The sequence below is a fragment of the Malus domestica genome, chromosome 02 (genome assembly GCF_042453785.1).
Source record: "Malus domestica chromosome 02, GDT2T_hap1".
Classification (NCBI taxonomy): domain Eukaryota; kingdom Viridiplantae; phylum Streptophyta; class Magnoliopsida; order Rosales; family Rosaceae; genus Malus; species Malus domestica.
The window spans coordinates 18373227-18442957 of record NC_091662.1 but is presented as its reverse complement, the minus strand read 5'-3'; the positions used below and the strand labels follow the sequence as shown (position 1 = coordinate 18442957).

The following is a 69731-nucleotide window of genomic DNA, read 5'->3' as shown; positions in this document are numbered from 1 at the left end:
TCTGATCGTGGATTGGATTTGTTAAGCATTCAGCTAAACTTTTCAACTATATCGCATTTGTAGGCAGGGTTTTCTTTTGGATTAGTGTGTTTTATCGTTTTCTCAGTGTGATTTCGTTCTTGGTTTAATGTTTTATGTTTTTCCCAGTCAATGCTTAAAGAGCATCTCTGATCCAAGGGTCAAGAATCAAGATGCATGCCATTGTTTGACTATCTTAGAAACTTTGATAGACTTGCTGTAGGACCTGGAGTTCCAAACCAATAGGACCTTAACACGAATCCGGATCCTTTCCGGATCCTCTGTGATAGACTTGCTTCTCCCTCACTACCGCCCCCTTCCTGTCTTCCAAAGGCCACATGCCCACCATTATCTTCCTAGACAACAACGACAACCAGAAAACAAGATCAAGCGAAAGCTAAAGAAGAACCTATTTTAGTTATTTCTTTTTAACACAATGCTAAAAACCAAACTCCTCACATTCAAATCAACATGAAATACCCAGTAAACTAAACTTCAAAGAAATTACATCACCACAACCAGCACTTCCCATAGGCCTCAAACCCTCTGTGAATTTCAATTTGTTGAAAGATGATTGAGGTAGAGATAGAGAGAACGGTTGGGTTGGGGTTTGGTTGGTTAGTTTTTTTTTTCTTTTTTTTTTTTAATTTTATATCAATTGACTTGATTTCCTATAAGTTCTTATAAAATATTTATTTATAATAAAGGCATTCTAGTAATCATACAAATTTTCATTCCGTTTCAAATGAATTAGTAAACAACTTATATTCAAACAAGACCATTTATATTCCGATTCCAGAAAACTAGTAAACAGTTTTAATGGAAATCTAGATTTCATTTCTTCTTAATTCAATTCCTCCTCAATTCAATTCCCTCTCAATCCAATTTCATCTATTTTGATTACAGATTAGTAAATGGGCCCTTAGATAGTATAATTTATGATCGCACGATGTACAATGAACGGACACGATACACGAATTTTTGAGATTCTCACAAAGAGGATCCGGAAATGATCCTTATTCCCTTAATAGCCCATTTCACTTTAAAAATTAAAAAATGTTAGATTTTGTACAATAAGCATGATTTTTTTGTCAACTGAATTCCAAATTTATCCCCACTATAATGTTCACCCCTACCCTTCCACACCAAGCACCCAGCACACCATCAAACACCCACCTCAATTGCCGCCATGCGACCCCGCCGGCGAACCCCAATCTCTTCTCTCCCTCTTTTCTTTCTTTGCTTCCCTGTCTTGCTCGCTCTTATTTCAACATGGAACCCGAAGAATGGTCAACGTCACTTCAAATCTGTTGTTGCCGACCTCTTGTTTAAGAGGTTGTGAGGTCGCCGGATTCCCCTTGTGTCCTCCGGTGTAAGAGAGGAGCAAGAAAAAGAGGAAAAACAATGAGAGCGAAAGAGAGAGGCGAGGGAGACTTGAGGGGAAAATTTCCTACCCACAAGCTGGCTTATAGTGTTTGGGTTGTAATCGATGGAGCAAGTAATCGACGGCATTTGAAGGCACACAAGTGTAACTGTACAGAATATTGAGCATCACTTTGTTTTCTTTAGAGGGGTTGTGATGCGAACAAGGCTAGATGCACAAAGCAATGAACCATGCGTTGAAAATACAGAGGCTAGCTACCAAGGATAAGAGCAGTGAAAGTCTACATGTTTGAGACGCCAAGGTAAAAACGACGAGCAATCTCTGAGAAAACTCTCAATCGAGCCATATTACATGCGTACATCTTGATTTGAGACCTCTTAACTCAGGTATATTGTACATATATGTGTTCCTTTTGTAAGTTTCATCAACAGGTTTCCACAAATTCTATAAAAAATTTGAGTTGCTAAAAACAACCATGAACCTTTCCTAACAAACTCGATACAGCCACAGGACACAATCGTAGGTATTTGAGAAACACGTCAAAATACATCTTTGCCTGCAAGAGATGCCAAACTCTAAAAAGCATAACTCACTGTGGTTTCCATCTTATGATCCCGACATGTAAGTATACCTTGTCTGAGCTCCTATTAGAAGCTCAACAAGTTTGCCTGCACAAACCAAAGATTTTGTTGTTCAAAGATTCGGTCATGAATAAATCAAAAACTCAGCTTGTAAAAGTAGCGGGACAACATAAAATGTGAGGAAAAACACAAGGGAAGGGAATGTAAACCAACCTGTAAGAAACCCAACAATAGGTACTGGTTCCAAAACTTTCTCGGTGCTTTCGAGTTTTTGCCTGAAATATATGACAACCAAAATAACAGAAGACATTAGTTATTCTTTCCTTAGAAAGCCTGCAAACTATCATTAAATTTAACTCAGAGTAGTAGCATAGCATTGCAACCCCGTCAAAACTCTTCATGGACACTGCAATCTCTCACGAACAAAAGTATAAGAAATTAGGGATATTGCTACTTTGGTAATGTTAGTAGGCAGGCTGTATCAAGTGTTTTTTCCTGGAAAAAAATATTGAGAGGGTGAAAAACCAGGTGGTGGGGTTCGTAGTTGAAGGGTGGCAACAGCGTCAGTCGAAACTTAGAACTACATTCTGAAATTCGGCATTACCTGGTATACTTGCTAAAAAATGGATCTCTCATAAGGTAAAGTGCCCACAACAACTTTCGTCTTTTAAGCTGAATCCATGCCATAAAATAAAGAGTCATTCAGCACCAAATTTCAAAAATAAAAAAGCTAGATACGACAGGTTATCAGAATAGAGAAGGTAAGAATTTTGGAAACACTAACCTCATTCTTTTCAGAGACAGAAAGATGAAACTGCCGCTCTTTTGTACCACCCCTGGATGATGTAATTCGTGAAAGAATGCCCATCCCAGTAACGTCAACAGCCAGAGAAAGGAACCAAGGAATCCATGAGCGAATTCCATACTTTCGAATAAATAAAACGTAGATGAGTGGTCTAGTTATAAACAGAGCCTCCCCAAAGATATAAAACGCCCCTTGAAGACCTTTTTCGGACAATAAGGTGGACAGGGTCAACTTCTCAACCACTGGAGCTGTAAGAAACAACATATATATATAAATAAAAACTCATATAACTTATGCTTACATACCCTAACCGATAAATAAATTTTATTTGAATAGTTACTTGGAGGCTCCATAATTGCTTGCTGGTGTTGAACCCTGCGTAACCACACTGGTTCTGAAACCATCCTAGCATTTTCTCCAAACCTAGTCAATGCAGATAGTGCTCTTCCTTCTAAATTCCACGGGTCCTGTCCATGATTATTTCTTAAGTAACCAGGCCCAAGCTGCCCTCCAGGCTTCATAAAACTACCCATGTTACGTTGAGGAGTTGAACCTTCAACATGCATTTCATCATTTGGTGTCTCTCCTCCATGCAGAAGCATCTTATATCCATTGTTCTGGAACAAAGCTAACCTAACTAGCACCCTGATGAATAATGAAATCCACAATGAGGCAATAAGGCAATAAATAGAATCCGACATATAATAAATTCTTGAAAAACGACTGACTTATGAATATAATAAATAGTCCTTACTTTGTAGCTTCCATAATAGCAATGAAATTCCATTTTTTCTCATCACCGAAATACTGTTGAGCCACGACTTCAACCAACGTTTCCAAATCCTTTAGTGCAGATATACACAATGCATATGGGAAAGAATAACCCTCAGTAGAGCCAACATGCATTGAAGTAGGAGATGTGTTGATTATATGTTCATTGATAGCACTTATTATTCCCAACAGAGTAGTTACTGCAGAAAACATATTAAGAAAAGATTACCAATTCCTGCATTGCATGATATGTATATTCACAGAAATATGCAGCGGGAAAGAGACTTACAAATCGGTTTAAGATATAAGGTTATTCAATTGAAAATTGGACAAATTGTACATGCTATTCCAATTTTAAGGTATGAAACCTTTTAAATGTACATTTCGAATCTTTTGTTTTAATTTTTGATAACTTTCGTTTTTTTCTTATCGACCAAAATTACTTTTCTAAAGTGTAGGATTACTCCAGAGAGAACCACATAATCACTAACAGAAGCAAAAGGATTCCTGCCAACTTCTAAGCTATAACAAGAAGTAGCCAAATGTTACCAAAATTTCAAAAAACCTGCTTCTGGTCCTATCTCTGATTCAGAAAACCGTTCAGGTACAAGCCACGTGAATCCCTGTACAAAGTTTTCACCATCCAGTTAAGATAACAAAAATAGACGATAAAACACAATTGAAGGCCAATCATTCCATGCATTTTCGCCAATTATGAGTTACGATTGCTAATAAAGAAGAAGAAAACCAAAAAGGGACTGACAGAAAATTAGCCAAACAACATAAATGCAACTTTGAGAGTATTTCTTAATCCGAAATCCGAAAAGTACAACCATAAGTACTGTTTCCAAAGTATATATGTCAATTGCATCAGCAAAACATATATACACACACAGTGCATATATATATATATATATATATATATAATAGAGTAATAGAGGGCAATTGTTAACAGCCATATGTCTTTATCAAAAGGGAAGAAATAAACTTTCAACAGCTATATCAGCTAACACTAGCACTAATTCAAAGTTAAGGCTATCAGCTAACACTAGCACTAATTCAAAGTTAAGGCACTAAAATTGCCATTTTTTTTATCAGAAGTCACAATTTCTAAGTTCATGGGAAACCCATTTACCCAAATAGCATAAAAAAATCGAGTAAACCTAAAAAAACCACAAAATATCAGATAAATTGATAATCATCAACAAATGAAGTAACAAAATTTAGAGAAATTGAGAGAGCTCACATTTGCCAGAGACTCCAAGGAGTGCACGTAGTCCTTGTTCTCCCTAACCCATTTCTTATAAGCCTCCATAGATTCAAAGACTCTGCCTTTTCCCAGCAACACCCCGAAACTTCCCTCAGAAAACCCTCCTATCAGTTTCTGCGCAATTTGAGAAGACCCAGAATTCCAGAGAGGCAAAGAGAGAGGCAAAGAGAGAGGCCCTTTAGGGTAATTTGGCTATGGACTTCCTCTGGTGCTGAATGGCTGATGGTGCGGAAGGGCGAGTGTGACGGTTCGGTGAGGGGTGTCTCTACGATTCTATACTGGAAAATGGTATTTAACGCGGACCGTTGATTTGGTCAGATTTGTGATGCTGATGGGGTTCAAAGTAGTGGATAGTAGAGATCTGGTGTCTTTTGCCGCTTCAATGGATCAGATGTTGAGATTTTAGGGAGTGAGAGAGATTTTATAAGGTGGCATAGCAGATGATCAAAGAAATTGGATATGGGTTTTGCTCATCCCAAAGTGTTTTTGTGAGGGATAGGACCATAGGATCTAGGCAATCAGACGGAAACAAAAAAGCGGACCGGATCCCTTCCTGATCATAGGGACTAGAGCCTGCTGAGCAACTCATCCGGACCTTTGAAATTTGATCCAATGGTTGTAATTATTATAACTTTTCGAGGGGCTCCCTATTTGTAGCCGTTGGATCAAATTTCAAGGGCACGGATTGATTGCTCAGCAAACTCCAATCCCCATGCTTAGGAGGGGATTCGGTTCCACAAAAAATGGCAGTGATGCCTTTTTGGGTAAATTACATAAAACTACCTCAATTATTAGATCAGTCACAGTTACATATCACATCTTTTAATTTCAATGTCATACATTCCGTCAGTTTGTCTGTCAATTTTTTCATTAAATAGTGACATGGCTTGAGACGGGGCCTACTTTATTAAAATATTAAAAAATTAATTAAATATTAAAAACTAAATAAAAATTTTTGCATAGGGGACCCACCCCTTATCCCCCTCACCCTTTTTCCCTGCTCCCGTCTTCCCCCAACCCAAAACAAAACCACCCAAACCTAGATCCCACCCGCGCCAACATCTCCCCCTACCCTTCCCGACCACCCATCAATGGCGGAGCCGCTTCTCGTTTTCATCATCCTCATCTTAATCCTCTCTTTCTCATATGTCCTCGCCAACCCAAAATTCGACTCGATTGTTTTTAAAATTTCAAAATTGTTTTCCGATTATTCGTTAAACTTAAACATGGTGGAGAGTTGGCTAGGGCGAGGACGGAAATTGGCTCTTCGCCTCTAGCTGTGGGATGAGGGGTGGATCAGAGCGGACAAGGCGCGCCTTACCAGATCGCCTTCAACGCCGCCAATTCTCAGGAGCGAGTTTGTCATCACGGATCTGCACTGTATGGTGGTGATGGTGGCCACCGATGCTGCTCAGCGAGACGGAGATGGATCGATTGGGGGAGGTGGAGTGATCGAAGGAAAATCGTACGAAATGGAAAGAAAGGGTCGCGGTCATGACGTTGAGGCCGGGGGGGGGGTGTTAGAAGTATGCCCACAAAGCCACTCATTTGATGTAATAGCTTTTGGAATACTTAATGCGTTAAACTATTATATGTTTAATGAAGGGCACATCTTATTGTTAATCACTATTTAATGTATTATGCGTTTTGTTTGTACCATACTTGACCAATCTTGAAACTACTAAGCACCGGTCAACGTTATACCGTCAAGGACCCAAAAGAGTTTCCCTCCAACCAAGAGGCCAATCACAGCGCGACACGTGTCGACATCAGAAGCCCATCATAGCGCGACACGTGTCAACATCAGAAATCAATCACAACACGACACGTGTCAATGTCAGAATGAAATTAGAAACTCTCTTCTATAAATAGAGATCATTCTCTCACAATATTTCCTAATGTCATTTGTATTAAATCATTCACTAGTACTCACAAAATGAGAGCTTGAACCTATGTACTTGTGTAAACCCTTCACAATTAATGAGAACTCCTCTACTCCATGGACGTAGCCAATCTGGGTGAACCACGTACATCTTGTGTTTGTTTCCTTGTCTCTATCCATTTACATACTTATCCACACTAGTGACCGGAGCAATCTAGCGAAGGTCACAAACTTGACACTTTATGTTGTACCAAAGTCCTCACTGATTTTGTGCATCAACACGTTTAAGCAATAAGGGAATCTAAGGAATGTATTTAATCTAAGAAAGAAGTGATCTAAGAAAGTTAGATTAACGAGACCTTTCTCTTATGTTCATTCCTAAAACGTTCCTAGCCATAGGATTGCCAATTGGGCATTGACAATCCATTAAGGTTAGTATGTGTTATGTTAACTCAAGCGTAAGTATGATTAGTCTCAAGTCATTCAGTGTTGGATACTAGGACAAACACATAGGTGTTCAAAATGTAATTAAGTATACTAAACAACGAACAAAAGGGAGTTTGAACATACATGTCATGTAAGAACTCTTAAGTTGCAATATGCAAAGTAGTCCTTTGACCTGAGGCATCATAAATGTCTAATGGTTAGATCATTGATCTTTGATCATGTTAAAGGCATTCCAATGAGAGTGTCCACGACATTGTTGGGGTCAAGCTATCTAATCATGTAGGCATATGAATGCACAACAAGGGATCTCTAACCTTCCATGGTGCAGGGAGAATACTTTGAGATATGATTCGGGAGTCTTTGGCCAAAGCATACGAATATGACTTAGGAAGTTTGTTCCAAATCATATTCAATTGAATCATGTAGAGAAGTATCACATTGGATAGTAGACATGAAACAAACTATCACTCAAACAATGTGATTAAGAGTATTGTATTAGAGAATGACCGTATTGCATTGTAATTGTAACTGGATAGGTTCTCCAACCACTTCTACTTAGCTTGGGTAGCCATGACATATTGCTAGGTATCACTCATGGTTTGTGGAAGCCCTGAGGATTAGCAAACACTAATCTTCATCAAATGGAGAATTGAAATGTAGTTTCAATTCACAATCGATCGTTAAAAGTAACAATCGCCCACTGCCTCGCTAATTGGAACCTAATGGATCGTACACCGAGTAAGGATGAAAGTGAAGAAATATATATGAGATGGATAAGCAATTAAATAGTTTAATTGAGAATGGTCAAGATTAATTAATTAGTTAATTAATATTATGAAAGGTTCGTATTGGGCTTTTAAGTTAGTTTTGGGTTTCGAGGCCCAAAAGGGATTTGGTCCATAAGGTCCATTGAGTTTAGGTTGTGTGACAACTAAAACTAAATGGAAATTGACCCAAAAACAAAGTCAAAACTGGCCTAGGGTAAGTGGATGCAAACTTGGCTTAATTGTAAGTTTGCCACTCACATATGAGGTGGTATAAAGGCAACTTTTTAGCCATTATCTCACTAAGGGTTTTCTTGAGGAAAAGAAGAGAAACTTTTTCTCTCTTTTTCTCCATAGAGACTGGCCACTTAGGGGAGGGATAGCTAGCAATCTTTCTTCCTCTAAGTCATCCATTTCATCATCACATTTCATTCTTGGTGTGGAGACTTAAAGACACCAAACCTTTGGTGTTCTTGGAGATCCTTCCCTCACATCCTCAAGGAGCAAAGGAGTATCAAAAGGAAGAAAATCACAAGGAAGATCTAAGGAGCTAGGAGGTGACTTGAAGGCCTTGTGTAAACAAGGATGAGCTTCAAGGGTAATGAATCTCAAAATCCTTTCTTCTCTTTAATGTTGTTAAAGAGTCTTGTGGTTCACCATTCACTAGGTTTTGAAAGTCATGGGTTTTAGAATTGTTTTTTAATGCATGCCTACTTTAAAGTGTTATTAGTTTGCATATGTGTTCAAATGTTCTCACATGTTCTTAGCTAGGACAAAATTTTTCCTTCAAGTGGTATCAGAGCCTAGGTCTAGTGTATAGTGAATCCTTTTGGGTTTTGTGTTTTTCATGGTTTGTGATTTAAATGTTGTAAATGTTACAAGCTTTGTTCTTGCTTTTTGAATATAAATTTTGCTTGAAAATTTAGCATCTCAAATGTTGTAGATGTAGTTCATTTAAGCATGAATATTAGAACTAAAATTTGGTGCCATGTGTGTGGGGAAATTCGGCCAAATCCAAATGGTGGATTTTTTGGGTTCATGTTTGTCTTGTTAAAAGAGTTTTAAAGTGACTTTTGGAACCCCCTAAGTACCCAAGGATGTTAACCCTCTTTTGTGTAGTGTATTTTTTAGTTTTATTGAGTGAAAACATTCATGGAGCTCTTATGAGTTTTCATGTGTGTTCTTCAATATTCTTGATGTTCTTACCAGGAACAAAAATGTTTGGTGTTTTGATTCAATTTGTGTGTTGTTTTTCATAAAGTTTTGGTTTGTTATTGGTTGGTGATGGATGATTTATGTCTTTATTGTTTGACTAACATTTTCTTTCAACCCATACCAATCAAACTTTTCAACCATACCAATCAACTTTTCAACCCATACCCTTCACTTTTTCAACACACTTTAAAATTTTGAATTTTCACCAAAACCAACCCCCCTTTTTACACTACCAAAACCGGCCACCCCTTAGTGAGGGTACTTTTGGGGCCTTTTATGCAATAACATAAAGTTTTGATATTTTGGTGTATTTTCACTTTGACTCAAAAGTTTACGTTTTTACTCCTTTAATGACAAATTGTTTTGCTCCTTTAATGAAGTTTTTGTTATTGTTGAAATTTTTGAATTCTAGTTGTAATTATATGAAGTTGTTGACTCTTGTGTTTTTACAAAGTGACCCCAAAAGTTTGTGTTTTAGCATTATGGCGCAATAGTTGTGGTCATTGTTTTTCGGCCCAAATTATGATGAGAACAAAATGGTTTTGTCTATTTAATGAGAATTGGATTTTCATTTTATTTAGTTCCATTTAAATCAATTATATGAATCCGAAAACCAATTGTTTAAGTTGCTTTCTTAGTTAATGTGATTGATTAAGAAAATGGTGATTATGAACCAAAGGCCTCGATAATTGAGTTATGTGATTGGCCACTTTACACTATGAATGTTTGGGTTAAGTGATTTAGATTTGAATGTAATTTGATTAGTTCAAATGTGTTGTAAAAGGGGCATAAGCCCTCCTCTTTATTTCATGTATTCCTTTTTGTTTATTTGTATGCAAATTGGAATAGTTTGGTCCAACGCCCAACAGTAAATAACGGTTTAATTAGATTAAACGCGTAACTAAAATCAACAACTACCTACCTTAGACCCAAGGTCCAACACAAGCCTTGTGTTGGATCAAATCAAACAGTTCATAATCATCCTAATACCTAAAATGACTATATAGTCCATATGAGGATGCTATGCATTCATTAGTAGTTCCATATAGTCTCGCTTGTTTCATCGAAATAGTGGGAGTATTATATACTACTAATTCATATAAACTTGGACCAATGGTTGTGATAGGCCCAAGTTCTTTTAATAAGATTAAAATGAAATTGATGTTGCCCAACACTACTCCCTCAACAAAACAAATATTAAGTTGATAAGCGAGAGATGCTTTGAATATCTCTTCGTAGGCCTTCCACTGTGGTGGGCTCCAATCGTTTGTGACTCGTACACCGGCTTCACCCTTTCATGGGGAAGTTCAAAGTATGTGCTTGTATTCAGGAGGAATCCATATGTACATACATGATGTGGTGAGGTAGGCAACAAGGATGGCCGACATCATATCATTGTGAGGTTATTCTTGAACCCCTACACGAACTAGCATGGTGGGAATAACTTAACTAAGTGCAATGGTGCCGACATCATATCATTGTGAGGCATCATTCTCTAGAGGACAAACAAGATGGGTAATTACAAGAGTTGTAAATGACTAAAGCGTTATTCTCTCATCATTATTTTTGCTAACCGACATCGTATCATCGTGAGGTGGGCTTGGTAATGGTGAGCCTCCCATACCCCGCTAAGAGTTCATCATAACTCTTGAATTCCATTGAGGGATGTGGAATTTGCCAAAAATAGTGGGTGGTACTATTTGATTTAAGACCCAATTAAGTAGTTTTAAAATCAACAGTCTAATACGATTTCTGTTATGTTATGTAGTTAACAACGTGCCTAAAATTACTCATACCATTATACTTGACAAAAAGGGCCTTAAGGGCCAACGTTTCCTCACTTGGTACCATCACATTGAGAATGTCTCAAAGGTGAATAACATATCGTATGTGCTCAAGCAATCCCCTCCTTATGTACCTCCTATGAAACTAGCTTCAAATGAGGGGTGTCAAAATTATGCTAGACACTTTGAGGATGACTTACAAACCAAATGCTAAATCCTCATTTCACTTAGCAAGGAGCTTAAGAAGTTACATAAGCACATGGACACTTCATGTGCCATGGTTGATAGTTTGCATAGGATGCAAGACATTGAGACAAGTAACGTACAATTCTCAAATGTTTATAGTCTATTGAATGCCAAAATGGCAAAGGGGGCATCAGTCCAGAAACATGGACAAAAGATGGAAATGATCTTCAAGATCTTGAGAGTTTAAAAACTTCCATCGATGCGAAAATGGCCCAAGACTTTTTCTTTGTATCTCTCTCGGATGATTTCAGTAAGTTTATAGTAAACTATAAAGTGAATAGATTCGATCATACTCTTTCTGAGATGATTGACATGTGCTGTAAGTTTGAACAAGGTTTCAAAAGGGGCTATGGGGGTGAGAATGCAATCACAAGGAAAAGGTTGCATAATAAGACGACAATAAAATCCAGAGGAACATGCTTTCATTGTGTAAATGATGAACATTGGAAGAGGATATACAAGGTGCGCATTGCGAGCCTTATGACACGAACTTTTGAAGGGACTATTTCTGTCATAGAGATTGCTTTTACAGTAAACTCCAATTCCTAGATATTTGATTCAGGCGCTAGTCAACATATCTGCAATTCATTGCAAGGACTAACAGGAAGCAGGACAGTACGCAATGAGGAGATGATTGTGGGACTTGAGAATGACACTAAGATCTCTGCAAAAGCAGTAGGCACCTACATGCTTAAACTACCCTTTGGGAAGTCTTGGAACTTAAAATTTTTTCCTTCATGTATAAAGAATTTGATTTCCATCTCTATGCTTTTACGAGATGGGCACTCGGTATTGTTTGACAAAATAAGTTGCACTTTATACTTGAATGGTCGTATTATCTCTCATGGTAATATGATAGAGGGACATTTTCACCTAGAGACAAGTAATGGGATGCACTGTATTGAAAGCGGAAATACCTCAAAACCCAAAAGGGCTAGAGAAGAAGTTAACTAAGAAAAGATGTGGCATCTTAAACTTGGACATGTGAACCTTGATAAGATTCGCAAAGATGTCGAAAGATGGATATTTCCACCCATTAGGTAATGACCAAATGGGTACTTGTGAATGTTGCTTGAAAGGGAAGATGACAAAATCTCCTTTCACTGGGAAAGGAGAGCGTTCAACTAAAATTCTAGGGTTAATCCACACTAACGTATGTGGACCAATGTCTATTACGTCGAGATGAGGCTTCTCCTACTATATCACATTCATCGACGATCATTCTTGATTTGGCTATGTGTATCTTATGAAGTACAAGTCAGAATCCTTTGAAAAGTTCAAAGAATTCAAGAATGAAGTTGAGAAGCAAACTGGGAAACAGATAAAGATCCTAAGATCAGATCGAGAGGGAGAGTATCTAAGTAACCAGTTCTTAGATTATCTCAAAGAGTGTGGAATAATATCACAATGGACTCCACCGGGAACTCCACAACTTAATGGAGTTTCTTAAAGGAGAAATCAAACCTTGATGAACATGGTTCGTTCTATGATGAGTTTCGTTGATCTACCAGTAACATTTTGAGATATGCTCTATATACAACAGCTTACTTGCTTGATAGAGTACCTTCCAAGTCAGTTACACAGACGCCCTATAAGATATGGCATGGCAGAAAGCCAAGTCTTAATCATATTAAGATTTGGGGTTGTGAAGCATATGTCAAGAAGCTTGAAGTTACTAAGCTTGAAGCAAGATCAGTTAGGTGTTATTTTGTGGGATATCCTGGAGAAACTATAGGATATGAGTTCTACCATCCTGACGACCAGAAAGTATTTGTCACCAGAACTGCTAAGTTTCTAAAGGATGAATTTGTTCTCAAATGAACTACAAGTAAAACGATGGAAATTAATGAAATGATGAACCACAAACAAGCACTCGACAAGTTGACAACCCTGTTCCTGAACCCCTAACTCCACGTAGATCTGAACGGGTTAGTAACCTACCTAAGAGGTATGGCTTGGATAATGACTTTGGGGAATTACACTTTCTTGGTGACAATGACACAAAGGAAGACCCTAGAGATTACATTGAAGCAATGTCCGACATTGATTCAAAGAGATGGCAAGAGGGCATGAAATCTGAGATGGATTCCATGTATCAAAATCAGGTCTGGACTCTTATAGACCCTTCAGAAGGTATTGTATATGTTGGAAACAAATAGGTCTTCAAGAGGAAGATAGGCGCTGATGGGAACGTGGAGACTTATAAGGACTAGTAGCCAGGGCCATCTCTGAGATTTCAGAGGCCCTGTGCGAAATTCATAAAAGGGGCCTCTTATAAGACATCTTAAAAAAATTAAACAATGTCTTGATGCTAAAAAGCAATATGGCAATAAACAAAACTTTAAAAAGTCTAGAACTGAAGCTTCACTTAAAGATGGCTCTTCGTGCATTCTTTGCTGCAAAATCATCAATTAAATCTTCATAATCAATTTTGTCTAAAAAAGCACTTTCAATCGATATTAAAGCAAGTCCATTTAACCTTTCCTGCAACATGGTTGACCGCAAGTATGATTTTAATAACTTTAACTTCGAGAAACTCCTTTCTGCAGATGCAATAGAAACAGGTACAATCAACAAAATTCTATACACAATGCTTGCAGTCGGGAAACAATGCATCATTTTCAAGTAGTTCAATATGTCAATGGATGTCTTTATTTCTTTTGGCAAACGCTCTCGTAAAAGCTTCAACTCTACTAATAATACATCCCCATCAACATCAAAAAGCTCATCTTTCTTGAGAAAGTTTTGAAGCCGATCACAACAATCTTTCAATTTATCATTGTCTATCGAATTCAACCGTTCTGAAGTGAACAAAAACCTAAATATATCATCATACGCTTAATATTCTTCAAACCTTATCTTCAGTGAACCAATAGCTTGATCTATTATATACAAGAAGTAATGAACCCTAAAAGATTCCTCTGCTGATTATTCAGTTGGTTGGGATGATTCACCTTCATTCTCATCAAAATGTCTTTTTCTACCAACTTGACGCTTTTCTAGAAACATGAGATCAATTTCCATTTCAAGAGCAAGTTTTTTAGCATTTGTCATAGCCTTCGCAAACTCAGTTTCTCTGTACTTTTCAAAATAAACGATCAATCTTTGTACTTGTTCTATAGCAACATCAATAAGCATGTCTTTAGATTGCAAATCTTTACTAACCTCATTAACAACAACCAATATTTCATACCAAATAGTCATGCCCAATAAAAACTCAAAATTCCCAATGTCGTATGTTGCCAAAGATTTAGCTGCACTTCTTGTTACTAAGTCCTTATCACTTTCTGCTAATTGGAGTAAAGCTTTTTTTATTTGTAGAGGTTGGGATTGAATTGCTTTAACACTCGTGGCTTTCCCATCGTGTGGCCGACAATGATTTGAGAGTTAATGCTTATATATTTTCTTTCAACATCAGCCATCGTTTTGTAGAATTTGCAAACAAGTTGTAAATACGTTGTACTGTTCCAAAGAAGTCTTTCGCTTTACCACAAGAGTTTGCCATATAACAAAGCGTTAAGTTAAGACTATGATAACCACACGGAATGTACATTGCCCTAGGATTTATATCCAAAAGCCTCTTTTGTACACCTTGGTGTCTCCCTATTACATCATCAATATCAAGATCAAGAACTTTTAATACATTATGCAATTCTTCAAACAGTCTTTCTCTTGATGTGTTATTCATAATCAGATATTGCAAAAAATATTCTTCTACTTTTACTGGAGTATTATTCATATCCACACATCTTATGATCAAGGTCATCTGTTCTTGGTGGCTAAAATTAGGAGTACAATTAAGTATAACAGTAAAATATTTAGCTTCTTTGACTTTTTGAATGATTGCAGCTTTGATTTCACAAGATATCAACAATATCAACTCATTTTGGATGGTATGACTAAGATAATGATAATGAATCTCATTATTTTGGAAGCGTTGAAGATGATTTTTTTATCAATGGATCAGATTCAGCCATCATTTGAACTAGGCCCATAAAATTTCCATTACTTCCTTGATAAAGAGTATCATTATTTCCACGAAAAGCCAGTGTATATTTAGCTCAATGTTTCACAATGGAAATCAACCTTCGTAGTAACTCCCTCCAATGCTCTTTTTCTTTCTTGATTTGGTCTTGCACAACTTTGTCAATTGTTTCGTTTTTCTGCAATCTAAGATGCAAATCAATTCAAGTGGCCATGTTCGAAATGTGATCAAAATTGTTTTCATGCTCCTTAAGCCTCACATTGAGAAGTGTCCAATCTTTGTAGCCCTCATTTGCTAATTGACCTTTGAGAGACCCTTTCTTGAACAATTTACAACAAAAGCAGAACACTTTATCAACATCCCTTGAATAGACTATCCAATCTCTATCATGTTTCTCTCCATTGGATAAGTATCGAGTGTAAAAGGCTGCATTAAAACGCCTATTAAACTAATCTTTAGGACCTTTCTCAATTGATAGATCTCTTGCAGAACTTTTTTCTGCCAACAAATCAATCTATTTAGGATCAAGACTATCCCAAATTTAAGAATCATAAATGTTTGAGGGAATGGACTCACTCAGTTGATCAGTGACAATAGGAGCATCCTCATGATTATCATTCTCATCAAGGTCATCATCAATTTCATCATTGCCTAAATCATCAACTAATTTGTCATTGTCATCCTGTTCCGTAATTAAATCATCCATTGAACTTTGTGGTTCTTTTTCTTTCAAAAAGAACCTATCAATAACTCATTTTTGAGACTAAATCAATTGTTCAACTTTTCTTTTTCTTTGACGTTTCAAGTAGCCAGATGGATATTTTCTAGTAGGTGCCATCATTTATATCTCAAACAAGATCACAAAAAAATTATAATAAGTATGAACAATGAAACCTGATAATCCGTAATACGTGTACATCTAATGATTTTTTATGACTGCTCTTCTCTTGATTTTACCCTAAAAAGTACAAAAATAAAAATAAAAATCATTATAGATGTGAAATACCCAAATCTTCAATTTTCGAGTCAATATACTTAAATTAGTAAATATCTTACTTTGATCGAAGTCTACATCACTCTGATAATTTGAAAGTTTCTTTTTAATTTCATAAATTTATAAATTAGGGTTTAATAATTTGTGGGAAATATAACAGTGGAACAAAGAGAGAAGGGAATTACGCTGGAAGTCCGGGACACTGGCAGGCACATCGTCTAAGATTTTGACTTCGGTGCTCTGGTACTCTGGTGTGAAAAGAAGAAACAGTTACCCAGCGTTGGGATTTTGGCATGAGATAGTGTATCTGAATTTTGCCTCGGTCAATGGGTTTTCCACTTTAATTGATTAACTTTGCCGGTTTGCCTTTTATTAATTATTATTTTATATATTTTTGTATAGGTTGTCGCCGTACGTAGTAGTCTATATCTGATGGGTGATGGCTTTTAGCTTTAGGTAATAGTCTGACATGGCTTTTAGGTAGTAGTCTTGGCCCATTGGATTTTTATATGTATATATTTTTATTTGATTAGTATTTATATATATTATTATATTCAATAAAAAATATTTTTGGGGGCCCCCAAAATTTTGGGGCCTTATGCCATAGAATCGGTCGCACTCCCCCAAAGCTGGCTCTGCTAGTAGCCAAGGGTTATAGGCAACGAGAAGGGATTGACTATGAAGAAACCTTATCTCTTGTAGCCATGATTAAGTCCATTTCGATTTTGCTTGCTATAGCTGCATACCATGATTATGAGATATGGCAAATGGACGTGAAGACGGCCTTTCTGAACAGCTACCTAGAGGAAGAGATCTATATGACTCAACCCAAAGGTTTCATGTCCGAGTCTGAACAGACTAAGGTATGCAAGCTTCAGAGGTCCATTTATGGACTTAAGCAAGCCTCTAGGAACTGGAACATTCAATTTGACACTGAAATCAAATCGTTTAGTTTCACTCAAAACGAAGACGACAATTGTGTTTATCAAAAGGTCGTAGGGGCTGCAGTTGTATTCCCAGTGTTATATGCAGATGACATATTACTATTCGGGAAAGACACTACAGTACTTTCTTTTGTAAAAGTGTGGTTATCCAAAACCTTCCACATGAAAGATTTGGGAGATGCATCTTATGTACTTGGGATAAAGCTCTATCGTGATAGATCTAGAAAATTAATTGGATTATCTCAATCTATGTACATAGATAAGGTGTTGAGTAGGTTCCAGATGGAACAGTCTAAGAAAGGTTTTCTTCCTGTGAGACATGGAATTCACCTTTCTAAATCCATGAGACCTAAGACTCCTGAAGAAATACGACAAATGAGTGTTATTCCTTATGCTTCTGCCATAGGAAGTCTCATGTATGTCATAATATGCACAAGGCCTGATATGGCATATGTTGTGAGCATTACTAGTCGATATCAATCTAACCCAGGATCAGAACACTGGGTAGCTGTCAAGACGGTCCTTAAGTACTTAAGAAGAACTAAGGACATGTTCCTCGCTTATGGAGGAGCAACGGAGTTGCGAGTGAAAGCCTATATAGACACAGATTTCCAATTTGACGTCGATGATAGAAGTTCCAACCCCGGATATGTGTTCATTCTGAATGGTGGGGCTGTCAGCTGGAAAAGCAAGAAACAAGATGTAATTGCAGATTCCACTACGGAGGTAGAATATGTCGCTGCAACTGAAGCCGACAAAGAAGTTCATTACTGAACTTGGAGTGGTTCCAACCATTACATCACCAGTAACTTTGTACTATGATAACAGTGGGGCGATAGTGATGCGAAAATTATCTTAACACACAAATTTAACCCTCTTTTGACAATTGTAGTACAAGTATAAGTAGGGATCATTCTGGACCGGAGATTAGGAGGGCTTGCTAATAACCTCTAAACTGACTCAAAAACATAAAACTAAACGTAAAAACACTTAATAAGACTCACAAAACTCAAAGCAAACTTAAAATACTCAAAACAGCTTAAAACAACCAAATAAACTTAAACTAGACACTAGGAATGACTTTGGACGAAAATTGGCTTTTACTTGACTCAAAACATTTAGAAACACAAATTAAAATAGATTCTAACTAATTAGACACACTAAAGTAAAGGGGGATTGAGTTTTGGACAAAGTTGAAACAAACAAACAAGTATGAAAAACTAGACAGATTGTAAAACAAATTTGAGAAATAAGATGATGGATGGGATAGCTAGAGGCTTTTTCTCCACACATGACATGTATGCAAATAACTTGATTTCCAGTTACTACTTCATTAAATTATGAACGACAATGCTCCAAATTAACCGTGACATCATTAGTTAACTCTCAGATTTTCCTTGTTTTATTGGATTGGATGACATCATTCTACAACCCAAAACGTTCTTCAAAAGTTCCCTACATGACATCATAATAGAGATACAATCAAAGATCATTACGTTTAATGAAAATCATAAGCATTGACAAAGTACTTGCAACTATGACATCATGTCGCTTATGCTAGGAATTGAACTTAACGCGATTGTTTATAAGCAACCTTCACTACATGTGAATATAACTTTGTAACGATTATGTGAAACTTCCTTATATTCTAGCAACGGATTTGTGCATGCCAATTAAGTGTCGACCCTTAATTAACAAATACAAATAAGTTATCAATCAAATAGTTAAGCCAATTGCATTCACGATTCAAGAGTTCATAACTGGAATTTATCAAATTATATTGCACACATAATCATGGCTTTGAAATCACCCCTAGCCAAGAGGGGTTTAGCCACTCATATTTACAACAAAACGAAAGGAAATGAATTTAAACATTAGAAAGAAAAGAAAGAAAACACCTAAACGCTCCAACGATCCAAGTTGGACAGCAAGCACGTCCAAACACTTTCCTTCCCTTCCTTTGCTACGGCACAAGGTGTTGGTGAGTGTTTGAAGGTTTGTTTGTATGGAGGAATGGATGTGAAGAAGAATGGATGTGTTTGGATGAAGGTTGTGTTGAAATGGGAGTGAATGATCTAACAAAGTATGAACTCAATTTATGTTACACACATTTCCTTTTATAGAGGAAATGCATGGCAATGGAGGCGAACATGGAGTGGTGTAGCAATTGAGTGCAATGATGCATGAAATCTTAAATGATGGAGGGAACAAGGAATGGTGTAGCAATTGAGTGCAATGATTCAATGTAATGATGCATGAAATCTGAAATGATGGAGGGAACAAAGAATGGTGTAGCAATTGAGTGCAATGAGTGGTGTTTGAAATGATTCAAAGGTGAAAGTGAAGTGATGATGCAAAGCATAGGGGTAAAATGGAGTGGTGTTGCAGCTAGGGAACATGAATGATTGTGCACATGGTAGAGAAATGAAAGAAAGGTGGAATGATGCAACAAATGAGTAAATGGAGGGAACATGGATGATGATGCACGGCATAGGAATCCAAAGGGAGTGCAATGGTGGTGCACGGCAATGATGGAAAGGTGAATGGTGGAGTGACACCCCTTTGTGGTTGAGCTCTTTGTCCTTTTTACATTAATTCTTCTTTCTCTTTAACACATTCCTATCCTCTTTAGTCTTCAATTTTGTCCATCCACCTTGCTCCATGCATGTGCTATTCATTCCAAGCCCAAAATTGCTCCAAAATGCACCAAATTGCATCTTATTGCTTCATAAGGCCTATGAACCTACAAACACACGAAAATAGCTTAAAATACATAATTAACTAAGAAATAACAACATAAATGCATGAGAACAAGCTAACTCAGTCGCATAAATATGCTTCTATCAAATTCCCCCACACTTAGCTTTTGCTAGTCCTCGAGCAAAACAAAACGAACGAAACAAACAAAACACAACCTAGACCTTCCAACATTTGCCTCAGGAATTTTTAATGAAACATGACATGTTAAAAATCATCATTCCCACAGATTTTGGTTATCTTTACACTTGAACACATACTTAATCACAGTCACCACTTACTAGTTCACAATTAACCAATTAAAACGATGTTTTGAATGTAGTAACATGCCTTAGAGAATTTGCTCAATTTCTTACAAGATGCTCTCTATTTTCACACACATTTTCTTACTACACACCCTACACTAGTATATGTGAGAAGATTAATGTAAACATGAAAGACTAGGACTCACATATGTTATAACAAAGAAAGCAATTTTCTGGAGTTATTAAGCATGTTTAGATAAGATCTCATGAATGGAATGCTACTACTTAGATGCGAGAACCAGTGACACCATATGCTCATACCAATATCGAACTCCACAAATTGAAACACACAACACTCAAGATTGAAGTCAAGGGTTGTAACAGGGCTTGGGGGTAATAGCTAATAAAGAAATGATAGGAATAACAAACGTTCTTAAAGCGATAGCAAGCAAAGCAATGAAATAGACATTTGGAATTCACTTTAGAATGCATAATCAACTTTTAAATACAAAGGGAAGATTCATGCAACACTTAGGGCCAAATTCAATGTTTTGGACCCTTTTTTAACAAACTTTTTTCTTTTCACTTTTTTATTTTTCTTTTCCACCCGTGCCTTATTAAAGACTTTGGCACAAACACACACACAAGAATCACTTCCCCCACACTTGCTTTCTGCAATACATTGATCAAAAAGTAGTTCATTTTAAGTCATGCTTTACTATGCTTCAAGAACAAGGGTATGGATGGTCCTAAAACTAGGCTAGGTAAGGATAATATGGATTAACAAAGAACATAGGCTTAACAAGGCTCAACGGGGTTAAACTTAAACACATAATGAAATAGGGGGAAGGCAATTTGGCTTTGGTGGTCACTACACAACTTCATCTTGAATATGTGTTATGCAAATCAATAGCATGCTTTGAATGAAATAGGCATGAGTTCTAGCATTTGGAACTAAATGATGAAACGCCTTCTAAGTAGCAACCAAGCAAAGAATAATGAGATCATGCAACGAATTTAGAAAACAATGATGCACAGATTATTAACTCTCCAAATAAACGTTTAGGCTCAAGTCTCACAAGGTTGTAGCGTTCATTTGAGTTCCTTCCTTCAAGCATGTTACAAAAACTGATTTTTCCTTTATGATTGCATGTGAATTCATAAATTATAACCACAACCAAGCATACACCAAAGAGTAAATCAAATTTTCATCCATGTTTATAACTCTCTTTAACAGTCATGGAATTAAAAACCAAATCCTCATCATTGTGTTGAAAGATACCCTAAGACACAAATAAACACACAAAAACAACTCTTTTTGGGTTTTTCAAAACAATTTTTCAAATTTTTATGAGATTTTCGGATTTTTATGTCAAAACACACTAAAACACTCCAAAACAGCTTAAAAATACTTACAAACAGCAAGGAACAACACTAGAAGTAATGGGTGATAAACTCCTACGAATTTTATGCAAAACAACTTGGTTACCTCCCCCCCAAACTTAAATCAAACATTGTCCTCAATGTTTCAAGCATAAACTCACACACAAAAAAGCAAACAAACAAACAACGAATAAACATGACAAATATAGCAAAGTAAAAACCAGACAAAGTAGAGTTTAAGAACGCAAATATGGTTTTGGAGATAGATGATCTTGTTGACTTTCCACAGCTTTGATCTCGAACTGGTTTGGAATTCTGAGTGAGGAATATTAGAGTTCCTTGGTTGTGCAGTTTGCATTCTTCTCTGCTTGTTTCTTCTGCACGGCCGACCATTTGCTTTCTTTCTCCTTGTCCCTAGCTGAGGATGAATTAGCACATTGTCTCCACATGCTTCGAGGTATCATTTTCACTTCCCTTATCTGTTCCCCAGGCAGATGTGGTAGCTTAAGGAAGCATAAGATGTTGAAAATGAGTACTCGAGAGCAAGGCTAGGTAAACAATCAGGAAGGGGTTCCAGGCAGTCGGTTCTAGATCAGAAGATTGATACCAAGTGCTGGCTGATTGCTCTCTTTCTCCTTGTCCCGCAGGTGAAAAACAACGACAAGGAGAAGGACAGGGAGAAAGCATGATATGAGATACTCTTGCTTTCAACCTTCATGATATGAAATACTTTTTCTTTTGATGGGTTGTTTGTAGAGGTATCCCAGGGAATAAGGAACACTGAGTGACTCGAGAGGCTTTGTTGGGAAGGCATTCTCGGAGATGAAGAAGGGTTATGTATGTCTGCCTTGCAATGGAAAATGAAGGTCGACATTTATATGAATTAATAACCGGTACTATTTTTTCACTCTTATCGGCAACCGTTGGATGGTTGAATAATAATCTTCACGCGCTTTCTACGTCACCAGAAATCTTCGACAGATTGCCCGTAATTTCCGCAAGGCTGAGTGTTCATGTGAAAGATGATGACACGTCTGGAAAAGAAAATGCCTCTTCGATATCTGAAATCGAAGCTTCGACAAATTGCTTGTGATTTTCGCAAGTTGAGTCTGCGTGTGACAGATGCTGACACGTCTAGAAAAGAAAATGCCTCTCTGATTTCTGAGCTTGCCTCTTCAATTTTTGAATTGGCCTCTTTGATTTCTGAGCTCGCCTCTTCAATCTCTAAAATCTCGTCGAGTGCTGATTTTTATAGAGGATAAGCAGTTCATTTCTAAGCACACTTGAATTTCTGCCCATAGAAACTCCCTTCATTGCACTTCTAAGATCTCGATTTGTCCGACCTCTTCTTTCTTCAACACCTTTGAAAATGTCTGGCCCCTCCGACCGTCGTTTTGACTTGAACCTTGGTGAAGAGGCATCCATGCCTTTTCCAGACAACATCTGGCGCCCATCTTTCATATCCCCTACTGGTCCTCTTACCGTTAGGGATTCGGTGATGAAGAATGATATGACCGCTGCGGTGGTGGCCTGAAACCTTGTCACTCCCAAAGATAACAAACTACTTTCCAAACGGTCTGATGAGTTGGCTGTTAAGGATTCTCTGGCTCTCAGTGTGCAGTGTGTCGGTTCTGTGTCTAATATGGCCCAACGTCTATTTGCTCGAACCCATCAAGTTGAATCATTGGCTGCTGAAGTGATGAGTCTCAAACAGGAGATTAGATGGCTCAAGCATGAGAATAAACAGTTGCACAAGCTTGCACATAACTATGCTACAAACATGAAGAGGAAGATTGACCAGATGTAGGAATCTGATGGTTAGATTTTACTTGATCATCAGAGATTTGTGGGTTTGTTCCAACAGCATTTGTCTTCGTCTTCTGGGGTTGTACCGCGTAATGAAGCTCCAAATAATGAACCTATGATACCTCATCCTTCTGTGGCTCTGCCGACTACTGAGACTTCTCCTAAGCAGCCTTTGTGAAGGCTCCCTCTTGTATTTTTCTGCCTCATGTTCATTTTCAATGAATTTTAATGTAAAATACCTTGCATATTTGTCAATGTTTCAAAAATAAACCCACACCAAAAACAATTAAACAAGCAACAAATAAAAATGACAATCATGGCAAAATAAAATTGCAGAAAATGGAAGGTTTTTAGGAACGCAAAACATGGGTTGCCTCCTAAGAAGCGTTTGCTTTAACATCTTGCAGCCGGATGAAACTTCCTTCTAAGCTTGGATAGGGCCCACAGCACTGAGTGGGATTTCTTCCACAATCTACCCCACATCACTCTCATAGTATAGCTTCAGGCGATGCTCGTTCACTTTGAATTCGTCGTCGTTCCTTAAGCTTTTAACTTGGACTACACCATGGGGAAAAACATTAGTGACAACAAATGGCCCAATCCACTTAGACCGTAACTTACCAGGGAACAATCGTAGACGGGAATTGAATAGTAGCACTTTCTGTCCAATTGAGAATGTTTTTCCCCGAATCATTTTGTCATGAAACGCCTTTGTTTTCTCCTTGTAAATTCATGCATTCTCATAGGCTTCATTCCATATCTCCTCAAGTTCATTCAGTTGGAGCTTCCTATTCATTCCAGCAGCATTAAGTCCAAATTGAATGTTTTCACAGCCCAGTGCACTTTGTGCTCCAATTCCACAGGTAGGTGACACGGCTTGCCGTAAATTAGTCGAAATGGAGACATCCCTAGAGGTGTTTTGTAGGCAGTGTGATATGTCCACAGTGCATCATCTAAACGTAAGCTCCAATCCTTCCAGTTTGGCCCAACAGTCTTCTCTAAGATTTGCTTGATTTCTTTATTCGAGACTTCAGCTTGGCCACTTGTTTGAGGGTGGTATGGCGTGGAAACCCAATGTTTCACATTGTACAGCACCTCAATGGTGCGATTGCAAAAGTAGGAGCCTCCATCGCTTATGAACACCTTCGGCATGCCCAATTTGGAAAAGATGTTAGCCTTGATAAAATCTGCCACCACTCTAGAATCGTTAGTATGGGTGGCTTTGGCTTCCACCCATTTCGACACATAATCAACGGCTAGCTAAATATAAGTAAAACCATATGATGGCGGAAAGGGTCCCATGAAATCCATACCCCATACATCAAAGATCTCCACATTAAAGATGGGGGTTTGCGGCATTTGGTCTTTGGCACCGATTGTACCTGTTCTTTGGCATCTATCACAAGTTATACAAAATGTTCTAGCATCCTTAAACAATGTAGGCCAATAGAAACCACTTTCTAAAACCTTAAGGGATGTCCTTTGGGTGCCAAAATGACCCCCACATGCATAACTATGGCAAAATGCAAGAATTGAATTAAACTCGGAATTGTGCCCACATTTACGAATAATCTGGTCAGGACAATACTTCCACAAATATGGATCATCCCACACATAAAATCGTGCATCATTTCTGAGTTTATGACGCTTGTATTTATCTAGAGTGCTAAGAACTTGTTTTGTGACCAAATAATTGACCAAATCAGCATACCAGGGCTCACTTACCTCTAGGGACAGCAATTGCTCGTCAGGGAAGGTCTCTAGAATGGGTAAGAAGTCCTCCTCGTGCACCAAACAGCTGAGATGGTCAGCCACCACGTTTTCACTCCCCTTTTTGTCTCTTATTTCAATGTTGAACTCTTGAAGTAGGAGCATCCAACGAATCAGCCTTGGTTTGGCCTCCTTCTTGGTGAGGAGGTATTTCAATGCTGCATGGTCAGAATACAATCACTTTAGTGCCAAGTAAGTATGAACAAAATTTATCTAAAACAAATACAACTGCAAGAAGTTCTTTCTTAGTGGTAGAATAATTCAATTGAGCATCATTTAGTGTCCGAAAAGCGTAGTGGATGACGTGGTGCTGTTTGTTCATCCTTTGGCCTAAAACAGCACCAATGGCATAATCAGATGCATCACACATTAGCTCAAATGGAAGGCTCCAATCTGGTGGCATGATGATGGGGGCCGAAGTCAACATGTCCTTGAGGGTTTTAAAAGCGGTCACACACTCCTTGTTGAACTCGAAGGCTACTTCTTTTTGGAGTAAACAACAAAAGGGTTGGGCAATTTTTGAGAAATCCTTGATGAATCTCCTATAAAATCTTGCATGGCCAAGAAAAGAACCAACCTCCATCACCGAAGTGGGAGAGGGTAAGTGACGTACAATATCTATTTTAGATTTATCAACCTCAATCCCTTTTTCTGATATGATATGCCCCAAAACTATACCTTGTTTTACCATAAAATGGCACTTTTCCCAATTCAAGACAAGATTAGTTTCGATGCATCGTTGTAAGATCAGAGTAAGATTATTCAAGCATGCATCAAATGAGTCACCAAAAACACTAAAGTCATCCATAAACACTTCAATGATCTTTTCCACAAATTCTGAGAAAATACTTATCATACACCTTTGGAATGTGGCTGGTGCGTTGCATAGCCCAAATGGCATGCGTCGATAAGCAAAGGTACCAAAGGGACATGTGAAGGTAGTATTTTCTTGGTCATCGAGAGCTATCACAATCTGATTATAACCCAAATAGCCATCAAGAAAACAATAAAATGAATGACCGGCTAACCTTTCCAGCATTTGATCAATAAAAGGCAGCGGGAAGTGATCTTTTCTTGTCGTAGCATTGAGTTTCTGATAGTCAATACAAACTCTCCATCCGGTTTGGATTCGGGTGGGCACAAGCTCATTATCTTCATTTTTTACCACACTGACTCCGGATTTCTTATGAACAACTTGGACCGGCGAGACCCAATGGCTATCAGAAATTAGGTAAATCACTCCACAATCTAGTAGCTTGATGATTTCCTTCTTCACAACGTCCATCATGGGTGGATTGAACCGGCATTGTGCTTCTCTAGATGGTTTGGCTCATTCTTCCAAGAGTATTCGATGCATGCAAGTGGTAGGCCTAATTCCCTTGATATCGGTCAATGTCCACCCAATGGCAGTTTTGTATTCCCGAAGCACCCTCACCAACTTGTCCTCCTCTTGTGCAGTGAGTGAAGAAGAGATGATGACGGGCAATGTCTCTTGTTTTCCCAAAAACACATATTTCAAATGGCTCGGTAATAGTTTAAGCTCTAGGGAAGGGGGCTGGATTACAGAAGGAAGCAACTTGTTAGTCGAATTAGGAATTGAAATTAGGTTAGGAGACTTACCAATATGCCTTGGATTTGACTCTAGGGCAGCAACCATCTCCACCAATTCTTCTTGAATAGGCACGGCAAGATGTTCCTTATTGTTGCCGTGTGCATGCCTAAGTGCTAACCCTTCGTTTTTTTAGTCTAATGCTTTGCGTGAGAGTTTTTTCAAGTGCATCCTCACTCAAATCATCAAGGAATTCCTACGCCCAAGACTCAATCACATCAATAGAGAAACAAGAGTGACCATCATGAGGATATCTCATATCATCAGAAATATTGAAATCAATAACTTCCCCATCAAATTCCATGGTCAATGTTCCCTTGAATACATCTATCTTTGTACGGGCAGTCTTCATGAATGGTCGGCCAAGTAATATTGGTAATTAAGGGGAATGGTTCGAGTCTTCCATTTCAAGCACGTAGAAGTCCACCGGAAAGACTAGGTGATTCACCTGCACTAAAACATCTTCCAAAACACCTTTTGGATACGCATTAGATCTATCGGCCAGTTGAATGATCACTCCATCATTTTTTAATTCTCCCAAGTTCATAGATGCATATATTGAATAAGGCATGACATTTATTGATGCACCTAGATCTAACATGGCAGATTCAAAGCGAGTATTTCCTATAACACAAGAAATTGTAAAACTGCCTGGATCTTTGCACTTAGGAGGTAATTTTCATTGCAACACAGATGAGACATTCTCACTTACCCTTACCACCTCTTTGTTCGAAGCCCTCTTCCTTGTAGTGCACAGCTCCTTCAGGAACTTAGCATACTTGGGGACTTGTTTAATTGCATCTAGAAGTGGAATGTTGACTTGCATCTTTCTGAATGTGTCAAGGATGTCTTTGTCACTCTCATCCTTCTTTGATTGCATAAACCTGCGAGGAAATGGTGCATTGGTTGGAATGGAATTAGAAGTCATAAAATTTGAACCCAACTTACCTTTGGTGGTCGAATTAGGGTGTGTAAGTGGCTGCGGCAAAGATTGCTCAATCCTTGCCGAGGGCAGGCCTTATTCCTTCTCCTCAGATTGCATCTTTTCGTCCTCCTTTTGATTGGATTTAGATGGGCTGGGATTAGATCCAGCTTCTTTTCCACTTCGCAAGGTAATGGATTTGACAGATTTGAAGCCTCCCTTTGGATTCACATCCGTCGAACTAGGTAACTTACCTGATTCTCTACTAAATTACCCCATGAACTCTGCCATTTGTCCCATTTGTCTCTTCAATTCAGTCACCTCTCGAGCTTGATTTTGCACTTCCTCGGCGTAATTGTACATATCTTTGGCTTGATTTTCCTGACCCTTTGCCAACGTAGTTAGTAACTGAATAACTTGAGCATTATCAAAAGACGAACCTGAGTTATTTTAGGCAGGTTGTGTTTGGGGTTGTGCAGGTGCATACGGCCTTTGATAGAATCCCGAAGGTTGCTGTCTGAATGCACTTTGTTGTTAGGTTTGTTGGGGCTCCCTCCATTTGAAATTTGGATGATCTCTCCAACCTGGATTGTATGTATTCGAGAACGGATCATTCCTTGGTTGGTTTTGACTCCCAAAACCCACGGCGTTGGCAGATTCCCACCCTCCGTTCTCGATCAATTGAGGGCACTTATCCGTGAGATGTCCATTCATTAAGTACACGCCACAAGTGGCTACACTTTGTTCTTTTGGTTTTTCAACCACCTGTGAAAGAAGAGTAGTAAGATTAGCCATTTGATTTTGAAGTTCGAAAATAGCACTTACCTCATTAACTTGTTGCTATCGTGGGTTGTCTCTTTGACCAACGCCTTCATATTGTTGGGCATTCAATGCTCGGTTAGCAATTAAGGTCTTGGCAGCTATGGGTGTTTTGTCCACCAAAGCTCATCACGCTGAGGCGTCTAACATTTGGCGTTCAATTGGTAGAAGCCCTTCGTAGAAATATTGAAGAAGAAGCTCCTCCTTCATCTGGTGTTGTAGACATGAAGCAACAAGGGTTTTAAAACGCTCATAGTAAGTGGGAAAGGATTCACCTTGGTTTTGCTGAATGCCACTAATCCTTTTGCGTAGTAGAATGACTCGAGAAGTTGGGAAAAACTTCTCTAAAAATGCTCGTTTCATACTCTCCCATGATGTGACAATTCTGGGGGCTAGCTCATACAACCAATCTTTAGCATTTTCCAAGAGAGAAAAGGGAAAAGCCTTCATTTTCAGAATGCCCCCATCAACATTCACAGGGGTCATGCTCGAACAAACAACCTCGAACTTCTTCAAATGTTTATTAGGATCTTCCATGGACAACCCATGGAACTTAGGAATATGGTGCAATAAACTGGACTTTAATTCGAACTCGTTGATCTTGTTTTGGGCCGCCCTTGGATATTGAATGCATAAAGGCAGAGCATTGTCTAATCCCGAAGCAGAAAGCTCCTTGATTGTTCGATTGTCTACTGCCATATCTTGGACTTTTTCAAAAGTCCTTGTCGTGGCCTCATCTTGCTCTTGTACTTTGTCTTCTTAAAGATCTGGTGCAGGTTGAGATGGTTGGGGATCTTGTTGATTCCTTACTCGTCTCAAAGTTTGTTCAAAATCGTCGTCAAAGTCAAAGATGTGCTTATGAACAGGTTGAGAACTTCGAGTCATAAACCACCTAAAACAAGTAAAATCAGCAACTAGGAACAAAAGCACATGAAAATAAACAAAAAGAAATAACAAAGGATTAGCAAAGTTGCTAATCCCCAGCAACGGCGCCAAAAACTTGATGCGAAAATCATCTTAACACACAAATTTAACCCTCTTTTAACAATTGTAGTACAAGTATAAGTAGGGATCGTTCTGGACCGGGGATTAGGAGAGCTTGCTAATAACCTCTAAACTGACTCAAAAACATAAAACTAAACTTAAAAACACTTAACAAGACTCACAAAACTCAAAGCAAACTTAAAATACTCAAAACAACTTAAAACAACCAAATAAACTTAAACTAGACACTAGGAATGACTTTGGACGAAAATTGACTTTTACTTGAATAAAAAAATTTAAAAACACAAATTAAAATAGATTCTAACTAATTAGACACACTAAAGTAAAGGGGGATTGAGTTTTGGACAAAGTTGAAACAAACAAACAAGTATGAAAAACTAGACAGATTGTAAAACAAATTTGAGAAATAAGATGATGGATGGGATAGCTAGAGGCTTTTTCTCCACACATGACATGTATGCAAATAACTTGATTTCCAGTTACTACTTCATTAAATTATGAACAACAATGCTCCAAATTAACTGTGACATCACTAGTTAACTCTCATATTTTCCTTGTTTTATTGGATTGGATGACATCATTCTATAACCCAAAACATTCTTCAAAAGTTCCCTACATGACATCATAATAGAGATACAATCAAAGATCATTACGTTTAATGAAAATCATAAGCATTGACAAAGCACTTGCAACTATAACATAATGTCGTTTATGCTAGGAATTGAACTTAACGCGATCGTTTATAAGCGACCTTCACTACATGTGAATATAACTTTGTAACGATTATGTGAAACTTCCTTATATTCTAGCAACGGATTTATGCATATCAATTAAGTGTCGACCCTTAATTAACAAATACAAATAAGCTATCAATCAAATAGTTAAGCCAATTGCATTCACGATTCAAGAGTTCATAACTGGAATTTATCAAATTATATTGCACACATAATCATGGCTTTGAAATCACCCCTAGCCAAGAGGGGTTTAGCCACTCATATTTACAACAAAACGAAAGGAAATGAATTTAAACATTAGAAACAAAAGAAAAAAAACACCTAAACACTCCAACGATCCAAGTTGGACAACAAGCACGTCCAAGCACTTTCCTTCCCTTCCTTTGCTACGGCACAAGGTGTTGGTGAGTGTTTGAAGGTTTGTTTGTATGGAGGAATGGATGTGAAGAAGAATGGATGTGTTTGGATGAAGGTTGTGTTGAAATGGGAATGAATGATCTAACAAAGTATGAACTCAATTTATGTTACACACACTTCCTTTTATAGAGGAAATGCATGGCAATGGAGGCGAACATGGAGTGGTGTAGCAATTGAGTGCAATGATACATGAAATCTTAAATGATGGAGGGAACAAGGAATGGTGTAGCAATTGAGTGCAATGATTCAATGTAATGATGCATGAAATCTGAAATGATGGAGGGAACAAGGAATGGTGTAGCAATTGAGTGCAATGAATGGTGTTTGAAATGATTCAAAGGTGAAAGTGAAGTGATGATGCAAAGCATGGGGGTAAAATGGGATGGTGTTGCAGCTAGGGAACATAAATGATTGTGCACATGGTAGAGAAAGGAAAGAGAGGTGGAATGATGCAACAAATGAGTTAATGGAGGGAACATGGATGATGATGCACGGCATAGGAATCCAAAAGGAGTGCAATGGTGGTGCACGGCAATGATGGAAAGGTGAATGGTAGAGTGACACCCCTTTGTGGCTAAGCTCTTTGTCCTTTTTACATTAATTCTTCTTTCTCTTTAACACATTCCTAGCCTCTTTAGTCTTCAATTTCGTCCATCCACCTTGCTCCATGCATGTGCTTTTCATTCCAAGCCCAAAACTGCTCCAAAATGCTCCAAAATGCATCTTATTGCTTCATAAGGCTTATGGACCTACAAACACACGAAAATAGCTTAAAATACATAATTAACTAAGAAATAACAACATAAATGCATGAGAACAAGCTAACTCAGTCGCATAAATATGCTCCTATCAGATAGCTCAAGCCAAGGAACCTAAGGCTCATCAAAAGAACAAGCATTTTGATAGACGCTTTAATATCATTAAAAGATATGCCGCCGAGGGGAAAGTCAACATCCTCAATGTTGCCTCAGCCGATAACGTAGTAGATCCACTGACCAAGCAAATGTCTCAAATCCAACTTGACCGCCATATGGAAAAAATGGGTATTAGATACATGGGAAGGTGGCTTTGAGTGCAAGTGGGAGATTATTGGAAGTATGCCCACAAAGCCACTCATTTGATGTAATAGATTTTGGAATACTTATTGTCTTAAACTATTATATGTTTAATGAAGGGCATATCTTATTGTTAATCACTATTTAATGTATTATGCGTTTAAGCAATAAGGGAATCCAAGGAATGTATTTAATCTAATAGAGAAGTGATCTAAGTAAGTTAGATTAAAGAGACATTTCTCTTATGTTCATTCCTAAAACGTTCCTAGCCATAGGATTGCCAATTAGGCATTGACAATCCGTTAAGGTTAGTATGTGTTATGTTAACTCAAGCGTAAGTATGACTAGTCTCAAGTCATTCAGTGTTGGACACTGGGATAAACACATAGGTGCTCAAAAGGTAATTGTCTACACTGAACAACGATCAAAAGGGAGTTCAAACATACATGTCATGTAAGAACTCTTAAGTTGTAATATGCAAAGTAGTCCTTTAACCTGAGGCATCATAGATGCCTAATGGTTGGATCCTTAATCTTTGATCATGTTAAAGGCATTCCATTAAGAGTGTCCATGGCATTGTTGGGGTCAAGTTATCTAATCATGCAGGCATATGAATGCACAACAAGGGATCTCTAACCTTCCATGGTGGAGGGAGAATACTCTGAGATATGATTCGGGAGTCTTTGGTCAAAGCATACGAATATGACTTTGGAAGTTTGTTCCAAACATATTCAATTGAATCATATAGAGAAGTATCACATTGGATAGTAGACATGAAACAAACTATCACTCAAACAATGTGATTAAGAGTATTGTATTAGAGAAGGACCATACTGCATTGTAATTGTAACTGGATAGGTTCTCCAACCACTTCTATTTAGTTTGGGTAGCCATGACATACTGCTAGGTGTCACTCATGGTTTGTGGAAGCCCTGAGGATTAGCAAACACTAATCTTCATCAGAGGGAGAATTGAAATGCAGTTTCAATTCAAAATCGATCGTTAAGAGTAACAATCGCCCACTGCCTCGCTAATTGGAACTTAATGGATCATACACCGAGTAAGGATAAAAGTGAAGAAATATATATGCTTTGGATAAGCAATTAAATAGTTTAATTGAGAATGGTCAAGATTAATTAATTAGTTAATTAATTAGTCTTACGAAAGGTTCGTATTGGGCTTAATTAATCTTACGAAAGGTTCGTTTTGGTCCACAAGGCCCATTGAGTTTAGGTTGTGTGACAACTAAAACTAAATGGAAATTAACCCAAAAACAAAGTCAAAACCGGCCTAGGGTAAGTGGATGCAAACTTGGCTTAATTGCAAGTTTGTCACTCACATGTGAGGTGGTATAAAGGAAACTTTATAGCCATTATCTCACTAAGGGTTTTCTTGAGGAAAAGAAGAGAAACTTTTTCTCTCTTTTTCTCCATAGAGGCCGGCCACTTAGGGGAGGAATAGCTAGCAATCTTTCTTCCTCTAAGTCATCTATTTCATCTTCACATCTCATCCTTGGTGTGGAGACTTAGAGACACCAAACCTTTGGTGTTCTTGGAGATCCTTTCCTCACATCCTCAAGGAGCAAAGGAGTATCAAAAGGAAGAAAATCACAAGGAAGATCTAAGGAGCTAGGAGGTGACTTGAAGGCCCTCCACTTGGGTGAATCCCTTGTGTAAACAAGGATGAGCTTCAAGGGTAATAAATCTCAAAATCCTTTCTTCTCTTTAATGTTGTTAAAGAGTCTTGTGATTCACCATTCACTAGGCTTTGAAAGTCATGGGTTTTAGAATTGTTTTTTAATGCATGCCTACTTTAAAGTGTTATTAGTTTGCACATATGTGTTCAAATGTTTTTACATGTTCTTAGCTAGGACAAAAATTTTCCTTCTGGGGGAGAGGGAAGTGGTGCGGTTGAAGAAGGTGGAGGAGCGGGAGGAGAAACTGGAAGTGGAGGAGGCGAAGACGAAAGCAGACGAGAAGCTGGAAGTGGATGAGGCGAAGGCAGGTGGGATCTAGGTTTGGGGTGGTTTTGATTTTGGGTTGGGGGAAGATGGGAGCGGGGAAGAAGGGTGAAGGGGATAAGGGGTGGGTCCCCCATGCAAAAAGAATTATTTTTTAAGTTTTTAATATTTAATTAATTTTTTAATAGAGAGTGGGTCCCATCTCAAACCACGTCACTATTTAACGGAAGAATTGACAAACAAACTGACAGAAAGTATGAAAGTGTAACAAATTCGTAAGATGAGATATGACATTGAAATGTTTTAAAGATAGGGTATGAAACTGTGATTGACCCAATATTTGAGGTAGTTTTATGTAATTTACCCTAAATTTTTCTAAATTATGAAGATCAGAATCCAAATTTTTGTTAAGTCACAACACTCACTTGCAATGTATTTGCATTAAAGGTAGTAGATTTGCGTTCACATAATAAGTCATTCATAATAAGTTAGTATTACACTCGTTATTTACGAGAGTCAAACTAAAGCCTCTTATTTATAAGGATGATTCTTGGTTGGACTTTAAAATTAGACTGATTGTATCATTGAATTACATAATAAAGAAGACATAAAAGAATTAACGTGAAATTCCCATCTGTAGCAAGTAAAAAAACTATACACACTTCAAATGTTCTTTTGGTCACCGGGTAACTGAAGAATGTATGATTACTCACCCTTGAATTTGTTATAAGAGTAGAGAATGTATAATCATAATAACGTACCTAATCTAAAGACGGAATTAAAATACTAAACCAACACCTGGTATTCATTAAGGTGGTATTCAATATGGAATTGGAATGATGAAAATCGAATTAATTACCTTAGAAAATGTGAGGACATTATAAAAATAGAAGAGAGAGTTCCATGTAAAACTATGCAAACGCCTATAATAACACGTGATGTACCACGTGATGTACCATCTGTATAATAACACGTGATGTACCATCTCGTGTTCCGGTCACATTGAAAAATCTCTCTATAACTGCGTAGTTAAATATGCTACTAGTGTATCAGTTTAATAATATTCTTTTCTACTTGTAAGCGAGAGCACTCAAAGCTAACTGCAAGCGTCCAATCATGGCACCACTGATGGGCTGCAAATGACGACAACCCAACGACCCTTCTTACAAACGCTGACTAAAGAAACTGTACTTGTTAGAGAAGAAGCTTGAGGTTTTAGCTCCACTTTTGCTTTCTTCTTGGCTGCTTATGAATCTGCAGAGGAAAATACAATCAGCGATTAAATGTTGAAGTAATCAAATAATGATAACAGCTTTTCAATTAAGTATTTGGTTCGGAAATGACGTCTCCTGAGGCTGTGTTTGGTTTCCGAGAAACCTGGTGGAAATCAAAGGGAAGGAAAGTGTGTGAATCTCATATTGTTAATCTATCTGGTTATGGAACTCACGAAACTGGGAATGTTTTTCGTTTTGTTTGGTTAGCTATGAGTCTCAGTTTTCTTGGTGCCGGAGGGATCGAGAATATGAGTAGTTGAATAAGCGTATAAATATAAATGTCAAGGGAGAAAATGGAAGGAACTAAACAGAGCATTGACTTCCTATTCAGCATTACCTTACCTGGTATAAAATGGATCTCTCATCGCGTAAAGTGCCCATAACAGCTTTCGTCTTCTAACCTGAATCCATGCCAAATATAAAGAGATATTCAGCGCCAACCATGGTGACAGACTAAATATTGACAACGGGACTAATTTCAAAGAAAACATTTGCTTAAATAAGACAGGTTCAAGGTTTTGGAAACCATAACCTCATCCTTTTCAGAGACGGAGAGATGAAACTGCGGCGCTTTTGTACCACCCCTGGATGAAGAAATTCGGGAAAGGATGCGCATCCCAGTGAAGTCCATAGCCAGAGAAAGAAGCCAAGGAATCCATGAGCGAATTCCACATTTTCGAATAAATAAAACATACATCAGTGGCCTCGTTATAAATAGCACTTCCCCAAAAACATAAAACGCCCCATGAAAACATTTTTCAGACCATAACGTGGACAGGGTTAACCTCTCAACCAATGGAGCTGTATGAAAACAACATCTACATCAATAGAAACTAAAATAACTTGCAATAACATACCCTAACCAGTAAATCAATTTTATATGAATTGAATAGTTACTTGGAGGCTCCATACTCGCGTGCTGCTGTTGAACCCTATGCAACCATACTGGTTCTGAAACCATCCTAGGATTTTCTCCAAACCCACTCAATGCAGATAATGCTCTTCCTTCTGAATTCAATGCACCCTGTCGATGATTATTATTTCTTAAGTAACCAGGCCCAAGCTGCTCTCCAGGCTTTGTCAATCCGCCAATTTTACATTGAGGAGTTGAAGCTTCCAAATCCGTTTCATCATTTAGTGTCTCTCCTCCATGCAGAAGCATCTTATATCCACTGTTCCGGAACAAAGCTAACCTAACCAGAGCACTGTAAAATAATGAAATCCACAACTAGGCGATAATTAGAAGCCTAAACACAATAAATGCTTGAAAAATGAGTGACTTATGGCAGATAACAAATGGTCCTCACTTCATAGCCTCCATAATAGCAATGAAATTCCATTTCTTCTCATCACCAAGATACTCTTGAGCTACTACTTCAACCAACGTTTCCAAATACCTTAGTGCAGATATACACAATGCATACGGACAAGAATAACCCTCGGCAGCGCCATCATGCACTGAAGGAGGATCTGTGTTGATTATATGTTCGTTGATAGCGGTTATTATTCCCAGGAGAGTAGTTACTGCGGAAGATCATATTAAATAAAAGATTAGCATTGAAAAGGTACATTTTGGATAAATTAAACATGCTGTGATGAACGATGATACTTTGTTATTCAGAAACACAAAGCCAAGAGATTATGGACAACTCCAATTTTACTTTTTAAATTTTGATAACTTTCGGAGCAACCAAACTTACTTTTATACATTGTACAATTACTCCAGAGAGATCTATATAATTACTCAGAAAAACAAAAGAACCCCTGCCAATGTCTATAAGCTACAACAACAAGTAGCCAAATGTTACCAAAATTTCAAAAAACCTGCTTCTGGTCCTATCTCCGATTCAGAAAACCGTCCAGGTAGAAGCCACGTGAATTCCTGTACATGGTAATCAAAATCCAGTTAAGATAACAAAAATTTGCAAAACCCAACTTAAGGCCAATCATTCCATGAATTTTCACCAATTTTGAGCTACCGTTGTTGATTAAGAAAACCCGGATCACTGATCATATAAAAGAAGAAGAAGAAGAAAACCAAAAGGAGACATAGTACAATTAACCATAAAAAACAATTTGAGTGAATTTCTTATGTATGAGCCACATATTAACCCCCAAAAATCCAAATGATATTCCCATAAGTGTGGATTGGTACCAAAGAATATATGTGAATGGATAATACTTCCCTCATTCCCCACTAACAATGTGTCGTCGATTTACTGTAGAAACGTCATAATCGGAAGCATTGGCAATTTCACAATTTCACTTTCACATGTGGTTATGGAAAAGGAAGAAATAAACTGTCAGGTTTCACCTTTTCTAATATCATCGAAAACCCAGTTAACCAAATAGCATAAACAATCCAATTAACGAGAAAAGAAAACGCAAAATATGCCGATTAAGTCACGTAATTTGATGATAATCAAGAAATAAAGTAAGGAAATTGAGAGAGCAGCTCACATTGGCCAGGGACTCCAATGAGTGGACAAAGTCTTGATTCTCCCTAACCCATTTCTTGTAAGCCTCCATAGCATCCCACAATACACCCCAAAGCTTCCCCATTTGGAAACGACCCAGAATACCGGAGAGCTAAGGTGAGAAAGCCGTAATTTGGCTGTGGACTTCCTCAGGCGCCGCCGAGATGCTGATGTGAAGTTTGCAAAGTTCACTCACAGTGTGATGGATCGTTGAAACGTGGATTTTTAGAATATTTGTAGTAAAAAGATTTGATTTTTTCAGTCAATGTGGCACTCCACTAACAAAACTATTGGATTGTACTGACATATACGGAACGATGAATGCTTTACATTTTCTCATATTCAATTATTAAGGTACTCTCATTACTATAGTATTTATCTTTATTTATAAGTAAAAGGTTTTGAATTTGAATTTCATAAATAATAAATTTCATATCAAATTAGGTTGGTCATTATGTGGCTTAAGCGAGCTCTCCTTCTTTTAGTATAAAATATATGTTTGTACTAAAAAAAAATTATTCAAATGCTAAATCTAATGAATTTTAAGTTAAAGAACTTTAGTTACAGTTTAATCATATAATTCAACGACCATTATTTTTTGTTCAGAAAAAAAAAAGACCATTACTTTAAAAACTTAAAAAAAAAAAAATCGGCTCGTGGTTTCGTCACGGAAGTCCACTCTTTCAAAGGCTGAAAAGACTTACAAAGGCATTTCAACCTCATAGTGGGCACCATTGTGTGCGAACTCAAACGTTAATTTCTCTCTTTTGATCCTTTACAATTCATTCCATCCTAATTAAGACGAATATAAGAAAGGTGAAAAAAAATAAGGAAAACTAATGAAAAAGACTTGAAAACTTTGAGTTTTAATGATAAGGACAAAATAAAAGATAAGGTGAATAGTACAAGGATTGACTTTTTAGTGTAAAAATGTGGTTTTTCGTTCAAGTGAACAGTACCGGGTGCTTTTCGAGTTCCAAAAAAAAAATGTATGGACAAAACCTCACTAATTCTATTACCTGATAAACCAAAAATGGGAATGACAAAATATAAAGTATTTCCTTGTTTTTATTTCACAACATTTCAAACACTAAAATGAAAGTCGTATGTTCTCATGCCATAGGAATGAGAATGAGGAAATAAAATTTCATTCTCAAAGTGCATATTCTATTAGTTCAAAATATAATTACAAAATTTGTATTAAATAAAAATAAATAAGTTGTTAGCGACGAGGTCAATATCAAAGGCAATAAAATTTTCACCACTCTTTTTTTCATTTTGCAAATTGATGCTTATTTTCGTCCTTTGATTTTCTTTTAATTCATTCAATCCAATGATTCTCAATAAGGGGAGTTACTTGAAGTGAAAAAAAGTGCGGTGAAATTACTTTCCAATGTTAATAGAGCTTGAATAAGTAACCAAAGGACAAAGTTATATAAAAAGGGCACGAGGATCTCCTCATGTTTCCCTCGTAACTCAAGTGATCAATAATTAGTGTAGTCTTGTGTTTGTTATGTGCATGGACTAGCTTTAATGGGATTTAGCTTTCATTTGCCTCGAATGAGGAGCTCACTAGACAGTCTTGGCAAGACCCTTAGAAACCATGGGATTGTTAAGACCGTCCTCTCTCTTGTGTCCTCACCTTCTCCTCCTCATTGCCTCTCATCCCCCACAACCTCGTCTCTTTCTTCCCCTCCGTCCGAATCGTCAAAGAATCCAAAGCATGCCTTGTCGTTGTCCTCTACAAGCTCCTCCTTCTTTGGCTCCCCCAACATCATGCGATTCTTCCTATTAGAATCGTCAAGACTTGGAGCTCATATCGCTTAATTCATTTTTGTTTTGGCAAAAAAAAAAAATTGAAAATAAGTTGTTTTTAAGTGTCTACCAAACACCTTTTGGGGCTTAGATGTTTTTTGGTATCCACTTGTTTTAGAATTTAAGCTAAACCAAACTACTACTAAGTTAATTCAGCACAGTCTTGTCTAAAGCCAGTCCAGCTTAGTCCCTAAAACTAATGTAACCCGAGATATTACAGTGTAACAAACCCATCCTTAAAGTTTGATTCTACCTCCATCACTACCGTTTGCATCATTGAAAGACAAATGAATTTAGTGCTTAGTGCTTAGGGATGGACCCAAAATCAATAGGGCCGGGATAAGTGACCGAAAGCCACAGCTATACGAAACGGGCCACATGTCCTTCATTCATGGGCTCCCAACATAGCAAGGGCCCAACGACCCCTTCTTGCAGAAGCTGAACTGAAGAAATTGAACTTGGCAGAGACGAAGCTTGAGGAGGTTTTTGCTCCAGCTTTGCTTTCTTCTTCCCCACTTACGAAGCTGCAGAGGAGAACATAATCCGCGATTCAATGTTGAATTAATCCAATTCTGTGATTAACTTTGCGATTTAGCATTTGCGTTCGAAAATGATGTCTCCGAGGCCAGTTCCTGAAGATCGAGGAAGATCTTCTCCCCATTTCAGGTAACCCAATCAATCCAATCTCATTTCTCTGTAATTTTTTCTTTGATTTTTGAGGATTTGAATTGTAAAACCCTAGGGCTTTGTTTGGTTCCCGAGAAAGTGTGTGAATCTTGTGTTGTTAATCTATCTGGTTATGGAAATCATAAAACTGGCAATGCTTTTCGTTTTGTTTGGTTTCTGGGAAAATTGGGTCTGAGTTTTCTTGGTGCTCAAGGGTTTGACAATCATGAGTAGCTGAATAAGTGTGTACAGATATAAATGCTTAAGGAGGAAATAGAAGGAAAATAAATATTAAAAAAATTAGGTTTGTGAAATTGTTAAGTTGGGGTTGTTTGTTGTAGATTTTGTTGGGTGGCAATCAGCTACCTACTTTGGAAAACTGTTCTGCATAATTTTAAGAAGGTTTGGGATGCTTTCACATGTACGAGGGGCCATTGGATCATTAGGCATAATGCTTTACAAAATTGGTGTTGATTAGTTTTGTTTTTCCTCTTTACTTACATGGGAATTTAAACTTTAGTTGCCGCAAGTTTGCAGTAAATGGATTTTCCGCCACCGTAATTCCTTGATATCTCCATGTGCAAGTTGGTCAATATCTTTTACCACAAGTTATTACGTTTTTTTTGTTACTGTTACAGAAGAGGGGATTAATAGGTGAATCAGAAGGTAGTGATGAGATTTCCATTTTTAAGGAGGTTCAATCTGTGGCTAGGTTGGGATTAAGGGCTTATAAGTTTTCACTATGTACTAACTAATGAGGAGCACTGTAGTAACTGGTGTAGTACAGAAGCAGTCCTCAGGAGCTAAATGTTCAATGTTGAAGGTAGACATTAGTTGCTGTATAGTCTGTATTCGGTCTGGATTTTGTTCTTTTCTTATAGCTCCGGTGGAATAGATTTCTATTTCACCCCCTTCCGCCCAAAAGAAACCTATAATAGAAGAACTTCAGAAGTTCCGAGGTTTATCATATTGTATCTAATATGCCAACATGTAAGCCCAATATTTTGTTTTCCTTTTGGGCGGGATCAGGATTTCATGTGTTCTCTTTACTGCAACTAATTAGACCACTGATCTTACCTTAATGTAGGCAAACACCCTTTCAAATAATCCATATTATTGGAAACTTCTTGAGAATATGGTCAATTTACTCCCTGTACCGCTACTTGTCTGAAACTGGAGCTTCGGTTGTACTTTTTCTGTTCACCTGCCTGATCCCAGCATCCATCCTATTTCTAATTATGCAAAAGCCTTGGAAGGGCAGGCCGCTCTCAAATACACAGGTTCCATGATACTTTGGTTTTTATTAGAACACCTGAAAGGGCATAAGTAAAGTTTATTCAAATGACTGCCATTGCATACTTCTTGAGTGTTCGGTATTGTTTTCAGGTGGTACCTTCTGTAATAAATGGAGGCATAACGGCCTTATACTTTATTTTGTGGGGAAAAGGCCTCAAATCATGTGGACCTCTAAGGTAGGCTGCTTATAAGGTTTCGGATACTACTACAAGTGCTTGTTTATATAAGTTTCAATTTTATGAATATTCTAATTACGTTTTTTTTTTTTTTTGCTATTTTTTCAAATTATGTCAGTATGAATTTGAGCAACAATCAGCCAGTAGCAATAAAAATATGGAGACTATATCGGATTGAACATAATTTGAACAAATATAATTAATTTTGTTAATTATAACTGATTTTGTTTCATCTTTCCATATTATGTTAGAGCTATATTAGCAGAGTATTCTGGTGCTGTCCTTGGAGTGCTGTCTGGAGTATTATATGGACGCAGGGGCCACGTTTGGAAAAAGGTAGCTCAGTTAGATGCTTTATCCTTTGCTTAGACTGTGTCTTCATGTAAATAATCTACCATCGTCTTCAAGCACATAAGCTAAGATTTTGCGTTAGGCATGTTTCCCTCTAAATGAAGGCCTTCACTAATGTCCTTGGCCATTTTCTCACTTCATTATTTTATCTTTTCTCTAGTTATATAAAACAGGTTAGGACTTTACTGACTAGGCTGGTTGGTGTACGGACTTTATGGATTCAAGTTTTAGTGAATATATATTAAGGAATAATAGTACAAGATCTACAGTCCTGGTGACTTGATATCAAAAATAATTTGATTGAAAAATTGGAGCTGTCTGATTCTTCTTTACTTACATGGATGTTTCTTCATCTTTTATCAGGTAGGTGGGCTTATTGCAATGGTGGCGTCTTTCTACTTCTTATCTCAAGGGTGGGCCATGGAAACATATTCTCCATTCTATATCCTCTTTTATTGAATCCGTTCTTTTACAACTGTATAGGATTGTTGTGTTTTATTATTTTTCCTTCTTTCCCATATCTTTCATGTCTTTTTTTCTCTTCTTTCTTTGTGGTTTGTCTATTTTCAACATAATGATTGCGTTTTGGTAGTGTTATTGTGACTTAACCTGAAATTACCATTTAAAGATAGCCTTGATGACGAGGTTCAGATGGAGCAAGTGTTGGGTATAAAAGAGATGGCACTTCCAATCTTTGCTGGCATCTTATCAGCATTGAGGAGGGTGATTGCACGGCGTGTTTCACTCAAGGTGCTGAATTGCTGATACTTCGTTTATCTTCAGTTATCTTATTACTCTTTTGCTCTAACCCATTCCAAGGAATATATATCTGTTTAATTTCTATTAATTAAAACAATTAACTAATTACTGCTGCTGGTTGTATAATTCTATGCTTTCAGAATCAACTTAAAAGGCGACTTAATGCAATAACTATTGCCTCTGCAACATGTTTCCTGTTCCCTGTGGCCATGTGGGACATGATCATAGTAAGTTCTATGATATGATAAGCGGTTCTAGGTCAAATTTGATTAGTTTTGCATTTTCAGTTGGACTCTAGTTCAATTTTATGGGCTTGCTAATGTCTGTTTTGTTCTTTATTAGCCCCCTCCCTGTTGTGCTTTCTAATTTTGCGTGTTGTTTTTGTTGGAGCACTTAGGGATCACCATCAAGTACCAGTGATAAGGTGCCATTCTCGACTTGGGCTTTTTTTAGCACCATTCTCTTTGGAGTAATCTTGATATTCTATGTTGATAGTATCGCGGAAGAGAGGTATATTTCACAACTTTCGGTGCAGTTTTGGCCAATCTATGTAGAAATGCTTGATTATCAGTTCTGACTTGTCTACATGATCATTTCATGTACTTTAAGTTTGATCATTAATGCTCCTAATGTGTTATAGGTTGCACATGGTTTTCTCTTCTCCAAGACATTTAATGGTAGCTGGAGGATGCATAATCGTTTTGGAGATTGTGTACAAAATGGACTTTTCTCTTCCAGGCTTTCTAATTTGCTGCTTAATTTTGGGCTTTGGTATGTGTATAATATTTATCACTGCCAGTGTCGGCATTGTCATTGAGATTGCAATCAACATTATCCTCATCTCTATTATCGTATCTTGTCTTCCATGCAATTTATTGAAAATGAAATATTTTCTGGTACGGATGAGCGCTTCTTATGGATGCCATTTGTTTATTGAGTAATATTTTTTTTAGTAGAGCAATAGTGTTAGTGGGTTAGATGTTAATTGTTAGGGGGGAGGGGAATCGGTGGGGACTGAACACGCACCATGATGCGTATTGATGATTGCTTTCCGCCACTGCGGTAAAGCGCCATCTACGTTTATTGAGTAATTTATTCATTCACTTATCTGCATATCTGCATTTCCACTTTTTTTTTATGTTTCTGTTTTGTTTTTATTAATTAGTTTTGCATAAATTGTGTCTAAAGTTTGAATAACATTTGTAGGGATATATGAGGCAACTTCTTTGGAACGTGGTAGAAAAGATTCTTTTCAAACTGCAGATTCATCAAATGGGATGCTAGGGGACGAAATTCAGATGTCGTCACTTCCAACTTGATTTATGTTTACGTCTGGATTACAAGGTTGTACTTATCGTTTGGTTACAAATTCCTGCTATAGGCAGTAATAATCCGTTGTGAGTCGTAGTCTTGAAAGTAATAGGCATATTGATGATGTTAGTTCCAGTTATGTGAGGATCTACAGATTTTAGCAGAGTAATAAATCCTGATATATGTAAACGGTTAGGAAAGAGATACGTTGACGAGGATCAACATCCCACCTGAAAAGCTAGAACACATGATTAACTGATATTGTCTGTGCACTGAGATACACACAAAGCCCACAACATTGTCAGCAAATTCTCTCTTTTATTAGTATGTCATGGTTAATCCAATATTTCTCATCTCAGATCTGTGCTTTCTTTTTCTTTGCTGATTATTCTCTGTTTCTCATTCAGTTGCAAGTGTGAGTTAATGTACATCAGTAGCAAATTCGTCGGCTGCAAGTAGCTACACAAATGTTGGTCCACTGGTCAGATGCTAGAAAACCATAACCAGCAGGAGGGAAATATACTTGTTGCAAAACTTTACACAAACTCTGGATTGTTGAAATGGTAGGAAACTCCCAAGAAATTTGTTGGTCGTCGATCCTGATGTGGTATGTTGGTGGATCGTGGCAGTGTTGAATCTGTTGAATCCATCACCACTTAGAAATGTGCCGTACAGTTCTAACCGGCGATAGTTTACCATCTGTTGAAGAAATATACTTGTATTGCACTAACTTTTCAGGAATTATATGAGATCATTTCTCTCTCAAAATTTGTTTTTAGGCGTTGGATTTTCGTCAAATGGTTGGTGAAGATTATATGTTATGATTTGTATTTGGAGTCGCATTCTCTTCCCTCCTATCTCTTTTGTCTTGTTGGTGCCTTTTTTAATCAGAATCATTCAGCTAGATGCAGTGGCTAAGTGCTACCTCCTACAACCGAAACTTTGCTCGTCTTTCCACAGAGTCCCCACCATCTCGCCACGCTGCCAAAACGATCTAAACCGTGCCTGCTATAGGATGTCGCTTATGTGGCAAAGGACTTAGAATCTACGAGCAGTCTAAAATAGAGGACGTAGAATCACCATGGAGTGGTCCAGTGGTTGGGGATGAATTTCATGCTCATATTCCACATGGCACGTTCTGTGTTCGATTCTTGGCACCTGGATGGTTGTCAGGGAGGTTGAAATACCTCTGTGTGTCTTCTCGGCTCCTAAAAGGGTGGACTGCCATGGCAGTGAGAAATTTTACGATAAAAATTACACTCAACAAGTAGTAAGTAAAATAGAGGATGTAGGAATGATATTTTTTTATGGAAGAATTTACTTGTCGACCCACCCAAAACATCATTGCGCGTTGTACTTAAATTTTCTCTATTTTACTGAGCTTATCTTATGGATCAATGCACATATTGCTGAATATTGTTCAAATTAATCGTACAACAAAATATCACAGCCTTATGTTATTTTCATTCAAATGCAGCTGTTCAAATGTATAAAAATCATTCAGTCAGGGCACATAAAAGAATAAGAGTTTCGCCTATAAATTGTTCGATGTCCGGAACATCTTGAATGAAATAAATTACATTAATGTGCAAGACATGACACTTCTTATGATCTAGATTCTAAGAGGACAGAAAATAACTCAGCAAAGAAACCAATCAACCCGGAAACATCAGTCAGCGGTAAACGGGATACACCTTCTCCTGGTAGCCTAAACTGGGAAGAAGATCATGCCATCTGATGCTAAATTACAAAGTGGTGAACCTGGCGTTATTAGACCTTTTGTTTTCCTTTCCTCAGTCTTTCTAGTTCTGTTTCGGTGTCTTTCAACTGCTGCCTTAGAGTGACCACCCTTTTCTCTAACTCTTCCAATGTGCCTTTGCTGGTGGAAGGTTGGTATGGTGTCAGAAAATGACACGAAAACGCTTTTAGAGCATCAACTCCTGTAACCTACAAAATCCACAGTAATCAAAAAGTTGATGAGCAATAAGCAGCCAATAATAGTACTATTACACATACAATGACAAATGTCAGATTACGAATCGGTGTGGTACAAATTCTAAAGTTAATAAGCCCTAAAGTAGGAAGCCATGAAAAGAGGTGAATTTAGTTACAACATACACCTCATGAAAACATTAGACTCATTTGCAATGTTCCTTCAAGATGTTCTCCCATTGAAATAATAGGTTACGTTTTTGGAACCAAATCGAAGAATAAAGAGGCCTCAGATATCTAATGGATAGATATCATCAGATGGTGGTCTCACAGAACCCATCAAGAATAGCTACATCCTATAGTACTATACATTGTGGAATGGAAAGAAAAAGAGACTCGGAGCTAAAATAGTTTCATTATCTTTATAATTCTTTTAGTAAATTAATCAACCAACCCCAGAAGGATCAAAGCACTGGGATATTCGGTGTGAAATCACATTCCTTACTTTTTCTCAGCTGGTTGAATATTTTACATAAAAATATAAGAATATTTGAATAAAATATAGGGAACTTTAACGAAAAGCACCTAGTACTGTTCACTTTAACGAAAAACCACATTTTTACACTAAAAAGTCAATCCTGGTACTATTCACTTTACCCTTTATTTTGTCCTTATCATTAAAACTCAAAGTTTTCAAGCCCTTTTCATTAGTTTTCCTTAAAATATAACTAAACAAAAAGATTAAGTAAAGATATCACTTGCAAAAAAAAAAAAAAAAAAAAAAAAAAAAATTAGAAATAAGGTTAATCCTGAAAAACTACAGAGAACACAAGGAATGGCAGGTGGGTAAATCATGGTAAAATTCCATCATCTATAGCCCTCTTTCCTGCTAGGTTGAGATTTTTGTAAAAAATGGAGATAAAAGTCTCAATGCGTTCTGAGACATTCACAAAATAACAATCACTCAAATAGAAAGTACGGGGAAGCTCGCTGCAAAAGTTTACAGATCACCAACCCCCTTTTCTTTCCAGTGCAAGAAGTCAAAGTTTCATAAATTATGGCACTCTATGGTCTTACCTCTTCTGGCAGCAATGGCAGCTTGGTGATGTTAAAGTCATCATACAACATGTAGAACTGATCAAGGTACTTTTGTTGCATTCGCATTCTTGCTTTGAGTAGTTTAGATTCTGTGCCTACAAAAACAAAATTACCCAATAGATAATTAAACTTAAGCTAAGAGCATGTAAAAGAAATTAATGTACACGGACACAGTAGGCATACCTTCTTCATCATAAAGTACTTGGTTAATGATGATATTGTGTGTATCTATCTCAAATTTGGTGAGTTCCTGCACTAGTCTCTCTGTTTCATAGAGAGGGAGGAATTCTGGAATGCAAACGCAGACAAAGGTCGTCAAGTCCTGCAAAAGTGAGATATGAATGCCTCCACAATGCCTATATATTTGGAAATTTAATTTGGAGGCAGAAGAGTGATGAAGTTTGGAAAAGCAACTTCAGATTTTGAAAAGAACTTAAAATTCCTTCTCCTTTCAAAACTGACTCATGAAAGCATCTCTACTCATGATATCGAAGGAAAACAAAAGGTTTCAGCTTCTATCTAAATAAGTGGAAAAAGTATTTTCTCTTCTTTAGGATCCAAAACCCAACCAAGGAAAAATCTTTATTTATTTTACCTTTTTTAGCTTTACTCTAATCTAATGTATTAAAAATCTGAAACATATCTGTTACCGTACAATAGTCATCCTATCCAAAATCAATGATACAGACAACAGAAAAAAGAAAAATGAATGAGCAGACTTACTGGGTCTTTAAATTGTCTATTGACTTGTTCAATCACATCTTTCATGCCCTCCAGCTTTCCCAGAATTGCATCCTCTCCAAATTCGTCACCAACACCAAAGAGGCTTGTCATCTGCCTCAATCAATTTTGAACACTTAATACCATCAGCGTAGAAACAGTTGTAACTGACCAATTACAAGCTTACAAAACTCAGACAAAAGAAATTTGCTAAAAAGTTAAGACTCCACGTGTGTCTTAACTCATATAATTTTGAATGCAAGGGAAGATATGACTGACAAAAGGGTTCAATGGTATATACCTGAGTCATTAGACCGCCAAATTTATTTTTCAAAGACATCACTTTTGCCAGACCTTTCTCCAAGGTTGATGGAAACTGCAACAGCCGAAGCGTATGGCCAGTTGGTGCAGTATCAAATACTATAACCGAATAATCCATTGTTTGGACCAGTCTGCACGGACATAATTTCCACAAATGATTTAGCAGATTGATTACTAAATTAAAATAAGTAAAACATGAGAGGAGCTCTACCAAGATGGTAAAGAGCAAGTATTGAGTTGCGAAGAAACAAACAAAAGGGAACAAGAATCTCACTTCAGCATCTCTGCAAAGCTCATGGCCTCATCAATTCCAGGAATGGCATTTGCTAGATCAGAAAACAGATTATCCATTCCATCGTTTCCACCCATGTCTTCGTGCTCAACGGTAGGATCCACTTCCTATGTAGGATCAAAACCAAACAATGAGACTGCATAAAATGCAAAGCGCACACACACACACAAATGCATGCATAGGGAAGTCGAAATTTAGCAAAAAGTACTAAGCCAAGCAATGAAGAATTAATTGCCTCTATTTTCAAAAAATAAATCAAATTCTCAACAATTTGTTCATATAATTGAAGCTAAACTCAAAATCTATGAACTGGGAATCCCCAACTTTATCAAACAGCACCAAATTCCAAGAAGCCAACAACTGGGAATTCTTTTGCCCAAAAAAAAAAGGGGGTATTTCCCAAATTCATCGAAAACCCAAAATTCCACCCACCAAAAAATTCCCAAAATCCACAATTCACCTAAACCAAGAATTACCCAGTAAAAATAATTGAAGGAGGAAAGATTGTGAATCGAAAAGCGTACCATGGCATAGAGATTGGTGAACCCATTAACCAAAGTGGGAGTCTTGGTGAACTTCTGCTGAAAAGCATCGCTGAGATTGTGAGCAGGGTCGGTGGAGATGATCAAAACGGAGGATCTGACTCTGGAGAGAAGGATCGAGAGGATCGAGCTACATGTCGTTTTGCCCACGCCACCTTTGCCGCCAACAAAGACCCACTTGAGGCTCTCTTGTTCCAGTACGTTCTGTATAGTCCCCTCTGGTAAATCAGACTCTGCCGCCATTTACTCACAGAGCACTGTTCTCTCTCTCTCTCTCTCTCTCTCTCTCTCAAGAGTAAGCAATTGGAACCCAGAAATCTAGAGAGAGAAAGAAACAGTCGGAAGGACAGAGAAAGTGAGCGATCGACCCCGAGAACGTACACTGCCGTGCTTACTTCGGGTTGGGTTTTTGAGCCCACGGTCTTCGAAAAATCCGAAAAAATGAGTTTCACAACGTTCGGTAGGTAACGACCGAACAATTTATCATTTTCTTCGGTTGGTTTTAATTTCCTTGAATGTTTTCAGTTTTAGGAAAATGCTTTTAATACAAGAGATTTACACAATTTTTCATACTCGGTTATATAATCCTCCCGAATTATCAACCCACTTTCTTCACTCTCTCGTAGCGATTCAGAATATATACAATCAGTTGTGAATTATTAATGCATGTAAAACATCCATACGTATTGCCCTTAACATTAATCGAGATATGTTTTCTTTTATTATTTAAAATGACGTTGATGAAAGGAGATTTGGACTTAAACTCCAGTAAACCACTAAAGATACAAACTCCTCACCATAATATGTTTGTGCCATATAACTCATTTTCTAAGGAGAAAAAAACTCTTAATTGGCAAATATCAAATGAAACACTAATAATTTGGGCATGTAATAAAGTCTGTTGTGTTATTATATTAAGCTGCTACAACATTTTGAGAACTTGAAAAACATATTGCAAGAGATTCAAGTCCTCGCTTTTGATTTAAACACCACCAATAAAAAAGCATTGTTGGCATTGGTTTAATACTGAGAAAGTCAAGAGAGTTCCATTGTACAAAGAGAAGAGGGATGGAAATTAGTAGAGAGAGTTGTAGGTGAAGCAGGTGGCAACAATGGAAGTGACACAGATGAAGAGTGCAGGAACTAAGGTGGTGTTCAAGAGCTTGCTTTCGCCTAAAGCCCCCGATATGGTTATTGTTCCATCTGCGATTACCCGAGCTAGGGTTCCTGCTTCGGTTGAAAGCAGTCCGCCATTGTAAGTCCCCCGAGAAAGCCTCGATGACATTACACGAGATAGGAGTGATAAGTTCACACCTGGATTAGTACATCAACTGTCAATCTTTTCATTTGATTAAGCAAAGCAAGATTTCATGTGTATGTGACCAGAAACTAAAAAGATGATTTTGCAGGGCAAAAACTTTAAAAAAGTCTTACTAAATAGAGAAGCAATTATCGTTCCAAATCTAGAGAGTGAATTACCTTCGAGGACTTCAGCTGCCACGAATGTTAAAAGCGCTGAGCCGACATATTGAGCCATGGAGTAAGGGATCAATACGTGGAAGCTTAGTAGTATACCTATGCATACCAAAATCTCCGATACCAGTAAAACTTGCCTGCAATCAGAGAGAAAAAATATGCATAAGCTGATATGAGTAACATGTAACAGATAATACACAGAGTGACTTCTCAATTTTGAAGGTTTACCTTTCTTCAAACATGTTGCTGATGTAACTTCCAATAACAACGTTCACTGGAAGCACTGTTAACCCAAGACATGCAAGAAAGGCTGCCACACTACTAGTTGACCAAACAAAATAATATCCAGTGATGACACTGGATTCAGCAAGCACAATCTCCATTGCGTATTTGAGCATGAAATAGATATATAGTTGAACCTGTTGAGAGTTCACAAGATTCAATTAAGACGTTGTGCCAAATGTTGGAACACGTTTAAAAGAGATAAAAGATCTAAATCAGTAATAGTTGACCATGCTACTTTACTAAAGCAAGCTTGATACTAAAGCAAGCTTAGAGCTGAAAAGGAGGAAACGAACGAGGCGATCCAACAAAACCAGAGTAAAATATGCTGAGAGAGAGGATCAAAGAATGTACAGTTAGAACATCGTATTGCTACATTCTTTGGATTTCCATAAACCTAATAGATTGCTTCGAAAAGATACAACACTCCTTAGTTTGGTGAACCTACGAAATACAAATATATGACTTCAGTGATGCCATTTTGTCATGATAAGTTTTCTTAATGAATTATCTGATTTTTATTTCCCATGGTTTTAGAAAATTGATCTGCACAATCTAGCTTACTCAACAACATTTAGTCGTCGAAATTCATGCGGTGAATGTTCCTCCTTCTCTCCATGACGAATGAAGACTTCAACTACAAGTAAGAACTAGAAAATAATCTATACCTTGACTGAAGGGGATAGTAGTCTATATGCTGACACAATTGAATTGACTGGTTTCTGAATTTGCACAGCATCTTCTTCGGCATCCTCACCATCTGTGTCTCTATCTTCAAGTTTTTCCTTAGCTTTGGAGTTTGTAAGGAACGGTTGTGTAGAACCATTCTCCACCGAAATATTTACGTATTTCCCTATTCCAAAAAACTTCATATCAGTAATAAAGATATTGTGTTCCATAAAAAGTATCAAGAATGAAGCATATCTTGCTTACAGACCAGAATTAGATTCTCGTGGCACTTCTGGAGCACGAGAAGGTTCTTTGAAAGAGATTGACAACCACAACAGATAGATGAGCCACGCAAGAGCCATCACCCAACCAGGTAATGTGTCTTCATTGAATGTCAACTTATAAATCTTGAAATTTCTTTGGAACAAACAAGCAAGAGCAGGACCACATGCCATTCCAAGCGCACCGGCACTAACAAAACCAGCAGAAGCCTGCATTCGCAGTTTCAGGGGTACGCAGTCACTGATGTAACGCCTATTAACTGCTCTTGCAGAACCTAACCTGCAAAATTGACAGCATGACTATAGGTGTTAACAAGGTAAACGAGAGAATTAAATTCCAAAGCATGAATAGGAACGGATAACTTGTGCACTAAATGTACAGTTTAACTATAAAAAATTCACTTACCCACAGAATAATCGACCAATCAGAAGTACTGATATGGAGTTAAGATCATAAGCTAGAGCATATAAAGTATTTCCCACCAGAAGAATGATGCTGCTAAATATGAGTGGTCTCATGTATGATCTATTTGACCAGGCACTGAAATAAACTGAAGAAAAGATCTGGGCAACCGCCATCGATCCAATCACAACACCACAGACAGTCGCTGCAGCTCCGAGGGTCATGGAGTAATTGTCAGCTGTTGGGACAATTATATATGTATTAACCATATACAGAAATGTGTTTGCCAAGTTTAAGATGAGTGACATGAAATGATATTTGCTGTCATCAGCCTGATCCCCGGATAGAATTGGTAAATCCTCCTCCATGAGAAGTGCATGTTTTCCCAAATAATGAAGGAAACTTGTTGAATTTGACAACCTGTTCACCGCTGCCCTAAGAGAATTAACGACAGGATCCTGCGAAATAAGACCAAATATTTAAACGTCAGTTGAAATTCAATATTGCATAACATACTAGCAGAGGCAGAAACAATTTAAAATTCAATGAGAGGGATTAGAAAAAAGAATTGTTGTTGCAAAGAATACTTCAATGGATATTAGAGTAAACCGGGTGAGAAAAAGCAGGTTGATCATATATTGATATGTAGTTCTCATATTGCTGTTGAAATCCTTGAAGATCCGCAAGGTTGCGAGATATGGCTCCAACAACAGCTCCAATACCCTGCACGTTTAGCTATTAGTTAATGATCCTTGTTTTCAAATATAAAGACAGTATAATTCGTGGAAAAAATTCATAAGGTGCAGTTAAATACGAAAGTTAAAAGAAATGAGTACAAAATTCTGCACATTACCACATGCTTGCAAACTTGTCGTAACTGAGAATAAGGATGATTTGCGCGAGTTTTGACATAGTAATCTGTAAATTTATAGCCAAACCGCTTATCAAACTTCTTCAATATCTTACGCAGACCGATAGCATTCATCTCAACAAAAGAGAGGATTCTTAAAAGATCGCGTCCAACTGATCTGTATGCTTCTTGCAGTTGAGAAATTCTCTCTCCATCAGCATCTTGTCGTATGAGAGACTCATATTGTTCTCCAAGACTAGATAACCTGCTCGCAAGCACTCCTTGTTGTTCCAGCATAAACATGACAATCTTTTCAATCTGAATTTAAAAGACAAAAATACAAAAATGAAAAAAGAAATCATGCTTCTGGCGATGATGATTTAACACCTAAATCATCCATCAGTGTGAATGGATCGGCTCTACCGGCAAAAATCTATGCTTCGACGTCAATGAATTTAAAAAAGATGAAGTTGATCCACACCAGAAAACAGGGGAAAAGAAAGCTCGGGAAGTCTAGACATTTCCAACCAGATTATCAATTTAATATCATCGAAGAGATGCAGCAGCAGATTGGCCTCACATGTAGTAAACTTTAGCAGAAGGATCACAAACGTGCATGACTTTCAGTTTCAGCAAACATCGCGAATCAAGATAACAATGGCGATTTTGAGAAGTCCTTAAGAACATAATTCCTACATGAATATACGGGTTACCTCGCTATCGAGCAATCTTGAGAAGTCTTTAAGAACATGGGGATGATTTTGTGTTCCAACTTCAATTTGTTGAGTATACTGGTTGAGCTTCTTCTTCATTAACTTGTAGTCCAAATAGTATCTGAAATGAAACAACCAAATTAAAAGTCTAAGCAGATAACATTTGTCAGGGCAAAAACATACTCCAACATACCCTTGCCATTCTTGAATTTGCGATTCTCGCAGCTTCTTCCCGAAGGCGACCATCTTTCAGATTCAATGCAACTGCACGAAGACATTCAGCAACACACTGTTTTTTTTAAGAGTTGATAAAGCAGCAAAGTGAAGTGCTAACATTTTCCTTCCTCTCAAATTTTGTGAATAAAATTTCTAGTTTGATTTCTACCAAAACAAAATAATCTAGTTTGGCAATTTCTTCATAACTACTCAAGAACGGAAAAAAAATTCTTCTCCTTTAATTTTTTTTCTCAACGAAAACTGGAAAACAACAAAATCTTTTATTTGCCCCGTTTTTCTCAATTTCACTTTCCTTGGAGGAAAACGTCCATATTAAGAAATTTTAACTCAAAACGTTTTAAAAAATAAATAAATTAATTAATTGATGGCCTAGATTAAATTAATTAGAATGCCACTCGAAAAAAAGAAAAAAAGAAACATATAAAAACAATTCCACATTAACAAAATCGAATTCAAACAAAAAATGAACAAAAACCCAGAAATTTCATTGGCTGGAGAAGGAGATAACGTTACCAAATCCCAAATATTTCATCTCCTACACACGTTCATGTTTTGGCAAAAGGCAAAATATCGAAATGGATTCGATTTGAAAGAATTAAGGAACCTATTTGCGTGGGAATGGAAGTCCAGAATCATGAGAAAGGTTCCAGGAAACGGATTCCGATAAGAATCTGATGAAGAGAGGATCCGTGTGCGGTGTGGTGTTCTTCTCTTTAGTCTTTAACTGAAAAAGAGAAGAGTGTAAGTGAATGAGTAAATGTCATCGACTGTCGCGCGAAATCTGTTGTATACGTGGAAGGGGTAAAATGGTAATTATGTATGCATCTCCATTTCCCGTGATATTTTGTTAGCTTTCTCGCTTTCTGCAGAAAGCTAACAAACCAAAAACCATGCATAAAACCTGGGTTTTAATTTACAGAACTTTAACGAAAAATTTTCGATATTATTTTTAACAAAAAATTATATTTTTACATTAAAAATTCAAGTATGATTCATTTTTTATTTTATTTTGTTTTTATCGTTAACACTCAAAATTTTCAAGCTCTTTTCATTAGTTTTTCTTTTTAATTTTTGGATACATGTACACCGTAACACCATCCCAATATGCAATAGCAGCCCTAAAAAAAAATAATATGACATACAAAATATCAAAAGATAGCCACGTGGTATTATAAATTAGATTTTTTATTGTGCTAAGATAATTTTTTTTTAATAAAAATTCTTTATAATAAATTGATGGTAAAATTATGTAATTTTTTTTTAATTTCAAAACCATGCTTATTTAGTTGAACTTTATCGTTCTAGTAGTAGTTTAAATGACTGAAAACATTTTTGGTAAACATGTTTTTTAGGATGAACTGTCAATTTAATCATTGAATTATCACCTAAGTAAAAATTAGGTCTCTAATTTTTTTTTCTTCAGAAAAAAACTGTCTTTGAATTATAAAAATATACCAATTACATCCCTAATATTATATTTGAAGCTACTATATTCAATTTTCCGTCAATTTAAGTCACGTTACTTGCTTGTGATACATATTGAAGGGTAGGTTGGTAATTTTACATAAAAAAATAGTATATGTAGTTAACTTTCGAGGGTAAATTAAACATTACATTTGCAACCTATATGAAGTCTTAAGAGCTTATAGGCGAGAAAAGAACGTTATTACACTCTAAAGTGTGTCAAGTGACTTAAGTTGACGAAAAATTGGATTAATAGCTTTGAATATAATAGTAGGGATGAAATTAGCAAATTTAAATGAATTTAGGGACTTATGTTACAGAAAAATAATTTAGGAAACTAATTTTCACTAACATGATAGTTCAGGGACTAAATTGGCACTTCACTCCATTTTTAAGTCGGTTTTTAATAAATATGCAAGTAAGTCCTAAAAGAGTACTTGAAGTACTTCATCCAAGAAGTACAAAGTGTACAATCAAAGTGTTTTAACCTAATAGATTTTGTTTGAATTGTATTCTTTAGTAGGCCAAATTTTACTTCAAATCTTAGTTTATTTTTGCACTATTTCATGTAGGCCATTCGGATTTTGGTGTTGATCTGCTAATATTTATGTTTTACTGACTTAACGTGGGGCAAAAACTACAACAAATCTTTAGGTTTTGTATTTATCTGTTTGTATATATATTTATTTATTATGATATATTTTGTTTTTCATGTTTTGTATTTTGAGAAGTTATTTTTTCATGATACTCAAAGTTTAGGAGTGATCAGTTTTAATGTGTGCCTGGATTATTGGTCTTTTTATTTTTATTTTGTGTATTTTTTTATCCCAAATGAAGACTAAAGTAATATTGGATTGGGATAGTTATTCATTCAAAGTTGACTAATCTTGTTGTCTCAAATTGCGCTTTCTTTTCTTTCTTTTCTATCAAGAAGTTTTATCCACATGATTTTCTTCAAGAAGGTTTTTTACCGAGATCCTCATGATACTGTGCAGCGCTTAAGCTGACATATCAATATTTTGGAGGACTTTTATTCAAGTCATAGGGCTGAAAATGGTAGTGTATTTTATTTTATGCTGCGTAATACTATTTTAATGGAGTTTTAATGGATTTTCTTATACTCTATGTAGATTTTGAGTGAATCCCTTCCTCTTAATCTCATAGAGCGGCTGGGTAAGTACACACAAATTCTTCACTTTTCACATCTTTGAACAAGTATATAATTATGATATAAACTCAGAGTAAGAGTTACATAATAGCAATGGAAAACAAAAGCAAAGGGATGACTCGATATTAATATTTACATCATTTAGTGAAAAGAAACCAAGAAAGACAATACATAAGAACATATAGGTTGTTTTAGCTATGCTCCATGTACCTTGTACAAAATTTCACTTTCTTTATATTAATTTTGTTTTGTCTCACTTTATCCTTCGTACTTGTCCTTCATGTTCAATATCATTTAGTGAGAAGTGCTAATTCTGTCGACGTAGTAGGGACTCTTTAGTCTTTTTAGTAGTGAATTTGGGGATTAAATAAATTTTGAGTTTCAATGACCATATTCGGAAATTAAGCTATTAATTTAGTGTTGCCAATGAGAGGATTTAAGGTAATTTTGGCAGGGTTTTTTGTTTGATGTTGTTCATGATAGGGTGATTTTGTTGTTTCAGATATCCCAACTATGAAAACGAGTTGAAAAAAAAAAGAAAAAAAAAATCAAAGAGCAGCCTGCTAGGTTCGAAAACTAATGTCTTCTTAAACTCAGTTCACATAATGTGTAGAATATAGGGATCATAGCAAAATTAAGTCATATATATGAAGAAATCACACTTAAAATTTGATCAGAAACAAAAGGGTTGAGATTATTATTTAAAAAATGAAGATATATGCCTAAAAAATATACACGTTTCTTACTTAAATTTCAATATTTATATATGTTTCTTAGTCAAATTTCACCCGAAAACGGTAGTTTAAAAAATGAAGATATATATCTAAAAAATAAAATATATCTAAAAAAAAACCTGTTCTTACACTTTAAAATGGGGTGACGAGGATTGCTTTTGCTCAGAAATTGAAAAACTAAGAAACTGAAACAAAGGCCGGGTGAGTTTTCCACTGTATACGTATGTATGCTGAAAAACTAGCTAACTACAATTACAATATCTGCGTTTCAAAGCATAATGCAAAAGGCAGGACTTACAGTCACAGAAGAACTCAGAAACTCATGATCAGGTCGTCAAAGTTCACCCTACTGAATGCTGATAAACCTTGTAGGCCTCTTTCACTTCAAAGGAGTAGGAGTACTACTGCCTTTTATAAAGAATCACACTACGGTAAAGTGGGAGACAGAAAGAGAGAGAAACAGAGCAGGAGTTCTACACTCTAGAGGATGCCTTTCCACCAAACAAATTATAATTAAGCTGTTTCTTTATTTAACACTCGGCTTTCGAAACAACGAAGGGGTAGTTAAAACTGAAATGGATGTATACCCCCCCCGTGTTGTTCATGAGCACATGTGATGACATGCCATGCACCTTTACTATTTTGTGGTTCAAAACACAAGAAAAATCATAGCTTTTAGCATTAGGGTGAGGGTCTCAATCGCAGAGCCTTAGCCAAGTGTCATGGATAGAGGGTGTGGATGTAATTTGCTGTAAAATATATGAAAAAGGCTAAAGAAACCATCTTATTAAACCACATTTTATAAATGACATGATATAGTAATAAAGTAAGACTTAAAATTTTTTTTAAAAAAAAGCCAACTTCTACAACAACATAATGTGATTTATAGAACGTGGTTTAAAAGATGGTCTTTCTAGCATTTCTCCAGTAATATATATAATAATCGACATGATATGTATACATGATTCTCGTTTTTTTATAGTTTAGTTGAATTTAGTATAAATTATACTATCGCTTGTCAAAAAAAAAAAATGATCTACCTAGTTGGCATATGAGTATTGCTATTGAAAATCGCTCATAAGCAAACTTAAGTGAGACTTGTGAACACTTGTAGTTTTTACCCAACACTTTAGTAGTAACGCAATAAAAAAGAAATATTACATGTGTCAACAAGTCCTACTCTAATGTACTTTTTAGAGAATTTAAATTATGATGATACAATGTGATATAAATAATGTAGTTTCTCTAACATTTCTCACATAATATCGTTCCTCTTAGGTATATAAGTTTGAGTTCATGAATCTCACCTGGAGAAAATTTTGGTGAGTCTAGTAGTACTACTAGTAATATACAAAGAGTGAATTAAATCTTGGTAATATTACTTTACATGTTTTTTTCATTAGAAGAAGAGGGGGTTTTAAATTTGAAAGCTTCTAAAAAAGAAATACTGCTAGATAGATCAAGAATTTGTGGGTAACCCTACTTTACATGTTAAGTTGTGTTAGGTTGGCAATAAGATTTGGCAACAAAAATGCACCGCAATCATATTCAGGCTAATAACATAATATGTCAATGAAAAATCCAATCTGATATATCCAAATTCACAAATCCAATCCAACTTTTTGGGTTTCCACGACATTAATGTTTATTTTGATCTTTTGAGTCAAACACCAAAACATATAGTATATGTTTGAATTGACGCCAATATATTTTTTGTTTTTTAATACAATAATATATTTACATTAAAGAGTGAGAGATTTATCATTTAGTCTTATTATATAGTAATATTTATTTTTACTTGTAAGTGAGAAGTTTTATGTTTGATTCTCGTTAATGCTGAGTTCGATATTAATTTATTTCCCCACCCCTTAGTATAAATATATCGTTGTGTAAAAAAATAAGGAGAGAAAATGTTGAACTAAGCTACACAATAGGTCTGTCGACATTACAAATTAATATCGAACTCGCCATAATAAATTGGTATTACTAAACCGTAATACTAACTATTAAGTGATGAATTGACATGCATATTACCTCTTGGGGTCTCTTGTATTTCCTCATGATTCAAAAATCAAAACATCTTTGAAGACTCGTAACTTTATGAATTCATCATGATCTTTTGAATTCAATTCATTTCTCAATTTCAAAAAGAAAAAAAATATTCTTTCAATTTAACAAGACGAAAAGGCTTAATATTCATTTGCCTTCCGAAATTCACTTTTTTCTTCCCTTCACCTTCCCTTTTCCGGTCAACTTATTCATGATTCGGTAGCACATTATAGGCATTTGATCATACTGTTATTGATATGGCCTTTTGTTGGCTTCCAATAAAGAAACCCACTTTATATAATGTCATGTGGATAAAATTTACAACTACAATGTATTATTAGCACAAGACATCACTTAATCCTCAATCTAATTGACCAATTCATTTTTTCTCATTCCAAAATAACCCACCACCCAACAATTAACTAAATAACCACACCAAATCCATGCCACTAGTATCAACAGATCGAAGATATATGGCATAGTGACAAGAGCTTCAGAGGGTTAGTAGGAATTTTAGAGGACAAGGTGAGACTCAATGATAGTTCAATGCCATGTAAATACTTAGAAAAATGTCAGGAAAATCATATTTTTGTATCACATTTGTGTATAATCTGATGTAGCAAGTGACATAGAAATTGATACCAGTTAGAATACCTTACAATAAAAAACTTAAAACCAACTGTACTGACTAGTCAACCATATTAGTCAACTGAGTACAAATTGTTAGAAGCCCACAAACATATAAACCAACCAAACTTAAAAGGTTAAAACTTAACAATGTGAACTTCAGTTAAGGTTTAGTCTTAGTACTTGAGTTAGTTCACCTAGTCAATAAAGTGTCAATACTAGCAAACCCTACAATGTTTACCTCCAACAAAGGTTATAAATGAAGCTTTGTAAAGTATTGAACAAAATGAAGTTTTTGGTCGGAAAAACCCACATTTGGGTTAAAAAACTAAGGACTGTCCAATGAGTCCAATCCACTAGTGTAAACAAATGTGCATACAAAGACCACAAGCTCAATTCCTAAATCCCTATCTACGGAGCAGCTTTACCTTTGTACAACCTTGCCTTACACGAGATGGACTCCTTCGGTCTTCATGAAGTGGCAGCTCATCCTGAGCTCATCACCTTGTGGCACCGAGATCAACACGATCAATGATATGATGTTATGATATGCTTATGAGATCTGAATTCAGATGACCAGTCAGGTTCTCCAGTCAAACAGTTGAAGAAGAACCTAACATGAATATGAGAGATTGGTCTATGAAGGATATGAAACTTAGATTTAGACCAAAAGCTTAATGCAAAACCATTCAAACAATGCAACCCTAATATGCAGTGATTGGGTGTTTGTGCATGAGATGGTTTTGTGGCTAGGGGTTCGATTTGGAAGCTTAAGAGGTAGCTCTAGGCTAAATGCATTATTCTTCTTGAAATGTAAATAACCTAGCCAAATACAAATGAATATGTGAAAATCCTTTTAATGGGAGAGATGGATGTTTCAGACAAGGGGAACAAGGAGACACGTGTCATAAGACAAAGAAACCTTTTCAGATCAAGCGTGAGAAATACACTCACAGGAAAATGTGTCAGATGACCCATGTGGGCTGCCTTAATTTGCGTGCCTAGACAGCTGGACAACAGAAGGAATTTCTGACTAGACAACTACACCAAACAAAAGGAATCTGGAAAAATAAGCTTGATATGTATATGCAAATGTATGATTCAAACCTTTTGCAGTGAAGATAGCTGGTTCTTTGACAAGTTTAATCCCAGTAGCAATTCCGGATCAACATTGTACCCACTTAAAATTTTGACAAGGGAAGCCAAACAATAAACCTAGTACTTAACAATCTCCCCCTTTGACTTTTCTTGACAAAATAACCAAAACCTATAACTAAAACCACAGTTCACCCACACTCAAGGAATCATGCAATGACAAGAGAAGAACAAGTAACAACTCTTGTAGTAGAACACATTTCTCAGCAAGAGACAAGTGAGATTTATCATGGGTTATTACAACATAAGCTCAATCTTAAAAATGACACCACAAATTGCATGATCAACATGGGTTATTCCAGTACCACATTTAAAACACATTTAAATTTTTTCTCCCTCATTTTGTCATGGTAAGACAAAGGAAGAAGGTGATAAATAAGTAAGCACAACAAATAGCAAGGAATAAACAATGAAGCATAACAAGTAACAAAGAAAGGTCAATGCATCTAGGAAATTCAGAACAACCAACAAAGTACAATTCTTGGTACAAAAATGATAAATACCAAACAATTTAAGTTCAAGGATCATGATATGCCAGATAAGAACAAACTAAGCGTAGCAAGGTCAATTACAACAAAAGCCAAAAAGAAATGGAGTTTCAACTTTAACAACCAATGTTCAAGGTTAAATAAAAGGACCTCATAACACTTGCTCTCATAAAAAAAAAAACTAAAAACCCTACAAGAACATCCCATTAACCTAGAACTCATCTTATTGTGATGAGTCATTTGAACAGTCATGAGATCTAACAGCAATGCTAGCTTCAACAAAGGCATCTCCAGGATGTGCACCATTACTAAAACCTTTGAGATAGGAGTAGATGAAAAATGTTGATGAACATTGATAGATACACCATTTCCTTTAGCAGCATAGATTGGGGCCATCTTGGCAGCAACGACACTCGAATGACCAGATGATGCAGCATAGTGATAAGACACAGAAGATGGATCCAAGTGACGCTGAGGGACAAGTTTTGGAGGATGTAGAGATGACTCGGGGACAAATGATAGAGGATCTAGGGAGGTTTGACTTAAAGACGGTATGGAGAACGAGTGACTGACATGAGGTGAAGACGCTGATTGACTGACCAAAGATTTAAAATCAACAAATTGCTTCTTAAGGGAGTTGATCTCGGACTCAAGATGTGCTATTTTTCTTTCCTAGGAAACATTTGTTGGTGGGACTGGTATAGAATTACCTTGAGCAACATCACTAATTACATTGCTCAAGTTCATCATAATTATGCAATAGTTAAAAATAGACGGTGTAAAGATACTAATACCCTTAATGAACCTCACATTTCTGATTAGACCACGTGACCAGTCAGAATATTGAAATTAATTACAACAAAACTAGTTAAGTGCAACAAAATGTAATCAAGGGAGACGACAACATAAAAACAAGAGAAAACAAGCTACAGTTTCAAACCTAGTACCATTTGAGCTCACGTTAACTGGGAATTTCATAGAGAAAAACCAAGAATAAAACAGATTTAGAAACCCTGCTTCCAAGACAAATTTGGTAATAATTTTTTTTTTTTTTTTTGACAAAGTAAGCACATTAGAAAAGAAACATGCAATGCAATACTTTGAGAACAAATCTTTAGGGTCACACAAGTATAGCACAACATAGATTAACACTCATTCATACAACAACCATGATGTGTCAAGGTATGGAAAAGGGATTGGTGATAGCCATCTTAAAGTCAAAGTTCCATGTAACTTAAAAAATAATTTATTCAAAGGCTAACCAAACTTTTAATAACCTATTGAGATTAAGACATAACCCTTGCAACATAAATTGAGCCAGTATCTAAATACAAAACTACACACAATGAATAACCCAGCCAATAGAACTTTTAAGTTGGTAAGGGTGATATGGAGCACATTACCATTGATAGGATAGGTGTGAATTGGAATCCAAGACACATTTTGAATCCTTCTTGAGATAGGAAAAATGAATTGAATGCCCATAACATTGCATGAGATAAAACTTTTGAGAATTTTTGGAATTTTCCCTTTTTTTGTTTTTTTGAATTTTTTAGAACTTTGCTCATGAATGAAGAGATCGATGCTCAGATATATGATTTTGCTTTTGAGAGGGTCTGAGCACAAAGAAAGTCTAACCCTTAAATCAACAAGTGCTTTTGACAAATAAGACAGATTTTTCAGAAGTTATTAGCCATAACAGGGAGAACCTTTGACATCACAAAGGAAAAAAAATTAATCAAGGTTAATCTACAAAATGGCAACATGTGAGAGTTAAGAAATGCACAAAGTGACATACAAACTTAACTAATGAGTTGATTGCCAAGACAGACATAAGATCAAGAAAAGAAACATGCAGAAGAATAGCAAAATAGAAGCAAGGTTACTCAACCTATTCGATCAAAGGCACAGAAGTCAATAGACCATCAAAGATTTTTGTGTCTTTGATTTTCCAAAAGACTTATGAAACACGCAACTGGTTGTTCCTCACATGGCACCAAGTTTATAACAAAAACATTTCTTTGCAGAAACTTTCTAGAGCAAAATATTTGTTCCCAAGACAATTGGAAGATAAATATTTGACGACATTCATCCAAACAACCAGTGCATAGTCATGATCAGAAAACACATCAGGAACCAAATCAAGGTCATCAACTTGAAGAACAAACCACACTACGAAGATGTAATCCAACAAGGCATATGAAGAATTTGCATTCATAAGTGAGAGAGAAGCATACCTTGGTGTTGTAATGCTTTCATCAATCAATATGAGAGGCATCTAACCATGAATCAATGTTGGAGATTGAATGATTGAAATTTCGTTCTCTAGATAATAGGCTTTGGCAAAATCATAGCAATACGCCTTTGTGTGAGATATAATAGGATCATTTCCCAAGATGCAAGGTTCACATAAGTAGCATTTAGAGACAAAGATTTGTAATTGTCCACATTGGACCATTTGTTGAAAATGATCAGTGTTCTAACCTGAGCAATCATCACACTTAGAGGCAGCAATTGTATAACAATTTTCCTTTGATCTTGGAACCATCAACATGTTCTTCCCACATTTATCAACAATTTTGCAACTCATCTAGGAATAAAAAAAACTTCATTAGCAATTGCGTCATAGAGTTAACCAATTCTAAGAAGACTAGTTGACAACCCAGTCATATAGCAAACATCTTCAAGTATAGGCAGTCCTGGAATTCTAATCACTAATTTTCCAACAACCTCAGCCTTGTCTCCTCCACCAAACTGAAACATACCACTTTTGAATGGTACAAGAGATAGAAAAACATCTTTGTCACCGATCGTGTGAAGAGAGCAATAACTGTCAAGGTGCTAGGTGTCTGGCCTAAAGAATGATGTTGAACTTTGAGCAATAAAACACTTCCCAAATTCACGTTGACTTGACATTTCTTGAGCTTGAAGAATTAACAATATTGGACATTATGCTGACTGCTATAGTTAAACGATCCACTTGTTTCTTTAGATCATTTTCCCCTTCCAGATATAGTTTTCTACACATAGGTATAATGTGGCCAAAATCACCACAATTATGACATTTAGGAACAAACCTAGTCCTTGAAGCAGAGTCAACCAAAGGAGATGCAAAGGGGAGTTCCTTAAAAGCATATGAGTTGACACCCATGGAACTTGAACTGCTTCCATCACAAGTAAGCACATCTATACTTTCACACTGAGTTCCAATAAAGAGTACTTTTCCTGAAGAGTCATCCCTCATAGATAAACAACTTAACTTTTGAGAAGCCTCATCCAACTCAGAAGATAACTTCAAATTAGCTTCTTGATATAATTCATTGTTTTCCTGCAGTAAATGAATTTGTTGAAGCAAACTTTCATGTGAAATCATTAAACTCTGAACATGATCTTCAAGAGAGGCAATTAAGTCATCCATTTCATCATCACCACCATAAAATAAGCCTCTTTCATTCAGTATGTGAAGTTCAGTTTCTAATCATGTGATTTTGTCACTTAATTTTGTTCTGACTAGTCGGAGAAACTCAACCTCTTTTAACGCAACCACCATTTTGGTCAGCTCAACATTGTCTAACGCTGCAACACACATCTCATCAAGTAGAGATTCATACAAGCTTGACAACTCCTGAGATGATGACACATTAGTATCATTAAAAACTTTATCTTTTCCACTGGAAGATGCTTCATCAACAGATGCAACAAATGTAACAATCCCTTCATCATCATTTGATGACTTGTCTGATGACATAGATCTTAATCATCACTGCCACTTTAAGTAGCCATTATAGCCTTTTTACGTTTCTTACCAAGAAGTCTGGTGTTGGCATATTCAGCTGCAGATGCCCACTTTCACCACAAGCAAAACATGGACCAGAACTTTTGGATAAACTTTTGTCTTTCTTTTATGAAGAATCACTAGATTTCTCACTAGAGAATAGTTTTCCACGATCGTTTGATGACCCCTCAGACCACTTGACATCCATTCCTTTGTTTTGAGACATCTTATAAATTGCTTGATGAATATAACAAGATCATCCTTTGAGAATTGTTCACGAGAGTCACTCGTAACTTTGCTATTCTCAACACTTTGAAGAGCAACATCTTTTCTCTTTTTGGAGATATCATCATCTTCCACCTCATAGGTAATGAGTTTTTCTAACTAACTTTCCGAGCTTAATCTCATTTAAATCTTGAAACTCTTGGATGACAACCTTCTTTCCTTAGAACCTCTTGGGCAAAAAACTTAAGATTTTTTTAATAATCGTTGTTCCACAGATAAGTTTCCCTAATCCGAAAGCTTCATTCGTCAAACATTTCAACTTTTTCATAGAAGGTTGAGAAGGTTTCAGACTCAAGCATTCTTAAATCTTCAAACTTTGATAGGGTCATTTGAAGCATCAAATCTCTCACTTGTTTGTCACATTCATGAAAGATTCGGAGTTTATCCCAAGCTTGCTTGGCAGTTGTGCAGTAACGGATATGAGCAAACTGAGTTGGTGATATGGCAAATACAACGGTATTTCTTGCCTTGTTGTTTGCCATAGTAGATGTCATTTCATCAGTAGTCCATTCACTTTTAGGTTTGATCACCAATTCCCCATCAACAGCTCTAGAGAGAGCCCTTCACTCAAGAGTAGGGTAATCAACTACAAGAAAGTCATACGCCTCAAGTAATATTTGAAACTTCTCATTCCACCATATAGTTCACGCCATCAAAGAACGGATGACAGTTACACGATCCAGCAACATGATGACTTTATGTATGTCTAGAGCAAGGCTCTAATACCATTAATGGTATTAGGTGAATGAGAAGTTGAGGGATTCCCTTTTATAGAATAAAGGCTCGCTTCTCAATACATGAATGATGGGCTAGAGTTGATGCTCTCTAACGAAGGCGAGGAAGTCCTTTTTATAGAATAATGGCTCGCTCCTCAATACATAAGTGATGGGCTAGAAGTGATGCTCATGGCGAGTCGGTTGCTCAGCAGGCGGCGATGCTCTTTAATGAAGGTGAGGGAGTCCCTCTTATAGAATAAGGGCTCACGCCTTAATACATGAATAATGGGTTAGAGTTGATGCTCTCTAATGATGGTGAGGGAGTCCCTTTTATAAAATAAGGGCTCACTCCTCAGTACATGAATGAGCCCCAAGTATTTTTCATGAGGCCCAATATATGGTACATAGTGTAGTCCCCCAAGTCTTCGGTCAATAGAGTCTGTTAGTTGGAGACTTCAAATTGAATCCATGTATGGGCCGAAGTGGTGGTTGTTCGGAGGTGGTATTTGTATACCCTGCACTGAAGCTTTGTAGGTGAAGCTTTGCAGGTGAAGCTTTGCAAGTGAAGCTTTGAAGCTGGAGCTCTGTAAATGAAGTTTTTGAAGTTAGAGCTTTTGTAAATGAAGCTTTTGAAGCTAGAGCTTTTGTAAATGAAGCTTTTGAAGCTAGAGCTCTGTAAATGAAGCTTTTGAAGCTGATTAACATGAGTGATGCTCATGAATGTTTATGTTGATTGATATGAGTGATGCTTATTGATGTTGATATGAGTGATGCTCATGAATGTTGATATGAGTGATGCTCATGAATGTTGATATGAGTGATGCTCATGAATGTCTATGTATGATTGAATGAGTAATGCTCATAAATGTTTATGTATGATTGACATGAGTAATGCTCATGAATGTTTATGTATGATTGACATGAGTAATGCTCATGAATGTTTATGTGTAATTGACATGAGTAATGCTCATGTATAATTTGAAGTACTGGGCGTACTTTTGATCACCTGATTGGTGGTAATAATGGCAGGTTGCCGAATAATTGTGGAGTACTGGCCGTACTTTTGATGGCCTAGTTGGAGCTATTTTGGGCTTATAGGCCTTCGCCTCTACACAACATTCCAGCCCATTTATTTTGGGCTTTGCCGTTTTTTTTTCTTTTTTTTTATTCTGTTCCCACTGCTTCTGTTGACGCGAATTTCGGCATCCACACAATACGTCCTCAGTGGGACCGCCTCAAACTCGTCCACTTTGGACGATGACGATGACGGAACTGGAAGGAAGAGGTCAGAAATGGCGGCTGCTTCGCCCACTGGTTCTGAAATTCATCTCCTCGTGCTGATTGTTCTGAAACTTGTTGGTGGCTTGTTCCAACTCATTCAAAACCTCCATTTCGCTGTACAAATTCGAAGTTGTACTCACATACCTCTCCATTTTTCTCACCATGCTCTCCATGTCTTTTACCAAAAACCCCAACTCCTTCACATGGATAACCCCATTAATGAAGTCGGCATATACGTGCTCGAACCCCTGTAAAGCAGGCTCGGCGCACCGCTTCCCGAGCCTCCCCACGATGGTAGCGACCCCGTTCAGCTCCTCCAGTTTCGTGACTCGGACTCCGATGAGTTGGTGGACCGAGTCAACAACAGAGATGCCGAGCAGAGGATGGGCGAATGAGGGACTTTTGGTAGACGAGTTTCTGGCCCTGTCGAACAGAACTGTGAGGTCCACGTGTCGAAAGAGCGAGATCCACGTGGAGAGAGCGAGGTCCATGAGGGGATAGCCGTCGACTACTAGCATGGTTGCCGTTAATTCTAGTGAGGACACTTCCATCGAGATCCGTCCAGCGAGCTTTGGATCTCGCGCCCAGTTACCATTGGATTCCCAGGAAGAGACGAAAGATACTCGCGAAGAAAAGTTATGGCCAAGTGGATGGAAATAGCATAAATAGAGCCAAGCCTTTTCTAAAAGAAGCATGTGCAAGTCCCAGGAAAGCAGTTACCAGCTAGATATTTGCTTCATTCGATGAGGAAACCAGGTGATCAATGGATTGGAGCGGCGGACGGAATCCCTTATGGTGATGAATGAGAGCTTTGATCATCTGTGGGTGGGAGCAGTGTATGAGGAAAGAGACGGAGAAGAAAACGAATAAGAAGAAGAGAGAGGGAGGCCGGGCACGTGGCTGTCGGAGATTGACCGAAGAGGATGGTGATAAGTTAGGGGCCGAGTTGTGACAGCTGGAGGTAGGAATTGAGAACTGGCAGGTCTATGCAGTTGGCGCAGAACTGAGACCAATGACAGGTCTGTGCGGTCGCAGAAAGAGTACAACCCGTGTTGGGTTTTTGCAAATTTTGTGATTTTGCAAATTCTGTGATTTTGCAGATTCACGGTGGAGGTGAAAAAATGAAAGAGAACCAACATAGTTTTTCGTGTCGATTCCCACAGACGGCGCCAAATGTTGGGAAGCTTTGTATACACAAAATCGGAGGGGTCTTGGAACAACGTAAATCTGACCGTGAATCTGCAAGAAATATAAATAACACAAGATGTATCATGGTTCACCCCAAGGTTTGGGCTACGTCCACACTAATTGTATATTTCTCTAAGAAGTCAGGGAGAGAATGTGAGAGCCTCTGTAATGAGAGTGAGGCTTTGAGAGGGGGTGAGAGGGCTTAGGAATTGGCATCCCCCTAATTATGAGGGTGAAGGGTCCTTTTATAGAATAAGGACTCCTCACTTATTACACTTTTTCCTCTTCCTTTGTTACATAATTACATTTAAGTCTCCCAAGTATTTATACGAGATCTAAATACGGAGGCCCTAAGTATGGTATAAATAGCATATAAACCAATCAAACTTAAAAGGTTAAAACTTAACAATGTGAACTTCAATTAAGTTTTAGTCTTAGTACTTCAGTTCACTTGGTTAATAAAGTGTCAATACTAGCAAACCCTACAATGTTTAACTCCAACAAAGGTTATAAATAAAGCTTTGTAAAGTATTAAACACAAGGAAGTTTTTGGCCTAAAAAACCCACTTTTGGGTTAAAAAATTAGGGACTCTCCACTGAGTCCAATCCACTAGTGTAAACAAAGGTTCAAACAAAGACCACACAAGCTCAAGTCCTAGATCCCTATTTACGAAGTAGCTTTACCTTTATGCAACCTTGCTTTACATGAGATGGACTCCTTCAATCTTCACGAAGTGGCAGCTCCTCCTGAACTCGTCACTTTGTGGTACTAAGATCAACACGATCAATGATATGATGTTATGATATGCTTATGAGATCTGAATTCAGATGACTGGTCAGGTTGTCCAGTCAAACAGTTGAAGAAGAACCTAACATAAATCCGAGAGATTGGTTTATGAAGGATATGAAACTTAGATTTAGACTAAAAGCTTAATGCAAAACCATTAAAACAATGCAACCCTAATATGCAGTGATTGGGTGTTTGTGCATGAGATGGTTTTATGGCTAGGGATTCGGTTTGAAAGCTTAAGAGGTAACTCTAGACTAAATGCACTATTCTTCTTGAAATGTAAATAACCTAACCAAATACAAATGAACCCTGAAAACCCTTTTAATGGGAAAGATGGATGTTTCAGATAAGGGGAACAAGGAGACATATGTCACAATCATAGAAACCTTTTTAGATCAAGGGTGAGAAATCCCCGCATGGGAAAAGGTGTTAGATGGCCCATGTAGGCTGTCTTAATTTGCATGCCTAGACAACTAGACAACATAAGGAATTTCTAAC

The 69731-nt window shown here is 37.1% G+C and overlaps 8 protein-coding genes across 20 annotated transcripts in view; 3 read left to right on the top strand and 5 right to left on the bottom strand.

Moving 5' to 3' along the window:
• Positions 1 to 128, top strand: part of LOC103405253 (RING-box protein 1a) — a 2711-nt gene extending 2583 nt beyond the window's left edge. Inside the window, exon 6 of the mRNA XM_008344233.3 lies at positions 1 to 128. This exon is cut by the window's left edge and continues 206 nt beyond it. The gene's annotated coding sequence lies outside the window, so the exon portion shown is untranslated.
• A 1576-nt stretch (positions 129 to 1704) lies between these two features.
• Positions 1705 to 5290, bottom strand: LOC103405241 (peroxisome biogenesis protein 16). Of its 2 annotated transcripts, none has more exons than XM_008344228.3 (8): positions 4806 to 5290; positions 4109 to 4182; positions 3543 to 3759; positions 3129 to 3433; positions 2768 to 3036; positions 2588 to 2655; positions 2197 to 2258; positions 1705 to 2070 (listed from the first exon to the last, which is right to left on the bottom strand). In XM_008344228.3, the coding sequence occupies exons 3-8, from the start codon at positions 3692 to 3694 to the stop codon at positions 2009 to 2011; spliced, it is 918 nt and encodes a 305-aa protein (XP_008342450.2). In that variant the 5' UTR covers positions 3695 to 3759; positions 4109 to 4182; positions 4806 to 5290; the 3' UTR covers positions 1705 to 2008. The 2 variants fall into 2 exon arrangements, with proteins under 2 accessions (XP_008342450.2, XP_008342444.2); XM_008344222.4 differs by having other exon boundaries at positions 4125 to 4182; positions 4806 to 5225.
• Positions 5291 to 13531: 8241 nt separating this feature from the next.
• Positions 13532 to 14371, bottom strand: LOC139191354 (uncharacterized). Its single transcript, XM_070812114.1, has 2 exons — positions 14122 to 14371; positions 13532 to 13968 (listed from the first exon to the last, which is right to left on the bottom strand). Exons 1-2 carry the CDS (start codon positions 14369 to 14371, stop codon positions 13532 to 13534), a joined length of 687 nt encoding a protein of 228 aa, XP_070668215.1.
• A 3061-nt stretch (positions 14372 to 17432) lies between these two features.
• Positions 17433 to 17864, top strand: LOC139191351 (secreted RxLR effector protein 161-like). The gene has a single exon (XM_070812110.1). The coding sequence runs from the start codon at positions 17433 to 17435 to the stop codon at positions 17862 to 17864; it is 432 nt and encodes a 143-aa protein (XP_070668211.1).
• Positions 17865 to 34409: 16545 nt separating this feature from the next.
• Positions 34410 to 37661, bottom strand: LOC103418385 (peroxisome biogenesis protein 16-like). Of its 6 annotated transcripts, none has more exons than XM_029092799.2 (7): positions 37307 to 37661; positions 36671 to 36728; positions 36154 to 36370; positions 35744 to 36051; positions 35379 to 35647; positions 35184 to 35247; positions 34410 to 34826 (listed from the first exon to the last, which is right to left on the bottom strand). In XM_029092799.2, exons 1-6 carry the CDS (start codon positions 37406 to 37408, stop codon positions 35185 to 35187), a joined length of 1017 nt encoding a protein of 338 aa, XP_028948632.1. In that variant the 5' UTR covers positions 37409 to 37661; the 3' UTR covers positions 34410 to 34826; position 35184. The 6 variants fall into 6 exon arrangements, with proteins under 6 accessions (XP_028948632.1, XP_028948623.1, XP_070672701.1 ...); XM_029092790.2 differs by having other exon boundaries at positions 35189 to 35247; positions 37307 to 37646; XM_070816600.1 differs by having other exon boundaries at positions 35759 to 36051; positions 37307 to 37589.
• Positions 37662 to 39423: 1762 nt separating this feature from the next.
• LOC103426861 (uncharacterized) lies at positions 39424 to 44539 on the top strand. Its single transcript, XM_008364940.4, has 11 exons — positions 39424 to 39804; positions 40892 to 41084; positions 41191 to 41276; positions 41528 to 41612; positions 41991 to 42069; positions 42247 to 42377; positions 42527 to 42613; positions 42784 to 42896; positions 43027 to 43157; positions 43593 to 43730; positions 44105 to 44539. Exons 1-10 carry the CDS (start codon positions 39749 to 39751, stop codon positions 43703 to 43705), a joined length of 1074 nt encoding a protein of 357 aa, XP_008363162.1. The 5' UTR covers positions 39424 to 39748; the 3' UTR covers positions 43706 to 43730; positions 44105 to 44539.
• Positions 44540 to 45211: 672 nt separating this feature from the next.
• LOC103426859 (ATPase GET3A-like) lies at positions 45212 to 49152 on the bottom strand. Its single transcript, XM_008364939.4, has 7 exons — positions 48585 to 49152; positions 48043 to 48167; positions 47749 to 47899; positions 47451 to 47561; positions 46911 to 47049; positions 46707 to 46822; positions 45212 to 45644 (listed from the first exon to the last, which is right to left on the bottom strand). The coding sequence occupies exons 1-7, from the start codon at positions 48843 to 48845 to the stop codon at positions 45468 to 45470; spliced, it is 1080 nt and encodes a 359-aa protein (XP_008363161.1). The 5' UTR covers positions 48846 to 49152; the 3' UTR covers positions 45212 to 45467.
• A 329-nt stretch (positions 49153 to 49481) lies between these two features.
• On the bottom strand, positions 49482 to 57522 carry LOC103426858 (SPX domain-containing membrane protein At4g22990). 7 transcript variants are annotated; one of them, XM_070816574.1, is made up of 12 exons: positions 57178 to 57480; positions 54118 to 54237; positions 53470 to 53540; positions 53277 to 53397; positions 52567 to 52881; positions 52323 to 52436; positions 51717 to 52171; positions 51298 to 51590; positions 51029 to 51213; positions 50307 to 50497; positions 50082 to 50215; positions 49482 to 49916 (listed from the first exon to the last, which is right to left on the bottom strand). In XM_070816574.1, the coding sequence occupies exons 3-12, from the start codon at positions 53520 to 53522 to the stop codon at positions 49678 to 49680; spliced, it is 2100 nt and encodes a 699-aa protein (XP_070672675.1). In that variant the 5' UTR covers positions 53523 to 53540; positions 54118 to 54237; positions 57178 to 57480; the 3' UTR covers positions 49482 to 49677. The 7 variants fall into 7 exon arrangements, with proteins under 7 accessions (XP_070672675.1, XP_070672677.1, XP_070672678.1 ...); XM_070816576.1 differs by having other exon boundaries at positions 53470 to 53565; positions 53782 to 54237; positions 57178 to 57459; XM_070816577.1 differs by having other exon boundaries at positions 52301 to 52436; positions 54027 to 54237; positions 57178 to 57459.
• Between the last annotated feature and the right edge of the window lie 12209 nt (positions 57523 to 69731).

What these genes read in the sequence shown, in the direction of transcription:
- LOC103405241 (XM_008344222.4), bottom strand. Translation starts at nt 4,874, where the DNA reads ATGGAGGCTTATAAGAAATGGGTTAGGGAGAACAAGGACTACGTGCAC. An exon ending in CCTTGGAGTCTCTGGCAAAT is followed by an intron (nt 4,183 to 4,805) that starts GTGAGCTCTCTC and finishes AACTTTGTACAG; the next exon opens with GGATTCACGTGGCTTGTACC. An exon ending in TTTTTTAGCAAGTATACCAG is followed by an intron (nt 2,259 to 2,587) that starts GTAATGCCGAAT and finishes CATATATTTCAG; the next exon opens with GCAAAAACTCGAAAGCACCG.
- LOC139191354 (XM_070812114.1), bottom strand. Translation starts at nt 14,371, where the DNA reads ATGACTATTTGGTATGAAATATTGGTTGTTGTTAATGAGGTTAGTAAA. An exon ending in ACATTTTGATGAGAATGAAG is followed by an intron (nt 13,969 to 14,121) that starts GTGAATCATCCC and finishes TGTTCACTTCAG; the next exon opens with AACGGTTGAATTCGATAGAC.
- LOC139191351 (XM_070812110.1), top strand. Translation starts at nt 17,433, where the DNA reads ATGAGACCTAAGACTCCTGAAGAAATACGACAAATGAGTGTTATTCCT.
- LOC103418385 (XM_029092790.2), bottom strand. Translation starts at nt 37,408, where the DNA reads ATGGGGAAGCTTTGGGGTGTATTGTGGGATGCTATGGAGGCTTACAAG. An exon ending in CGCGAGTATGGAGCCTCCAA is followed by an intron (nt 35,648 to 35,743) that starts GTAACTATTCAA and finishes GTTTTCATACAG; the next exon opens with CTCCATTGGTTGAGAGGTTA. An exon ending in AGAGATCCATTTTATACCAG is followed by an intron (nt 34,827 to 35,188) that starts GTAAGGTAATGC and finishes TTTCCTCTGCAG; the next exon opens with ATTCATAAGCAGCCAAGAAG.
- LOC103426861 (XM_008364940.4), top strand. Translation starts at nt 39,749, where the DNA reads ATGATGTCTCCGAGGCCAGTTCCTGAAGATCGAGGAAGATCTTCTCCC. An exon ending in AGATCTTCTCCCCATTTCAG is followed by an intron (nt 39,805 to 40,891) that starts GTAACCCAATCA and finishes ACCTTAATGTAG; the next exon opens with GCAAACACCCTTTCAAATAA. An exon ending in AAATCATGTGGACCTCTAAG is followed by an intron (nt 41,277 to 41,527) that starts GTAGGCTGCTTA and finishes ATATTATGTTAG; the next exon opens with AGCTATATTAGCAGAGTATT.
- LOC103426859 (XM_008364939.4), bottom strand. Translation starts at nt 48,845, where the DNA reads ATGGCGGCAGAGTCTGATTTACCAGAGGGGACTATACAGAACGTACTG. An exon ending in AGTACTTTATGATGAAGAAG is followed by an intron (nt 46,823 to 46,910) that starts GTATGCCTACTG and finishes TTGTTTTTGTAG; the next exon opens with GCACAGAATCTAAACTACTC. An exon ending in TGCCATTGCTGCCAGAAGAG is followed by an intron (nt 45,645 to 46,706) that starts GTAAGACCATAG and finishes TGGATTTTGTAG; the next exon opens with GTTACAGGAGTTGATGCTCT.
- LOC103426858 (XM_070816569.1), bottom strand. Translation starts at nt 53,522, where the DNA reads ATGGTCGCCTTCGGGAAGAAGCTGCGAGAATCGCAAATTCAAGAATGG. An exon ending in CAAATTCAAGAATGGCAAGG is followed by an intron (nt 53,398 to 53,469) that starts GTATGTTGGAGT and finishes GTTTCATTTCAG; the next exon opens with ATACTATTTGGACTACAAGT. An exon ending in GGCAGCTGAAGTCCTCGAAG is followed by an intron (nt 49,917 to 50,081) that starts GTAATTCACTCT and finishes GTACTAATCCAG; the next exon opens with GTGTGAACTTATCACTCCTA.